We start from the raw sequence: 70,914 nt of genomic DNA, 5'->3' as shown, positions 1-70,914 counted from the left end.
TCTGTTGAGAGTCACCAGACCCCCCACTGTGGATGAGCTTAAGGCCGCTATCGAAGCATCCTGGGCCTCCATTACACCTCAGCAGTGCCACAGGCTGATTGCCTCCATGCCACGCCGCAGTGAAGTCATTTCTGCAAAAGGATTCCCGACCAAGTATTGAGTGCAGAAGTGAACATAATTATTTGAACTACTTCAGTTGTGTGTAATGAATCTAACATATATGAAAGTCTAATGTTAATCAGTACATTACAGAAAATAATGCACTTTGTCACAATATGCTAATTTTTTTAGAAGGACCTGTATATTTGAAAACCTTTCTTTCCAAGACATGATGTACAGCTTGTCATTAATGCTTTAAGGGATCTAGATTTTCATTTGATCTTTCGTCCTATATGAAATGTTCGCTGATTGTTAAGCCATCATTGTAATAAAGATCTGGCCCCAAAAATAAGATCAAGTGTGGCACTTCTGGAAAAACAGCTTTTTGTTTTCTCCCCTCTGGTTGTCTGGATTGTTTTGTAGCTGCCGTGGTGTTTGGCTGAACCGTAAACCTGCCCGCTGTTTGTCCTGCACAGCACGCCACCTCCTTTAAATAATACAGCCTCTGCATCTCAATGCAACCTTGCGCGCTAACCTCTGAGGGTGTGAGAGGAGGCAGCGATAGCCTCGGGCCTCAACAAATGGGCCAGTGACTGGAAGAGAGAATGGAGTCGGGGCAAGTGGACGTCTGGCCATCTGTCCCCGGCGCCGCTCCCCAGGGAGGCGTGATCCATGTCGCCGTCACAGAGGCTCACAGGTCGCCTCTAACAGAAAGGCAGAGACACCTCAGCCAAAAGCTGACGCAGGGAAAGAAACAAAGTGCACTGCAGACATAAGTAGAAGTCATTTCAAATCAAAGTCAGCCTTTGAGAGTTTTTTGCACTTGGGAAGAAAGTGTTGCTCTGGACAGTGGATGAGCTTTTTACTGTACAGCTTAAATGGAGAGTTTCTGTTTCTACAGGAGTTTCTTTCTCTTGAATCTAGACAGTAGACATTATTTTCTCTTTGCACAGATGGAAACTCGCTATAGCTGGGCGATATGGCCTCAAATCAATGTCACGATATATTGAGCAGTTCACAACTGTCATCAAGATTAGGGTACAAAACAAATCTATGTATTCTTACTTTCATCAGTGATGTAAACAAACACAACACCATAAGATATGGCCTTATTGAATAAAACAGCATGAGGAGCTTCTGCAGCAAAAATCAACTGAACAGGAGTTTTACTGTCGGTCGGACAAGCATTAATCTGCAGTTTGGCAAATTCCAGTCTTGCTTTTTCATGATTTGCTTTCAGCAGACTGATTGTACCTTGACTTTGGAGTTCTTGACTGTAATTTCTGTGGAGGTTGTCCGAGCCTCTTTTGTTGCCGTTTGTATTTTCCGTCTCTTCGGTTTGGCATCGGTTTTTCACCCGTGCCCGTTTCCAGGGAGGTCGGCTGCAATCCCGCAGATCTTACTGTAGTCACAGGAACAGCAAGCTGCTTGGAGATGGTCTGATAACCTTTACCTTTAGCATGCTTGTCTGTGAGTTTCTTTCTAATCTCCTGAGACGACTCTCTGGTCGAGCTTTACTGTTTTACACACCATGTCAACAAACGGCACAGTGACTGCTTGTCAGATAAAAAGGCAAAAATAATCAGCCTCTTCATTTATAAAAAAAAAACAAAAACTAGGATGATTTTGGCAATAAATAGCAGATCTTCTTCCATGTTTTTACTGTTTTGATTGGGGGTTCAGCTTCTGCTTGATATCAAAGCCCAGCAGGAGGAAGGTTTTTCCTGTTTTGTAGCCCATAAAAGAGCTTTGGAGACCTTGAATTAGTTTTTTCTTTGTGTTTTGCCTCTTCAAGTGATTCCTCCTGTGTGTAATCCACTACAGCTGGTGTCATGTCCTTGTCAGCGGGAGACAAATCCTTGAAGGATTCACATTTCAAATGAGTGGAAAACAGTGATTTTCAGCTTACAGTGATGCAAAAGGAAGCATTTAAGAAGATTTAACCCTCTTATTGCTGTAATCATTCAACACAGCTGGATTTAGTTAGATGTTATGGCTGTAGTATTGTCAAAAAAATGTGCAATGAGTGAATGCTTCTGCCCTCGTTCCACGATAACTCAAACTTTTCAAAAAAATTTAATGAGTTTTTAATGGTGCAATTAAGCTGATTTTATAAATGTGTGACACGCTGGTGGAGCTGAGCTGTGGATGATGTCCCGGGGACCCCCGTTAAACTTTAATATGGGTGCAAAGCTGTGTTTTACTGCCTTCTGGTCGTCAGGAGTTACGGTTATCAGAAGCTCACATAGCAAAGCTGTCATGGTTTGAATGGAACGGATCACAAAATGAGAAACTTAGTGATAAAATACCTGGAGTGTTTTTGTTATCTGTCAAAATCCCTCACGAGATCGTCGACATGTTGCCTCAGCAGCATGAACGAAAGAGAAAGAAAAATATCCTGCATTTGTTGACGTATCCTCATGTGTTTGTCGACAGGTATTGGCTCACCAACAACGTCCACATCAAGCGCCCCACCACGGGCCTCCTCATGTACACCATGGCCACGCGCTTCTGCGAGGAGATCCATCTCTACGGCTTCTGGCCGTTCCCGCTGGACCCGCAGGGCAAACCGGTGAAATACCACTACTACGACGCTCTGAAGTACGAGTACACCTCCAGCTCCAGCCCGCACACCATGCCCCTGGAGTTCAGGACCCTGAGCGCGTTGCACAGACACGGGGCGCTGCGGCTCCACACCGGGACCTGCGACCCGCAGACGGACCCGGAGCGGCAGGTATCCTGAAGGGTCCCCGTCGTCATGGAAACCACTTTCCTAACAGAGTAGACTTAGTACGGGCAGTTTTCTTGCTGCTGCAACTTTTGTGAAACTTGAAGTAACTGATTTTCAGTAATTGGGATGAACATTTTCTATTTTAAAACTCCGAGAGTGAGTCAGTCCTCTTGTATGTTTTACCTTTATTGAGATTTCTATGGCAACCGTTAACCTTCTGGGGTCTCGCTCTGTGAAGAGCTCCACTGAGACTTTTGTTTTCTGAACCCGAGGCTACAAATGTGAAGAAAACAAACCCGAGCGCATCATTTGTGCGAGAAAAACAAAAAAGTTATTACTCCATTTAACATTTCAAACTCTGTTTTCCTTGAAGCATAACAGCAGCGCGTTCACTCAGATAGGATTTGTGCGGAGGTCACCGGAGCTCCCTGGATCCGATTTACCTAATTATTAGTTTGAGGATATGCTGCAAGACTTCGATTGTGCAGCAGCGATTAAATCATCCTGCCTTGAGCCAGATAGCACTTCTGAACCTGATCACATTACCGTACCAGGCTGTTAATTTCTCTCTGAAGAATGTCGTCACGTTCCTCCATCAGAGCTGCTCCTCACTGGCGTCAGTGGAACTGATCCGCAGTGTCCGACTGATGCTCTGTTTAGACCTCTGAATAGTGGCGATCAGTTTAAAATGGACACAAATCCATGCATGTAGTATTTCTGCTAAATCGCACTTGATTTGTTTGCAGCATGATGAAGGATGAGCTTTTTATAAAAATATAAACTTAATAGTCTTTAGTAGGCCTTAGTAAACATTTCTTTGAGAGCATTTTTTTTTTTAGCATAGTTTAGGACTAACGAATGATAAAACTTCACTGATTTAAAGTATATCGCCCAACAGTAGCCTTATATTCAGTGTTTCCCTTCAGAGGTACATCTCATAGAATTACAACACAAGAGAAAAGTCAAATTACTCCATAATTTTGTTCTAAAAGTTCAAAAAAATTCCTTATTTTTGACATGTAATGCACAGGCTGAAACATTTCAAGCATATTTTGTTGAATTCTTTTAACTTTTAGCTTTAAAGTTATGGATATCAGAAAAAGCAGTTTCCAGAAGTAATGAAAAGAATCGGAACATCTAATCTTACTAAACTTTATGAAGTTTTAAGACTGAAATGATAGTTTTGAAACGTGAGCGTGCCACTTATGAGTAAATAATCCATTTTTAAATAATGTCATGTTTTTGAGATGTACCTGCGGATGGATTCCATGAAGGATGAGCGAAATAGAAACAGTTGCAAAAAAAATAAATAAATAAAAATAAAAAAAAGGTGTGTTTTCCAAACTTAGTAACGGGACGGCCTTGGTCGCAGTTAATGGCTCATAGGGCTTTAGTAGAGATGTTCGCAGCGTGTTAAACAGCATGTAGAGCAGCTGAATAAACGGCTCCTGTTTGTCACGGTTTGAGCCACAAGATGGAAGCACTTAATCAGGGAGGCTGATGAGTGAAGCAGCAACACGTCCAACACTTCAGCCCCCGAAAGAGCCGGTGTGGTACAAAACCATTGCAATAACATTTCCTCTGATAGGACTTAATGTTGTAGCTAATCTTGAACCCTCAGCTGGTGTCTCAGGCTAAATTTGAAAAAGTGAAGCAGGACTCCAGCGCGGTTCGGGCGGTTTCCTCAGGAGTCAAATGAAGGAGCGCAAGTATGTTTGATTGTGTCTGGAGGCTGTGAGCACAGAGGAGGAGTGGACCAGCTGTGCACATATGAATGTTTACTTAGACTTAGTCACTGGTAAAGTCACTTTGTAAACTTTCCCGGCTGCTTCTGCTCGGGAAATTTGAGCAGCGAAGCCAGACGGTAGTTTTCTGGTTACAGTAGGAAGCGCTTTGCTTATTATCATGAATGTATTGGTGATTTTCTTCCAGGTATTGTAAATGATAAGCCCCATATTGAGCTTTAAAGGGATTTTTCACCACATAATTAATAATTGTAGAACACTGGGAGGAGGAAGAAGTGGGAACGTGTGCTTTAGGTCACTGTGTTTTGGATTAAGTCTTAAAGATAGTTAGCTGCTGCTATGTTGTGCCTATAAACGGTGGATTTTACTCTTTCACAATGAACCGTTCAAACATCCTCCCATCTTCCACACCCCCTTTATCCAACTCAGCCCATCCCAGCGGCAGATCAATACACAGCAAACACAGAATGACAAGACGATCAAACCTGCTCACATTGACATCTACGGACAATTCAGAGTCACCAATTAGCCTCAAATAAGTGTTTTCAGACCGTGCGGAGTCCTAAGTAGTAAACCTAAGAGGTGAGAGTGGCAACCACTGTGCAAAAATGCATTGAGCTGATGAAGAGCTACCTTCAGAAGGTAATTGGAGTGATGGTGTGGGTCCAACAAAGCCCTGTTATTAACTTAATCCATTCTGTGTGGGTTTAACCGGGGCTCAAGCACCAGAAACAGACGACTCGCTTCCTGCTCCAGGATGTATTCAAAACAACAGCTTTGCATGTTCCTTCAAAAATTTGTGAGTGATGCGACCCTGCTTTGAATTCACTGCTAGCACCTCGTTCTGCATGGACTTTGCAAAAATGCACGTTTTCTCAGGGTGCTCTCGTTGACTCCAAATGGCGGCTGAAGTGTTTCAGGTTAATAAATGACCCCAAAAATGTGTCCGTAGGTGAGAGTGTGCACGCTCGCTCGTCTCTCTCTGTGTTTAAACTTGTGATGAACTGTGACCTGAGCAGGGAATTTCCCTGCAGTCCCCCCCTCCTCCTAAAAACTAGCCGAAAACTTTCTTACAGTAGTCAACACATGCAAAAAAAAAAACAGAACTTATCAATACAAGACTGATTTTTCAAACATCTTAATGTGAGTTTATATTTTTGTACTTCCAGGTTTCACCTCTGTGAAAGTTTTCAGGAGTTGTCTTCACACTGAACTTTGTGCTTTTTTTTTTTTCTTTTGTTTTGTTTTCTGCAGAAAATGTCCCCATTAACAAAAAAAAATAATGGAGGCATTTTAAGTATTCCAAAGCTCTGCGGCCAAACCGGTGGCCTCTCATGCGATCCGGGCCATGTGATGCCAGCCATTAAAGTGTTGTTGTGACAGGATGCGCCCGTCGACTTGCATGTTGGCCCGATCCCGCTGCCAATTAAGTTAAGAATAGACATGAAAGTTGCTCTGGAGACGTCAGCCGTCTGCACCAATGAAAGGTTTATTTGTGAGAGCACGTCTGCCTCTGGCAAAAATAGAAGCATTCTGTGGCCAACACCGTTAATTTTAATGAACCCAGAATCTGGAATTTGCCGCAAACTTTCTGACGTGCGCTACTTTCTGCGGGCTTGCTTTGGACGGTTTTGTCTTTTTTCTCATGTATTCTGTATGTTAGCATACCGATTCTAGCAAAAATGTTACCTTTTGCATGTTTTGTCTTGTCTCAATATAAGAAAAAAACTTGTGTATGTTTAAATGTTTTGATTTTAAAACTGAGCAGTTTTGACGAGTTGAATGTAATTTTCTGTCACAGAAAGATCCGAACGGAAAAAACAAAACAGACGTCACAACCCAAGATGTTTAGACTTCAAAGAAAGCCGTTTTTTTTATTTCAGTAGTGTTTTTCAAAGTAATGGAAACTGAGGAGACAGACGTGGGCGCAAGGAACATCTGTGTGAGGAACCGAGCGGGGGTCGCGTTCTCCATAAACCGGCTCAACATTAAACCTTCTTCTCCATTTAAATGTGGAATGAAGGAAATTGCTACTGCTTTGATTTTACTCGCAGTCGCAGAGGATTCAGTTGAAATAAAAGTCCACAGTTAGCGTCTGTGGATGAGCAAGGTTTTTTTTTCCACGATTCCACACGCAGCTGGAGATTTTCTTTTTTCCTGAAGCCGGCCCGTTCTGTCAAATACAAACTCAAGAAAACTGACAGAATACTGGAACAAGCATACATTTACAGTTTTCAGGAAAAACACACAAAATAGACGAGAGTCTACTCAAGATATACTAAATACCATCATATCAAAAATAAGTTCAAAACTATGATTCACATAAGATTTGATAAATGCTTTTGTCAGACATTCAGACAGACTCACCCCAGTCCAGCCGTGTATTTAATCAATACTCAGATATGTCAATTACTTTTCATTTTAGGCAAACAAAACAACAAAAACACACATGAATGCTTTCTCCAGGAAAGAAACGGCTGCGTACAACTGATCTATGCATCACTCTGCTTTCTTTTTAATTGGTTGCTTTCCTCACTGAACCCGGGATGGAGGTTATTTGGAAACAGCTGCACCTGTCGGATACGAAGCACGATCGCATAACAGTCTGGACTGAAACAGAAGGTCACCTCCAACGCTGCAGAAACCTCATCGCAGCCTACAGGTGCATCACAGACTCTTAAAATACAAAGGAAGAGTTCAGTGCTCCCATGAGAGCAGAAATACCCGAAAATGCTAAACATTTTCATGATAATTAAATATTCTGAGGTGCACCTGTGTGCTGTTAACTGATCCCGCAGCCTCCGTTTCCAGTCACATCTCTGGTAAATATTCAGGATTTGGTAACTCGATTACACACAACAGAAATCTGAAGGGCAATTCTTTCTTTTTCAACTAAGGGACCAAGTCACTTTTAGGGCTTTTTCAAACTCTGTTTGCAAAATGTGACAATTACTCAATAAAAAAACTCATATGTAAGACACTTTGTTGGCAGTTTGTAGTTGTTTGTCTTTTTTTGTGAGCCTCAAAAAAAAAGTCACATTTACAATTGATGGGAATCACTGGGAGAGATATTATATTATGAGATTCCTGTCAAGTATCAAGCAAAGTAAAACCTGTGGTCACCTGGTCGAATGTGATTGATCCTCGATCACAGAAGATTACAGCATTCAAATTCAGAGCAAGTTGATGTTTTATAGACACGTCTTACAAAGATAATCCTGACCTACACTCGTGAAGCTTTTCCTCAAATTTGAACACTTGAAAGTCCAGCTGAGATAGCAGCAAAACAGAACCGTGTGAACAGACACACAGAGTACAAAAATAAAGACAGAGAGCCTCCAACAGTATATATGCACAACAAAGTGGTTACTAGGTACATATAAGATTTGGTTTAGTTAGAAAATATCTGATACTGTATATTACGAGACTCTTCTCGGTGTCTGTTGCATGACAGTCCGTTGTGGCCACAATGTAGTTATTTATAGATGTTAGATTCAAGAAACTGCACTAGAAAGTTAAAATAACCTTTCTTTAAAGCAGACGTTGGTTAATATTACAATCTCCTCAGCCCATCATGATGTTTACAACAGCTCAAGTGTAAGAGAAGAATTAAAGGGTGATTTTTCAGAAAATGTTTGAACTCGTTTTTAAACTGGAGCAGAAATCAAACCAGAAATGCTCTTTGAGAAACATCAGCAAAGCAGCTAATAATGACGATCACAGGCATGGGACGCCGATGTGGTAAGACTTGGCAACACAGAAACAGAGGGAGAAAAAAATATCAATCACTTGAGTGGTCCCGGATGGGGGGGGGGGCTTAACAGGAGCGATCGAACACTGACGTCCACGCTGGGATTCACCTGCAAATGGAAACAGAAAGTCAGCATCACAAGGTCTGAACGGCCGCATCAGATCACGCCGGCAGGAGGAAACGCGTCTGTCCACAGAATCCAGTCCGACTTGGAAATCAAGAATGTCAGAATGCAAACAGGACGTCACGTCTTCCTCTGAGGAAGTGGTCGTGTGTTAAAGAACAATTGGAAATACGGAAGGGTGAAACCTAAAATCAACACCGAACTCGAACAAAACAGTTTTTTTTTTTTTCAACATTATTGTGTGTTTCTTCAAAAGCCGGGTCTGACAAATGTGCAATTTAACATCATCAAATATCTGAATGATTAATTCCGGGTTGGAGTTAAGATCTACTGAGGCATGAAGAGTCACAGCTCATTGAGAAAAACAGGTATCTGTCCTGCTTAAACTCTGCTGGCGATCTGCCAGCCTCACAGTCGAAAAGGTTAAAGGTTACATACGGGCAAAGCAAAGTTTCATGACTTCAACGAATCAAAGTGAGATGAAAAAAAAAGAAGTTTCATTGAAAAGAAAAACATCATCCTGACAGTATTTAGCATAAATATTTCTTATTTACCTAAAACTCCCAGACGATTGCTAAGATCTAGAAAATTAAGGAAATTTGAGAAAGCTGAGCAGTGTGTGTGTGTGTGTGGGTGTGTGTTTGTGTGGGTGTGTGTTATTTCAGGTACCTCAGCTACTGTGCACAAACAAGACTGACCCACCTGTCACATGTGTAACATGAGCCTCTACAGTCAACACAGTGACTGAACACTTTCCTGGGAAAAGGTTCAGATGTTCTCGCAGATGTTCAGATGTTTTATGACAATTCAGCTATAAAATGAAATGACATCCCATCAAATAAATAGAATAAGAACACATCCAGTCCAGATAGTTTGATTTACATTACTTGTAGTTCCTTTTCTGTTATGTGACACTATTTTCATCAGGATTCTCTTCATGATTCTCCCTGTTATGCCACAACAAGTGTTTTTCTTTTCTTGGTGCTTCCATGACCTTGCCATTGCTTCGCGAACAGATAAAAGCAAACAAACCTGTACTTGACATCGAACAGCGTTGAGTCATCCTCGTCGTCGTTCTCTTCATTCAGAGGGGCCATCTCCACCCGCTCAGCAGGAGTGGTTATTATATCATACTTCCGAGTTTTCCTGATCCGTCTGCCAGACCTGCAATGAACAAGAACTCCAAACATGAGGCATAAAATCATGTCTTTTATTGACTGAGAATCTAGCAGCTTGACTTCAGTTTTTTAACAGATGGAGCCAGCTAAATTGGTAAATTTGGAGCTTTTACAGCCGCATTAATGCCCAGCCTGGCTGTTACTGCACTACTATAATGGCCTCATGTTTTCCTCACACAAACTGTGCTGACTATAACATCTGATGGATAAAATTTAATTGACCTAAATAATATGTCGTTTATCAGCCAGCATGCCAAATAAATGCGGCTTCTGCTTCTTAAATTTGATCATTTTTCATTACTTTGTGAACAACAAATTATGCTTTGGATGCTTGAGCCGGTCATTTCCTGCAATTATAGTTTAATGTACTGTAAGACTCACTCAATCAGAAATACAAGGGATGATTGTAACAGTATAAAGACAAGTTGTGTTTGAATGCTTTGATCCATGCAATAGGTGCTGGGCTATTTTAGGAGTTTTTTTCTCTCTTATTTTTCTTGACATGAGTTGTGCCATATTGTAAGATTTCCATGGATAAAGAAAGGGCTGAAAAATAAAAATTAACTGAAATTTGATTCAAGTTAACTGAATCTACATTGTGGAAATGCATAGGAACATCTCAGACTGACTAAAATGATTCGGGTCACATGTAGATAGATGGGATTAAACTGCTCTCATAATGTACCAGATGACTGCTCACAAGTGTTTGTGCGTTCCAACTCCCTGCAGGCCCATAATGAATAGACCTTACGACCACATGACAGACACCCATAAATTCACCAGAACAGCTGCTGAGAGCCAAGCAGCCACACTCAAAAGCCATCGATTGATGATTGAATGTAAAATAGAGGGATGTTTGGATGGAGTTGCCTCACCTGATCACTTTGATGACCAGGAAGGTGATGAGCGCGGCTGTTAACGCGCACACCACAATAACAATGTTTTTCAGAGTCGGCAGATGCGTCATGACGGATGAGATCCGGGACCCCACGGCGGCCTCGGTCGCATTCCCGGCCGGAGAGTCCTGGCCCGGGCTCCGGATGGAGGATGTGGAGTTGAGCTGCGTCGCGGATGAAGGAGTTATTACGAGAGGCTCGCCGCCGGCGCGCCACAGCGCCGCCGCAATAAAAGTTAAAATCGCCCTGTGTGTCACCATGATGCTGGAAAAATAAAGAGAGGAGCGAAACGAGCGTTGTACGGTGTCCCCCCGGCGAGATGGATGCCCGGTGGCAGCTGTCACATTCTACACAAGCGGCTTATCAGTGTCCGTTTCTGCGTTTTACTCAGTCAGGACCATGTGAGGCGCAAATATCCATTTCTCTGCGTCAGGCAGCCGTCTCTGCTTCTGGAAAAGAAAAAAAAAAAAAAGGTTTTCCCAGGAGGCGAGTCAAAGCTGTTCCTTCCTGACCGCCTGGCTGAGGACTTGGTGTAGAGATGAGGAGGATAATCCGCCTCCGGAAGCGCAGGGCGGCCAGACTGTTCCCTCCGAGCCCCGGCGTGACAGCAGCGCAGCGGCGGTGGGCAGGAGCTGCCGCACGTCACTACCGGAGACACACACACACACACACACACACACACACACACACACACACACACACACACACACACAAACAGGACAAGACTCTTCAGTGGACATGTGCTGTCCATCATCATCATCATCATCATCATCATCATCATCATCATCATCATCATCATCATCCTCCTTATATCAATTGAAATACCTGTGATATTCATTCACAACCATAATACTTGTTCATTCTGGCCCAGTGGAAAAGTGGTTAGCTCTGCTGCATCACAAAATGTTCTCCTGGTTCGAAGTTTAGTTTAATTGCCTTGCTGGCTCTGACTTCCCTAGGTGTGTGTGTGTGTGTGTGTGTGGAAATAGGATATTTTTGTTTCGCTCAGCTGGTTAGAACATGATGAAGGTCATGTGTTCAATCCCTGTAGGAGCCATTATATCTTGGGGCAGTGGTGGCCAAGAGGTTAGAGTGGACTTGGAATTGAAAGCTTGCAGGTTCAAACTCTCACTCTGAGAGTCACCCTTGACCCCATCAGCTGCACACAGATGTTAGTATTGCTGCACAGTTTTTGAAGAAGTGTACCTTGTAAATCAATTTTCATGCCTGTTTTTCTTTCCAATATATTAACGGAATCTTGAATACATTAAAACAATTCATCTCGAATGCTCTTGATGAGTGGATCCCAACCTTTTTTCTCTTAGATCACCTCAAATAAAAGCTGCAGACCCCACATCCAGTCCCAAAAAGATCACACTAAACTCAATACACAACTCACTTTAATAAACTAAGGCACCAAGAGAGAAGCAATGGCCAGTGGCTACAGTCAAGTCGGCCCAATGCAAACTTGCAGGGCTCTCAAGTCTCACGCACTGAGCATGACAGTCACACGGTTCACGCATTTTGGTCTTTTGTCACGCACTCACGCCACACATTGTATTTCTCATGCTGAAAAAAAATACCGCTAAATTTGTCTGGTGTGCTGCTGCTACGGAACTGTCATTCACTGCTTTCAGCCAGGTTTCCTCCTGTGAAGTCCACCTGAGCTGACATGAAGTTTGTGCAAAGAAAGAAGGAACCTAATTGGTGCTGAACTGAATTGAATGGTGAGTTTTGTTGTACATATTAGTGTCAAAATGATTTAAATGAAAGTGCTTGATGTGAAATAATGTTAATATTTACATCAAATGCTTGATGATTAAATTAAATGATGCACTTTATTGCGTTTTGCAAAAAAGAGCTTCAAAACTGACACATTGTTGCCAACTCCTCACTTAGGAGCGTTCTAAATGACGTCATCTTCCAAATTGTATAGAGGCTCATTTGCATATCTAGGTCACATTAGATTGTGACGTCATTTAAAACGATACATTGTTGCAAACTCCTCTGTCAGGTAAGTTCTAAATGACATCTTCACACAGAAAGAAGGAACCTTGGTGCAAAGTGAGTCACGTGAAGTGACAGAGCTGCAGCCATAGAATCCTGATCATTCAGAGGCGGCTTTCAAATGGAAGTGTAGATATCTACTGTCATACATCTATTGTGTTTCATTATTCTTTTGCAAATGTAGAAATGCCATCTACAGTTACAAATCAAATTTGATTGGTGCCTTGGCTCTTGTTATAACACAGTGACATTTAAATAACTGAGATTGATTTGAATTGACTGAAAGTCCTTTATTTGTCCCACAGGGGGGAAATGCAGTGTTCCAGCAGCACAGAGAAAAGAAATAGAAATTTGAAATGTGAAAATTTACAAAGCCCAACCATACATAGAAAAAATTAATATAATTAAAATATGAATTTAGGATAGATTTAATTAAATAGCAGATGTGAGCTAACCGACATAATTCAATATAAATTTCAGACAAATATAATTAAAGGATATCTATCAAGTGCTTTAGTGCAGTGTTTGTGTTGTGATCCATGGTGTGACTCCAGGTGGTCCTGAACCCAAAGATGGAAACAGTCGATCTACATTTCTGACAAAAATGTCACATGTGACATTGACAAGTGTGTTTGTATCTCCAAACAAAGACGTTTAAGTGTGGATGCATTCACGAAGGGAATTCAATAGAAAATGAAAAAATACACTGTCAGCAAATCACGTTTGCAGTTTGTGATTAACGATCCTACGGAAGTCAGTGAATTCAGCATTCCTCCGTCCTCAGGGGCCACAAGTTTCCAGAAGCAGCAGACTCCCAGGTCACGACCTCACATTCCTGGGAACATCCTGAGCAGACAAGACGTGATAAGCGGCCAGTAGACCCGTGAGGGTCTTTAACCACATATATAGGTGTTAAGTTCTCCCAAAATACTTCTTTTTGGTTCACCAACTTTGGAATCAGAACCTAAAAGACTTTAATCTGTGCAGTTGCTCATTCAAGTGTGCACCATGTTTGTTTCAAGGGGTTATTTGATCCAAGTCCACCAGATGGCAGCACTGAATAATATTAATGTAACACACGTTATTGCTCAAGAGACCCAGTTCCCACTCGGTCTGTCTGTGGTTGTGACACTCAGCACGCACGAGGTCAGAGGGGTGGCCAGTCCATTTCCCCCAGGGCCTTCATAAAAATACAGCCTGTGGAGGACTGAGCCATAGATTTACATCTTTTCTGCTCAGCCAGTTACATTTTTTTTCATCTACACCATCAATCCTGCTCTGCCTCAGTTTTGAATTTTACAGTGTTTTGTCATAAAAAGTTTATTCCATATTAAATCTTTGAAAACGCATGATGTGCTCTGCTCTCCAAGAAGTCAGCACAGAGCCGCACCTTTGAGTTCAGGGAAAACGAAAGTAAAAAAGCTGTAACAACGTATTGTTTGATCGAAATCTCTATTAGATGGTCTCTTACATCCTAATTCATAATGCTTTTCATACAAAAAGATCATGTTATTAATAGCTTTCGGGCTCAATATCATTAATAACCAGATCTCTTTTACCACCAGTTGAAAGTCTGGTGGGTTTTTAATAATAAACTGGAAATTACTGTTGGAAGCTTATTCTCACATCAAATTCAATATTAAAAGTGTATTAAATGTTGAATTAAATTAAATAATCAATAGTTTTATCCTCAACTTGTTATTATTACTTTTTAAATACGATTCTTCTCAGAAAACTTGAAGAGGCAAACCACTTTCTGGCACCACTTACTTTAAAAACCAGTCAGACCAGTCAGGAACAACTTATAGCCCAAAGGCTGTAAAGTGTTAAAGCTGTATGTGAAAAGGTTGACTGTACTGCAGTTTCTGGGAAGGTGCACTGGTTTGAATCCAGACTGGCCCTCTTTGTGCATTATCTACATGTTCCTCTTGTGGATTTTCTTAATGTATTCCAGTTTCCTCCTTAATCTTAAAACAATAAAGTAAGGTTAGTTGTTGACTCCAATCATGTGTCTGTAGTGAAGCTGTGACGCACTGTGCACTCATTAGCAGCTCCGGCACCCTGTGACTCTAATATCTTACATTACATATGATATCGTAGTGATTGACCTGTTTTCTTGCTGTTGGTTTAGGGAGATACAAGCCTTATCTGGTGACTTAGTTTAGCTCTAATCTTTATTTGACAAATTCTCCACTAAAAAAACCAAAACCACATTCTGCTGGTTCTCTGGCTTTGCCAAGAGTTCTTCAAACAAAAGAACAGTGGAACAGAGCTAAACTGCTGTTTAGTCAAGTCAACTGGTATTGCACAATGAGGCAACACTGGGCTTGAAGCATTCTTCAGCGTGAAACAGAACGCCCATTTGACAAATCCTTCCTGTTGTTCATGCAGTAGCTGGATCATGTGAGGCACACCCTCACTTTGTGTGCTGCAGTGTCATCTTTCCATCCTGACAAAGAAACGCTCCATGGCGATGTTTGACTGCTCGCTGCAGATCAGGAGCTGTTTGAAGTGTGTTTTGATTCACTGCTGTCGAGCCAGCAGTTCTTACAAAGGGACCCGACAAAGAACTTTGTGTTGATGAATAGTAAAAAAACTGCTTATTCACTGATTTTCACCATTTCCTAGAGGTCAGGGGTTCAATGGGTTCACTCCTCAGTCACGATGCGACCTGTGCACATCTTAAAGCAATCAGTCAATTAAAAAGGCCACACAGTGGTGTCGTGGTCCGGGCTTGGATTTCCCATGTCCTCTTTGGGTATTCCCAGCATTTTGTAGCTTCCTGACAGTCTAAACACACACGCTTGAGGGTAATAGGTGAAATCTGTGGTTCTGGGTTTGGGCACTTTTCTGTGTCGCCTGCCTGCTTTTCTCCAAATGCTCCAGCTTCAAAACCATGTGTTTAAGGTTAACAGTTAACTGTAAGTTGTGTGTGTGTAGCGCACGTGCCCTCCCACTTCCAAAAATCCTGCAAACAACTGCAACATATGTATCAACGTTGCAGAAAGACAGTTATTTCTATTTCCTTCCATACAGGCTCAGTAGCTGCAACATCTTCAACATGTTTTAACAACTTGAGGTAAATTATTTATCAGCTGTTTGTATTCGATTATATTTTCAGTATGAAGCTGTTGAGCCCTCCGTTCTTGCAGTGCTGAGTGTGAAAATGCAATGCTTCATGGGGTCACTGCTGTTGCTAGGCTGAGGATCTTTTTAAGGAAATCTTCCCCGATGAGGAGCATGCGCAGATCCATGAAAACGTCTGATTGGTCAGCGGTGGAGGTGGAGCACATACCACAGACTCCACACACTGCCCAACAAAGGCTACACTGACTGGAGAGCACAAGCTCCCCAGTTCTGGTCAGCTTTCTAAATTATGAGATATTTGTGATAATGGACAGATACATGACACGCAGCAGGAGGATATTTGTGTTGTATTTAGTGACCATGCTTCACTGAGGTTAAAAGACGCCTGAATATTTTGTGGAATTATGCTTGAAAAATCATATCACAGTTGGTATCACATGGTGTATATGAACGAAGTGATAGACAGGGTTTTGTCACTCCTGCTGCACTGAGTCAGAGACAATACAGTCTTTGTATGTTTTATTCAGACTGTGCCTGTGTGCGATCTGTCTTAATTTACAGATGACTTACGTCTCTTTTGTGTTTGGGTGGATGGGATTTGGGAACTAAAAGTCATAATATGCATTTGGATGGGGTTGTTACAATAGGAATGACAGCATTTCTTTCATTTTAATTGTAGGTTTATATGAAATTCTGGAGGAAAAATGTGCTGAGGACCTGTAAAATATGCAAAATATTGTTGGTTTTCATCAAACATACAGTATTGTCATTTTAAAAGGACACATTGTGTAAGTCAAATTTCTGTTGTAGATTGAATGGTGGTGCTGAATCCTTTCAGCCTCAGACTTTAGACTTTTGTCTTTTTGTTTTTGCTTGTTTGGTTGGTAGTTGCAATGGTCCAGATTGTGTCCAATGTGTAAATGAGTACATGAATATACATCTGCTTATCAAGTAGATGACATGTGTTATTGTTCCCCATAATAATGTTCCACATGTTTGCATGAGGTGTTTGCATACGTAAATATTTGTCCAGTGTCAGCTGGTCATGCTATTCAGGTTTCTAAGATTATCATTTTCAACAAATTTGTTTGAATTCATACAGGCAGACCTCCTCATGAAGGTTCCTCATTCATATGTAAAATCACACTGTTAACGCAGACATATGTACATGGGTCTAAAAAAACATGAGGCCACAATGATGAGGTGATGTGAACATGACAAAGAAAACATTGATTTTTTTTTGTTTTTCTCGAAAAAGGAACTGCTGTTGTGAAAGTATTTACTAGGGAATTGGGATATAGCAAGGAAAGCCAGCTCAATAATAGTGAAGTATCATCAGCATAAAGGTCATATGGTGATGGAAATAAAAATATGTATTTAAAGAAGGACTTGGTTTTGTGACATTTCACTGTACTGCAAACATCTTTTGTAATAGCAGAGGGCTGAAACTGTACTTTTTTCTTTAAAATTTCAACTCAGATTTTCTAAACATTAACAACTTAATTTTAAACTTCTACAAATTTATTTCAGTGGGTCTCAACATGTGGACTCCCCACCTGTGAAAAGAAAATGACACGGTGGACAGGTCACCAGTCCGTCACAGAGCAGAGAGACAGCCATACACACTCAAACACCTATACCTACAGGCAATTTTAGAGTTATCAGTTAATTAAAATCCACTCATGCACAGGGAGAACATGCAAACTGTACACAGAATGGTGGGCCTGGATTTGAATCCACAATCTTGCTGTCATCCCAACTTATATAGCATTTTGCATGTACGTTTCCATGACAGTGGTGCCTGGAACCACTGAAAGCACAACTTTTTGGTAATGGCTCTCTAGGTGGAACTTTTTGAAAATGTTTCAACATCATCTCAGAGTAAACTGGGAAAATGCAAGTTTTTGAAAATGCTCCAACTCCCAGGAAAGGGGGAGTGGTGCATCTTTTCTGAAACTGTGCACGGGCACCATGGCTGTAGTAAGTAGTAAATAGCTATTCTGCACACGTTTTCAGTTGAAACGTTGTCATGTAAACATGTAAACATGCATGTTTTTGGACGAAAACTGGAGTACCTGGAACCCACCTTTGCACACACAGGAAGAACATGCAAACTCCACAAAGAAAGGTCCAGCCAGTAATTAAACCCATAATAATCTTGCTGAGAGGTACTAACCACTGTCCAACTAAGTTTCATTTATGGATTATTATCTAATAAAAACATAAACCTTTATTACTTTAAAAGCGTTGAGTGGGAAGAGTTGAACATTTTATCGCTATTTTATCTTGCATTCAACTATAAAGACATATGGGACAAAAAAAGCAAACAAACATGGTTGAGAAATGGTGGATGCGTGTAAAGAGCGCCGGGCTCGGTGGCGCTCGAGAGGAAGCGCAGCTCGGCTTACGTCGCGCGCGCCGCGGAGTGGGCAGAGCCGCTGAGATATGAGCCGGGCAGAGGCGGAGAGGACGACACACGCAGCAGAGGCGCGAGGCGGCGAGCACAGGCAGCGAGCGGAGGCGCCAAGATGCGGCTCCGACGCCCCGAGAAACGCAGAAAAACACCCCGAAATGACGCACCGGCCACGGCAGACGACGGGGGATAGACCCGGCCGGAGAAATGGGTAAGAATCTACGAGTAACCAGACGTTAGGAGCAGAAAAACAGGAGCCAGGCGTGTTCGGCAATATGGAGGAAAGAACGACAGTCAGACGCAGTGTTGTAAAAATGGCCATGTTGTCAGCAATGATCCGACTAAACTCGTCTGCAGCCTGAAAATAGACAATAGTTGCATTAGATTCGATGTGTTTCTGCATGTTTGTGAGCTCTGTTTCGAGTTGGGTTAGTTCAGATGTGGACAGGTATGTTTGTTCTCGTCCTGTTTGGAGTTATTTCAGCCTACGCATTTAAAATTTGCTTTGTCCTTGAAAGGACAAATGCCCTTGTCTGAATTTGCTCGACAAAAAACAACAAATTTAAGCAAATATCTGTGTTTTTTGACGTCGTGTGGAGATTGATGGAAACAAAGGCAACAATCTTGAGCTGATTTTTGATTATTTTAAGTGTATTCATTTTTTGACGTTTTTCCACCGAATTAGAAAACCAAAAAATATCAAAAAGTCGACGTTTTGATCCTTTATCTCACCTCAGTGTGTCCATACTGACTTTGTAATTAGATTTAGGCAAGTATTACCTGCTTAATACTTAATATTTATAAATATTTGAAAGAAAATGGTATCTATTTTCATATTGCTTTAAATGTGTCTGTGACTTCAATTCTTTAAATGTAGACACCATACATAACTACATTTGACTTGATGGTCAATATTAAGGCTCTGTATGGTATAAAAGCTCACATATACTTCGAAATACAAAATAGGGTGTTGGCTTTTAACCCTTCAAGGTACTGAACGTTAAAGACATTTAAATATCCACCTAAAATTAGATTTTTTGGTCACATTACATCTGTAGTACATGTTAAGTAGGATATTTTTTTTTAGAAACCTTATATACATGTAAAGGGATTAAAGGAAATTCCATAAAAAGCATTAAAATGAAATAAAGAAATAAAGTCATCTTCCTGCTTCGGTCTCATACATGACGTTGTAGATTTATCAACGTGTAATGTCAAATAGTACACATAGTAAGACAAATGGTATATAGTCTTTTTGAATAGATTTCTATATGTGAGGTTATATTGTAAAGACTACTAAGAGGTTGAATACGACAAAATGTCCTCTTCATACTATTCTCGAATTGATGTTACTGTTAAAGGCAAATTTAGGTACAGTTTGATCCAACAAGACATGCTAAAGATAACACATTTGCATTACTAAACATGTAATTACTTTTAAGACTTTCATGAATATGTTAATGAGATCTTTAACCATAAAAAATAATCTTAGATATGTTTTTTAAGTAGACAGTGTGTTTACAGCCATTTGTCGTGTCATTCTAAGTTGCTGCTTTGTCAATTGCTTTTTACAGAAATGATTGTAATCACGTCTCAAATTTTACAGGAATTCGCTTTGATTCTTCGCAAGTTGCGTCATCGAAGAAATGAAAGATTTTCACCCCAGCTTAAAGGTATGTTGTTGTAACAGTGCAGTTTTCACTATTTTTTTTGCATTTTCGTAGGTTTTTCCAGATTTTGCGTCTTTACTGCAGTGAACCTGTAGCCAGTAGGGTGTGCTGTTGTGACATGTTTCCTGAACTGTTTGTTTTTTTGGTTTAAAGGTTGACATTTAGCCACCCTGAGTTGACGAATCAAGATGCTTCACTCCAAGATCGATGCATGTAAGTATTATTTTAAGACAGAATTGATATTTCCATACAATTACCTGTATGATGTTTGTATTTGGACTTGTTTGTGTCGGATCATATTAGCTCTTCAATAGTGAAATGGAATAAACATCAGTAATTAGTCTTGTTTATTGTCTTAGCTCCCATGTGAATAATGAACTTGGAAATTTCCTCTCCTCCATTTGCTCCCGAGTGTATGATTTTAGAACAACTTACCCATATCGTCAAAGTGAACGATGTCATGTGTTGTTAACTTCAGATGATCTTAAAATAACATGGCCAGTCAACCCAATCCTTTGAACTACTTTACTATATAAAATGCGAAAGTGAGGTAATTCTTCAAAATGAAGTTTGATAATCAAATTCATCATGAAATATAAAAGTAAACAATAGGATATAAAAAAACTTATGTTTTTTATCTTGTTTGCATTATGCTACACTGGGAAAACGCCATAAATAGCGATTTGTGTGTAGGAGCTAGCGAACATATGCACAATCTACAGTCTTTATAAATAGCTCAAACCAGACCCTTTGTTTTGTTGTAACACTTTTTTATTGTACCAAAAGGAATGATGATCATCACGTTGCATTGATGTTCTGTAACATAAATATTTCACCTTTAGCGACTAATTATCATTGCCTGTGGCACATAGCCTTGAATAAGGTTTGTGCTAGATCAACTTTTTGCAAGCGTCGTATTGACTGAATCGCCACGAAAACTCCATCTACGGCATCAATTCTTACTCTTTCCTCACAAGTTAATGATTGATGATACATTCGCACTTCCAATTCATGTTCAAAATGAAGACCTGAATGCAGACATACCATCGTCCCATATGGTAAAAACACAAGTTTTCATCTCTGTTGTAAATTGGATTATGTTTCAAAACAATTTATTTCATTTTGAAAATCGCCAAAGACTTGATAAGTCTGATCATAACACAGGCTAATTTGACTGTACAGCTGAAGTCCAGCTTAAAACGTGAAGATTTGACTATAGAGTGTCATTCGTGGTCATTCAACCACGAGACATTGACGTCGACACCCAAAATGCGTTACTAAAAGTTTGTTACCTTGAGTTAAATGGATTCCTGTGATTGGTCCACTCAATTACATAATTTCTGGTCTGGCACTTTTCCGGTTTGGATGTTTATGAAAATCACATTTTTCATCGCAAATGTCTCAACTATTGATGAATTGTGTGATGACGCACAATCTCATACCGGAAAGTAAATAATCTACTGAGTTTGATGCGGTTTGCGTCGTATTGAAGCATCACTCTGCCTAAAGGCAGCAAACAACTGTTTTCTGCTATAACATTCGAACTGTCATTCGTGGCTGTTAAATAATTTGCTGGCACAAGAACAAAACATAAATAACCCAAAAGAAACACTCTTAAATTGAATTGAATCATATAATTATACAAAGCTGTTTTAGTATTCGAAAAGTGGTGACAGGATTTCAGGATTGCTCCAGTTTGAGCATTTTTGTAATTGAGACTCACCAACCCTCCGCATTGGCAAACATTTATTAATGTCAATACTTGGCATCACTTTCCAAGACCTCTTGTTGCAACAGCTCAAAGTGGAGTGTGAGAATCCTAAACACCACATTGGTGATGGATCTCATTTAGATCAAAGGATTTGGATGTTTTTTGGTTTACTCCATTTCATTTGGACATCATTCCATTACCTGTGGAGTTGCATATCTTTTTTTTGAATGCTCAACAACGCTCTAAGGGAACATTTAGTTCCACACAGTCATGCTTTTTTTTTCCCAACCATTGACCCTGAGCATTGTTTTTGTGTGGGATTGAAAAGAAAAAAAAAAAAAGAACAGATAAAGGTCCATACATTCAATAGTCTACAAAATCAATTTAGAAAACTACACCTGGGCAGATTAATGTAATTAATCAGAGATGGACTGGAAAGAGCGCACAGTTTCTTCAAATGGTAAATCCCTACAAGATGTAATCACAGTCAAGATAGTCGTTTATCTTACAGGTACTCGATATCTTGTTTAAAAAGCGAGTCTGAAGTTAAGTTTTCTGACCAGACATCCAAGTTTCATTATCCAACTCTGAAAGTGCCTTGAGATAATCATGCTGGTGTTGGTGCTGTACAAATAAGCACAAGAGAACTGTTGGCCATTAGTCGATCGCAATTAACATTTAAAGGCTGCAAGATCCAGTTAGTTCAAGAGAACTTTTTTGGTTTTACTGTATCTGTGCTGAATGCACTTTCTCTCATTTCTTCCACAGTGGAGACATGAGTGATGGAGAAAAGAGGGTCGGACTTCGAAGAAAAAGAAGACATCTCTGTAAGTGTCTTGTGTTTGATTCTTACTGATTATAATAAGTTGGTCATTTTAGCTTGTAGCTTGATAGTGTGCTTGCTGACTTGAAATTTTAGTGCTAAAGCTTTTCAGAGCTTTGTTCATGCTATCTTTAAATCAGACAGCCAAAGTTTTAAACACACATTTGTGGTAGCACATTTAAGACATTATTATAAAGCTGAGTCACTGCTAAGATAGAAACGGTTGTGCATGATAGCTGTTCTCTTGTTGGCACTTCAGTTATTATCAAGAAAATTTTAGTTTTGCGTTGAAAGCACAATTGAGAAAGTGATTGCAACGTAATGTTACTTGTGGAACTACGTTTTTGGAACATTTTCTGTCTTTGGAGCTATTTGGTAAATTAATGCTAGTGGGTAATCCATCTGTTGCTCACACATTTTTGTTACCCTGCTAGTTAGTTACTTTGTTAGTTCAGCCAATGGATGTTATTTTGTATATTGTTGACCTTCTCCACACGACACAGTGTGACTAAAGTACTACTAGAGTTATTGCACCCCTGGTGGTTGGTTGGTTCTCAGCTTTGGCTTCACTTTGCTTGATAACTTTGAATTTGTTTCAAGGCAGTTTTACTTTTTGACAGGACAAGAATTTGTTGTATCTGATGTTAGGATTATTAAGTGAGCATCTGTCACATTTCTCACTTTCATATTCACATTTACTCTTATTGTTTATGGGATGCTTATGAAGATGTATTAGCTGAAGATCCCAGAAAATCCTTAAGCTGTGACAAAAAGCTGATTCTCATTGTTGGATCGCTGATGTTAGCGTAGCCATAGGATGCAAGTATTTTTTTTGTTTAATTGGGGAAACTAAATCAGAATGGAAAGTTTGTTAAATGTTTGTGTCCTTTCTCGAAGAATGTTGACCACTTGCTGACTCCAAAGATGTTTCATGGTTCACTTCTCACTAGCCTAACAGAAATATAGCAATACGTATATAAGTTGTCTTAGTCAGGGTTAGCATGCTTCTGATTTTTTTAATAACTATCTAGTGCAGTGAATCATTTCAGTTGCACTGTGGGCTTACAATTCTTCCTTCTTTTGTTTTATCCTATCAAGACCCCATTCAGCGGGATATTGCAGAAGTGGAGACATCCTTGTTTAACACGAAGATGGCAGGCGATTTGGCAGTTAGCCAAATTTTGACAAGATGAAAACTATGACTGGACTTTTGACGTTTGGATTTTTCTTTTTTTTTTTTTTGAACCCACAACACGGACTTTGGAACACGTCGCTGGCTGTATATTGGACTCGCATTAAAAGAAACTTTTTTTTTCTTTTTTGGGAGAAACAAAAGCAAAAACAAAAAAAAAATTGCATTTGTATATAATTCAAATGTTGTTTTGAATAAAGTGTATGTACTCGTACTTTTTTCCTGCCTTTGTTTCATTAGCTAATTACCCCGAACACTTTCGCAACTGTTAGCTAGCAAATGCTAGCGCTCGTTTTCCTCACTAAAGATCAGTTTGATTAGCATCGACCTTGGGTGATCGATTATGAAACCGCGTAACAAAAGGTACAATATTAGGTGGATACGATTGCATTGATAATGTTAGGGGTATTGGTTTCTTTTCGTGGTAAAGCTCAATATTGCCACGATCGACAAGATAAAAAGAAAAATGGTTTTACTAAAATGTTTACTGTCAGTTTTAATCAGTCTTTCCTAATTTAAACAAAGAGTGGATAAGGCGAATCAATACAAGGTGCACTGGAAAATCAAAATGTGTTTTTCATATCAACCCAAATGGTTTCCAGAGGCTTTCTAAAATGGCTACCGGCCGTTCTTCTTCCTGCCTCTGCAGGAAGTGATGTAACTGCTGCAAAATATATACTTTAAAAGCCTCTTACTCTTTCTCACTCTGGCAAGTGAAATGAAAACTTCCCCTTTGAGGTTTGGGTCCTGGGCTTGACAATGTACACAAGTTTATTTTCGAGGAAAAATTAAAAAGCATAATGTGAGGGGGCGGGACTTAGCCATCACCTGAGTGTGGGGTAAATGGAAATAACGTCAATCAAAAGCTTTCAGAGCAGGGAAGGAGCTCTAGATGGCGGCTGAGCCTTGGGAAGGGAGCCACGGCTGCGTTACACCCTTCGTCTCGCTGGGGGCTTTTTTCCGCCCCTTACCGCTTGTTTTCGGACTCTAACTGCGAGCCGAGGCTGTTTTGCCGGGATTATTCGTGTTTTGTGCGGGTTTCGTGCTGGTTTTCGGCTCCGCCGAGCCGCTCCGTGCCGGGGGAAGGCTCGTCGTTGTTTTCCATACTGGGCTCTGGCAGCCATGGCGCGCCTCCATTTTTAGCGAGCTGCTGCTGCTCGTCTCTGTCTCTCTGAGCCTGTCACCATCTGAAGACTCACAGGCCTGCCAGCTTTATCAAACTACTCTTTTCACCCCTAATTTATTTACTTATTATCTTTATCTTCTATTTTTTAACGTAATTTCGAATCGGATTGATATTTAAAAGACCGAACGAGAATCTATTCATTTACAGGCTGGCATCGTTCTCCACTTCCATTTGTTGTGTTTACATTGTGCGGAGCTTAAATTACTCGTTTTCTTACCTTTATAATATTATTTTTCTTCTGCTTGAACTGATGACGCAGTTACAAATAACGGCATGCGGCTCGATCCGTGCACCGTACTGAAAGGGACACGGCGGATATTCGGCTTCGTCGCGTCGACAGCTGACATTTCTCCTGACATCTACCTGAATTCTATGTAAACAATGATCCGCGAATCCTCCGATTTAAAGCCGTTTTCGTCCGTCGTGTCGCGCCGCCCGAGCCCCAGCTGCCACCCGAGCGAAGTCGATCCGACGGGACTCGTGTGAGGATAGTTCATGCCTCCTCTTAACTTTCTGACAGTAAATACCAGGACAAAAGATCACCCCATCAGCTTTTCAGGATTACTACCATGATGAAGAACAAAAGCAAAAAGCAAGACGATGAAGGATCGACTCAAAGCAACGCATCAAGGTACGGCACTTACACTTTTTTTTTTTTAATGTTTTACCCTTTCTGCCCCCCCTCTCCGTCTGCTTTGATTGTTTACCCTGTCAGGCATGGTTGATCACCTGTGTTACATTCGCGACGTGGTTTGGAAGAAGTGCCCCGGTGTCAGGAATGACCTTGCTATTGTTTAATAGCCACACCCTGATTTTTCCAAGCATTTCTCCCAGTCCAGCACTGAGGTTTCGGGCCTGTGTTAAGACTTGAAGATGTATGTGTTTTAACAGACAGGGAAACTCTTTATGTCCTGGATGCTGCTGCTGCTCATGATTTGTCTTCGGTCGCTATTTTGTTATATGACCTTGTGTTTTTGTTGGTACTGCAATGCACCATTTTAACAATGTTGTAATCTGGATTATATTTATTTACAAACACGTTGCATTTATTTGTTATCGCCTATACAGATTTGTATATCCTGCATCTTTCAATGTGTCATATACATCCTGAGTTGTTGCTTCTTGTCAGGCTGTTTGCAATTGGCTGCACTCTTTTTTTAATGTAACGATATTCACTTTTTATTTGAACTTGTCAGATCAAGTTTAAAAAAATGTTGATAAAATAACTAATTTGTTTTTCTTTCTGATGTCTCCACTAATTCTTGAGATTGTAAATATGCTTTCTTAAACTTAGTAGTTGTTCACTCTTGTGTGTAAAGGATTCATTGTTTACATTCCCACTGTGTAAGCCACATAAATGTGACAGGTTTTCAGATTATGCAATGATTTGTCTTCAGGTTTAAGGAAGTTTTGTGTTGAATTTTAACCCACTTTCACATTGTCCATGCCTCCAACAAGATACATTTAGTGACAACCTCTTAATCAGTTCATTAGATGCTTTTTGTACCTTTTTTCGATTGATGTTGACTGAATGATGCTTCAACAATGCTTCAGATAAACGATGTAAACTTTTCTTTCTTATGGGGTAGATTGTAAAGATTGAAAGAGTGTGGGTACATAAATATCACAATGGTATCAACTTTGTCTCATTTTATTATTGAGCATTTCTATGTGTTTATTAAGGAATCTAATTCCTCACAGTGGATGCATATTTTCATCAATAAAGAAATCATCACATAATGTTACTTTGCTCATGTCAGGATCACAGAGGAACAGCAGAAACGACTGTTTTGTGAGTTTCAAGTTTGCGGCCATGTTCTCACAGCAGACAGTTCAGCCAGATAGGCTGTGTTTAAGATAAGATTTCTAAATGGGGGGTAATCATTGACTGAGTGCAGCAGACTGCAGCAGGTTACATCACAGCTGTGGTTTCTGTTTTTTGTGTGTGATCTTGTGGCAGCCATTTTAGTGCCTGAAACAGTGAGTTAAAACATGTCCTCTGCAGTGGTGACAGATACTTTGACACACACACAGAGACACATGCAGACAGATCAGCACTGTGTACACTTGAAGCAGCAGGGGAAAAAAACCCTGACAGTTTGTCCTATTCAGTGTGGTTATAAAGTAACATTCTCGTCCTCTCCTGAGTCTCAAAATGGCCCTTGCTTTGTGTGCCCAGCTCACTTATCTGTATTAAAACTGAGAACTACACAGAGGAGGACCAGGAAGTGTTCAGACCCCATAAAGCAAGCACACTGCGCTCTGATAGGCTGCTGCTCCACGCAGTAACACGTCAGCCAATAGAAAATCAGGATTCCGGCTAAGACCCGCCTCATGACCTCTCATCCACTTCCGAGTTCGGCAATGAGGCAGCGCGAGCCGCAGATTGAATCCATTTTCCTTTTTTTTTTAATGGTTTTAGCCATTGTAAAGGCTTGTAACAGGAGAAACGATGCGTTTTGTACGGGGACGATTTATATATGAATACACCAGAGCCTTCATATTTTCCAAACCACCCGCAAAAGACAGTCGGTTCACACTGATTGCTTCATGCTTCCAGAGACAGCGACCCCTGCTGTCGAGAAAGAATACCACACAGTGGTCAGCATGACAGCTTCACGCTTTCTTTTCAACATTTTTTTTTTACTTTCTAAAGTTTTAGTTGATTTTAGCTTTTGTGTACAAAATTGACACGTCTGTGTCACACAGTTCTCACAGTTCACACAGTCTTTGTGTCTAAGGATCCACTTTAAACTCTTACTGCTGGTCTATAACGTTTTGATTGATCTTGAACCTAACTACATCTCAAATGTACTTATTGGATATGGCACTCAGTGTTCCTAGAGTCAGAAGCAAACAAAGGTGAAGCAGCTCTTATTTTCAACGCTTCTCACCTGTGGAACAAGTTTGTTGAACACCTGATGACTGCTGATACATTCACTCCTAAATCAGGCCTGAAAATACTGCATTTGCAAAGGCTTTCCATTAAACAACAGCTGTTACATATTTAATCACCTTTATCTAAATAAAGCTTTCACTTTATTTTGTTTTTATGCCTTTCTTAATTACTTGGTTTCCTTTATCTCCTGTGAGCCATTGTGAATTGCGTTGTGTGATACAAATAAACTTGCCTAGCTTGGAAATTATCATACAAATCACAGTCTGATCTGATGATCACTCTGCAGTGACACATGGGACTTCAGTTTGTAAATAAAAGGCAAGCTAAGCCTTTTTTTTAATTATTTTCTATATGTTTTTGAAATGTCCCTTGTAGTAAAACACCGAGGATTTCTAAAATGAGAGAATGAAATTCGTGAAGAACACAAGTGATGCCATTATATTGGGAGAAAATCAAGACACTTCTTTGATTGGGTCAAGTTAAAAAAATATTTGGAAGGCATGACTCATTAAGTTTAAATTTAACAAGTGTGACTTCTTAAGGCAAGAGTACCTTCTTTTTAAAAGCATTTTAGCATTTCTTTTACAATTTAATTCTTTTTTAATAATTTCAGACTCCTGCAGGTATTTGGAGTACATGAAGAGGACACACTGCAGAGTTTAGCTTAGCTGAAATTGATCTTATGTGAAAGTAGGTCTTTAAACCCTGCTCAGATGACTGTAAGAGGATTTGTGTGAGGTTATTTTAAGACTGCCGTACATGATGTAATAAGATATCACTTTCCTGTCGTCCGAGATCCACAAGTGCTGATGCCATTAAGCTCAAACACGTTCTACATGTTCTTCACGCTCTTGTGCACCTTAAAGTCGCATTTTAATACATTTATTCAAACTGCTCTAACTGTGAAATCACTTTTCTAGCATTGTGTTGTGAGATATGCTTTATCCTGTAAGCCTATATTTAGCACATGTACTGGAATGTCAAAGAAATGAATGTATTCTTCTTCTTGTAGCAACTCTGCTTCAGAGGAATCCAACCACTCTGCATCGGAGTCAGGGAGTCAGTCAGAGAGCGAGCATGGCAGCGAACACGCCAGCGAGCATGCCAGCGAGCACGGCAGCGAGAGGAGGAGATCCCACAACTCTGAGTCCAACAGCTCGTCCGAGTCGGAGAGTCACTCGGAGTCGGGGAGCGAGTCGGCCGAGTCCAAATCACAGCAGAACGCAGCGGAAGTCAAAGACAAGCCAGTCAGGAAGAAGGAACGACTGGCAGATGTGAAGAAGGTAAAGGTCACGGAACTGTGGAGGCTGTGTTTAAACCATATTGCAGTCTCTAACCTGTCAATGGAGTTAACTCAGTCTAATGTCACCTTCAGGAGACGAGCAGTGCAATCTGTCATTCTGAAAGTTTTCCTTCATTCATTGTATTTGTTGCAGCCTTGAGCTGAGAGACCAGCCTGTCCTGAGGAAAAAAAAAAATATAAACACAGCATAACATTATTCCTATAAACCAAATCGTAAAATTTACAAGAAATTTACTAAAATGCAAACTGGTAATATTGATCCAGCCACACACTGGAGGAAAATGCATCATGACTGTTATTTTAGGACTAAAGACTCATTTTAATAGGGAAAAATAATTCCAATTCCATCTTCAAAGCTTCGTTTAAGTCTTTGTTTCACATTAAAGACGGGATTAGATTTCTGGAGTCATCCATGGCCTGAGATCCCCAACTAAGACAAGTGGACTCAAGCCTCTTATTTTGAAGGCATTTTGAAGAAGCCATCTCGATTAAAGCAACTTCTTTCTGAAATTAAGGGTAGTAATTCATATCTATCCTCATGGCAACGGTTCTTTGTCACAATCTGGCCCCTTTGTGTCATAGGTTACATTTTTATGGCTCCCACCACAAAGTTTCCACATCTTTCACCTCAGCTGAGCAGTTATGTGGTGCGGACATCAGTGTTTAGTCATGACCCTGTAGCACAGAGTAAACGCAGAGCAGAATTACCGCCTGAGAAATTTGCATTCAGATGTGGAAACTGTGCAGCTCTGTTAAGCTTTACAGGGACAGTAATCACATTTGGAAACTTCCACGTTTTTTTTTTTCTTCCAAATATCACCGAAATGAATAATCACAGAAAACCAGATTAGAGTTTTTTTGCTCGAAATGGTGAGTTGAGTGTGATTGTGGACAGTGTTGAGATTTCATTTCCATAGCAAAACGTGTTCATTGAAGACAAAAAGAGTAAATAAATGCGATTTAATTCTGGAAATGAAATGCTGAATTTGGAAGGATTTTGCTGAGCGGCCCTTTGACCTTTGATTTCAGATGTGGGAAGAGCACCCAGACGTTTACGGCGTCAGGAGATCGAACCGCAGCAGGCAGGAGCCGGCTCGGTTAAACATCGGAGCTGGGGTGAGCCGCTGTAAAGGATGCTAGACAGTGAAGCATCAAACATTTATCATTAATATTGATACAGAGCATGGGTTCGTCCCCAGTGAAATCATCTCCTCTAAACAAACCTGTGGTGCCCTCTCGTGGCCACCGCGCCTTACTGCTTCTTGTATGATGAGACATGATGTTTCCACAGGGGAGCAGTGGCTCCGAGAGTGAAAGTCCTAAAAGAAAAACATCACGAGCAAAGAAAAAAGAGTAAGTATGAAGATTTTTAACTTATTTCAGAATGATTCCTTACTCATTATTTCATTTATCATTTGACATCAGAGCACCATATTATTTCAAACATTTTGAATTTTGCCATGAAACACTGAATGCTGAACTTTGCATCTTTTTTTTGTATCCCTCTAGTTTGTGTTCATACAGTGAATCTTATCATTTAATGCCTACTAGTAAATGGGTATCTGTTTGCCTCAGAATGAGCTCAGTGAGTTTTAGCCGGCCAGGCGATGCTCTACATTCAAATGAAAAGCAATTGGTCCCATCAGCCGCTCATTCCTGATCAAATTGGGTTATTCTAAACATGTAAATTGAAATTGGTAAGCAGTGATGGGCCTTGAGGGTGAACTTGTGGTATTTCTTTGTTGTAAGAAATATCTGGAAAGATGATGACTCAAATGATGATGATGATGACGAGGAGGAGGAGGAGGAGGAGGAAGCTTCCGACAGTGCAGACAGTGAGCAGGAAGAGAAAAAAGTTAGATCCAGAAGACTTCCTACTCGAAGGTAAGAGTGTAGCGAAGCCTGGCCATCAGACAGCTACCCACTGTCATCTCCCAATCATCCACACTATCAGCTGTTCTTTGATGGCATGTTTCCTCTTTTTTTGTGTTTATTAAGAACCTGATCATGAAAATATAATTTCATTATTTGACATTTCTGTCACGTGTGTGATTTTCTTTAATTATTTTATTTGACCTTTGATCTTTGACCTCTGGCTTTGTCTGAATTTAACACAACCTGACCCTCAGCAGGGCTGATGACGACGGTCTGTTTATGTCTAAGGGGCTTGTTGTGTTTCTGCGTTTGACTCTTCGTTCAACAGATCTCAGACCAAATCGTCGTCGACGGCCAAAAAGCAGCTGGCTCAGAAAGGGAGGAAGTCCAGGAAGCAGGAGTCGTCGGGAGAGGAGGACGACGACGATGAAGACGACGACGACGAAGATGACGATGACGAGGACACTCCAAAGAGACAGACTCGAAGGAGAGGAGCCACAAAGGTCAAAAGGTAAATATCAGAACACAGCGGGGTTTTTTTTGAAGTTGCAGTTATTTATCAGACATCTAAACATTTCTATTGAAACTGAACCGGACAGTTTTTGAGGCAGGCGTCTGTAATTTCTTTCACAAATGTGTGTTACAGTTACAAAGAGGACCAACACGACTTTGAAACGGACTCGGACGACCTGATCGAAATGACGGGCGACGCCTGCGAGGAGCAGCAGGACGACGACAGTGAGACCATCGAGAAGGTCATGGACACCAGGACGGGAAAAAAAGGAGGTGATGAAGTCTTCCTGCATTTACTCGACAGATGAAGTCTCTTCTGTGATGCTTCTGCTGTAAAAACTCTTGTCTGGCTCCTGCAGCCACCGGGGCGTCCACCACTGTGTACGCCGTGCAGGAGAACGGCGATCCGTGCGAGGGCTTCGACCCCGAGAACGACGAAGGGGAAACTCAGTATCTGATCAAGTGGAAAGGCTGGTCGTACATCCACAACACGTGGGAGAGCATGGACTCGCTCACACAGCAGAAGGTCAAGGGCCTGAAGAAACTCGACAACTACAAGAAGAAAAGCGAGGAGCTGAACTCCTGGTGAGCGCGGCTTTTCTCCACGCTCGCGGTTAAATGTTGCCTTGTAGAGCGAATTTTCCGGCGGTGACACTCTGCTCTGGCTTGTAGGCTGAGGAAAGCGTCCCCCGAGGACGTGGAGTTTCACAACTGCCAGCAGGAGCTCACGTCCGACTTGAGCAAGCAGTTCCAGATCGTGGAGCGAGTCATCGGTAAGGAGTCAATGCAAGGTCGCCTCAGAAAATCACAATACGATGAAAAAGTTCATTCAGTGGAGAAACTTCCATGTGCGTTTTGAAGTTACTGCCCATGAACTGGAATGCTTTCAGCTTTTTTTTCAACATTTATTTTTAGTTTAAAAGTCAGGAATTCTGTTAACAGTCTCTCAAGTATTGCCATATTCCATAAAGTCAGACGTTTGTGCCGCTTTTTTTTTAAATGAAGGCTGTAATCTAAAGAAATCTTAACCTCGAACACTGATCTCTGCAGTAAAATTCAGATTGTTTGAATGACTTTTGTGCTTCCACTAAACTAGAACATTGTTTTTCTCCCTAACAGCAACAAAAACAGGAAAAACACCTGGAACGTCTGACTTTCCCTGTAAGTTTCTTCTTTCTCAGTAGTTTCCAGCAGTTTTATGTGTGGCCGTTGATCAGGCCACAGCTTGTCACCTCTCTCGTTTCCTAACAGCTCACAGTCATAAAACCCCATCCTCCAACGAACCGGAGTACCTATGCAAGTGGATGGGTTTGCCCTACTCCGAGTGCAGCTGGGAGGACGGCGCTCTGGTCAGGAAGAAGTTTGAGCTCTGCATCGACAGCTTCCTGAGCCGAAACTCCAGCAAAACCGTCCCGTCGAAGGACTGCAAGGTGCCCGTCCGATCGCAGCGGCTCGGAGCGGCGTAGGCTGTTTTTTGCGTTTTCCTTGTCATCTCATGATCGGAGGAATTCGTGTCATTCCAGGTGTTAAAGCAGAGACCGAGGTTCGTTGCTCTGAAGAAACAGCCGTCGTACATCGGCGAGGACAACCTGGAGCTGAGGGATTATCAGCTGGATGGGCTGAACTGGCTGGCTCACTCCTGGTGCAGGTAATGTCTTGAATAATATCAATGTTTTTTGTCTTATTCAATAAGATTAAAACTCCAGGCTCAGCAAGAACGGTCGTCTTCCTCTTCCCTTCATAGGTGCAACAGCGTCATCCTCGCCGACGAGATGGGGCTGGGAAAGACCATCCAGACCATCTCCTTCCTGTCGTACCTCTTCCACCAGCACCAGCTGTACGGCCCCTTCCTGCTGGTGGTGCCTCTCTCCACGCTCACCTCCTGGCAGCGCGAGTTCGCCACCTGGGCGCCGGACATGAACGTGGTGGTGTACCTGGGGGACGTCATGAGCAGGAAGACGGTGAGAGCAGAGCCTGATGGGTTTTTTTTTTTTTTTTTTTCTGATACTCGGCGATAGACTCTTGACCTGGTGTGTTTATTTTGTTGCGCAGATCCGGGACTACGAGTGGGTGAACCATCAAACCAAACGGATCCGTTTCAACGCGCTGCTGACCACGTACGAGATCCTGCTGAAGGACAAGGTAGAGCTGTCTCAGTTGCGTTAAAACCTCGCCGTGCGGCTGGTCGGTCGCTCAGTGTCTTCGTCCTCCGTGCCTCCAGGGCGTGCTGGGGAACATCAACTGGGCGTTTCTGGGCGTGGACGAGGCCCACAGGCTGAAGAACGACGACTCCCTGCTCTATAAGACGTTGATGGAGTTCAGGTCCAACCACCGGCTGCTCATCACCGGCACGCCGCTGCAGAACTCCCTCAAGGAGCTGTGGTCACTGCTGCACTTCCTCATGCCTGACAAGTACGTCACTGTCAGAAAGAACAAAGCGTCCGGTCTGAACCGAGAGACAGGAGTGATGTCTGTAATGTCTGCTGCAGGTTCGATTCCTGGGACGACTTTGAGGACGAGCACGGGAAAGGACGGGAGAACGGTTACCAGAGTCTCCACAAAGTCCTGGAGCCCTTCCTGCTCCGGCGCGTCAAGAAAGACGTGGAGAAATCTCTGCCGGCCAAAGTGGAGCAAATCCTCCGCGTGGACATGACCGCGCAGCAGAAGCAGTTCTACAAGTACGCTATTATCTCGCTTCTTCTGCACGCCCCCCCCCCCCCTCCCCCCCCTCCTCTCTGACTCGGTTTGTTCCTGAATATTTTCCAGGTGGATTTTAACAAGGAACTATAAGGCTCTCGCCAAAGGCACCCGGGGCAGCTCCTCCGGCTTCCTCAACATTGTAATGGAGCTTAAAAAGTGCTGCAACCACAGTTTCCTCATCAAACAGCCCGAGGAGGGAGACGCCGAGACGCAGCAGGAGCACCTGCAGGTACGTCTCTCCGGGCGCCGCCTCGGGACGCCTCCGCTCTGCACAGGAAACGAGCTGCAGATTAGCATAGAAGCAAACACAGCTGTTCTCCCACCCACCGCTCCGCGCCGCTTTAAGGTCTCCACTTTTATTTATTTCTTTTTTTTTTTTTAATCTTCCAGAATCTTGTGAGAGGCGGAGGGAAACTGGTTCTGCTGGACAAGCTGCTGACCAGACTGAGAGAAAGAGGCAACCGAGTCCTCATCTTCTCCCAGATGGTCCGGATGTTGGACATCCTGGCCGAGTACCTGGCGAAAAAGCGATACCCGTTCCAGGTAAAGCATCCGCAGCTTTTCACGGGAGGCCTCTGGATGTTACAGTATTCTGTGTGATGGTGCGGTCTGCTAGGTGGGGATGAATCTATATGAGACGGTTTCCTCCTCTATAAATGATCAACAGATCAAAAAGGCCTCAAGCACAAGAAGTTTCTGTCAGAATATAGAAACAAAGCAGACCAGTTTTTTTCCCCGTGGTTGTTTATGATTTTGCTTCTTCTTTTTTTCTTAAAAAATGTTAAGCTAACCTTACAACTCTCTTCCTAAGTCTATCTTTGTAACTTTTATTAATCTTGCAATTTTATATCTGAAGATTTTTCTATTAAAATTATTCCATGCTTTTAGCTTTAATGTTTATTTTAATGACACATTTATAGTATGCTTTACTTCTCAGTAGCTTAACTCATGACTGTTGTTTTTATATGCCAACATTGATAATTGTGTTAATTTTCTTATATATCCCATTTATTGATTTGATTTCAGTTGTTTTCTTATCTCTCATTTCCCATTTCATCTTGCTTTTATGAAGTTTTTTTTTAATCCAGCTGCTTGAATGTCACCTAGTTTTATCAGTTAATTCATGTAGATTCTTACAGATATACAGGCAGATGCGTTCTTCTATTTTTTTAAATCGTCATGGAGTATCAATTTTATATCTGAAAGGAGCCATGAAAATAAACTTTCATAGGATAGAAAAAAATAAATCAAAAACCTTTTTCTCCCCAAATATCTACATGCATTTATTGTTTGATGCTACATGTTGAATTGGAGCTTCAGTTAAATGAAAATCTGTTGACAGAAGCAGGCCTTTTGTATTTTATGGGTGGATTTAATTGGTGTTTACTGTGAAAAGGCCTTTCGAAATGCGCACGCCGGTCGGACTGGGCTGCGGCGAGGATCCAGTGTCAGCGTTGTTGCTCTCACACTCTGCCAGGTGGAGAGTTCATGTGTTTATTTATATCATCAAGCTATTTTCTCCCGAGGACCAGCCGCAGTGCTGCGGGTCACTGGACCGGGGTTGTTTTGGCTGACTTACAGTCTCTGCGCAGACGGCGGCCATCGGCCCGAGCGTTATAGGCAGCGGTATAGTGACATGTGGAGCAGGGTGATGCCAAGGTCATCTGCCGGGGAGAGCTTCACGTGGTGAACCTGTTTCTCGTCTGTGTGTCCGCTGCAGCGGCTGGACGGATCCATAAAGGGAGAAATCCGAAAGCAGGCGCTGGACCACTTCAATGCCGAAGGCTCCGAGGTGCGTTTATAGCTCTAGTCTCGATCTGCTCTCAGATATGTCCTCTAGTTATTGTTTTTTTGACTATTATAATAGGAATAAATTATGCATTTTACATGATTACTTGAATTTTGTCCTTTTTTTTTTTTTTTTTTTTAGGACTTCTGCTTCCTGTTATCCACCAGAGCCGGAGGTTTAGGTATCAACTTGGCCTCGGCCGACACTGTAGTTATCTTTGACTCTGACTGGAATCCTCAAAACGACCTGCAAGCGCAAGCAAGAGCTCACAGGATCGGCCAAAAGAAACAGGTAGTCTGTCGCTCGTACTCATAGTTTTAGGTTAAAAAAAAAAAAAACCATAAATCTTCCTCTTTTTTAACTGGTAGTTTTTTATTAAGATCCTTCCCTGCTGTTTTTCCTTCACAGGTAAACATCTATCGGCTTGTCACGAAGGGAACGGTGGAGGAGGAGATCATCGAGAGGGCGAAGAAGAAGATGGTCCTGGACCATCTTGTCATTCAGAGAATGGACACCACCGGGCGCACAGTCCTCGACAGCAACTCCAGCACTACCAAGTAAAGCTTTCACCTCCTCCTCCACATGTTTCTTCAGACAGCTCAGAGCGGAGGACGCAAGCTAAACTTTATTTTCCCAAACAGTTCAAACCCCTTCAACAAGGAAGAACTGACTGCTATTCTCAAGTTTGGGGCGGAGGAGCTTTTCAAGGAGCCAGAGGGGGAGGAGTCTGAGCCGCAGGTATCATCATCATCTGTCAACAGTGATGGATTTGTTTGGAAATTCAGAGTTTTAAACTGAAATCAGCTTTTCTTTCTTCGCGTAGGAGATGGATATTGACGAGATCTTGAGGCTGGCCGAGACGAGGGAAAGTGACCAAGGTTCAAGTGCGACGGATGAGCTTCTGTCACAGTTTAAGGTACGACCGCTTCACTTGTTCAGACATCGACACGGAGCAGAGGCCTCTCTCTCTCTCCCTCTCTCTCTCTCTCTCCCCTCTCTAACCGTCTCCGCCCGTCGCTGCAGGTGGCCAACTTCTCCAGTATGGAAGAGAGCACTCAGGACTTCGAGGAGAAGCCTGTGCGGGAGTGGGACGACATCATTCCCGAGGAGCAGCGGCGCAAAATTGAGGAGGAGGAGAAGCAGCGAGAGATGGAGGACATCTTTATGCTGCCCCGAAGCAGAAGCTCCAACAAGCGGGTGAGGAGATTTATGTGTGGAATTAATCTTGTTGCTCCATTTTTTTGGACATTTACTGCCTCCTCGTGGATTCTCCTCAGACATAAAGTACTTATTTTGTTGTTTTATTTGTCTTTCAGGCTCAGGCCAACGACAGTGACAGCGACGTCGGCTCCAAGCTGAAGAACCGCTCTTCAGGCTCCGACAGCGAGACCGACGACAGCGACGATGACAAAAAGCCCAAAAGGAGAGGACGGCCAAGAGCTCGCAAAAACAACGTGGAGGGTTTCACCGACGCCGAGATCCGAAGGTGAAGGCTCCTAATACTCCCTTTGTTTCTTATTGTTTTAGTAAATTTAAGTGGAACGTAGTGGAACATTTCATATAGCTGTAACTGTCCACGATCCCATCCGCAGGTTTATTAAAGCATACAAGAAATTTGGGTCTCCACTTGAAAGGTAAATGAATGATCAATAAATAATTACTTGATTACCAAACAAGTAGCAGTCCGGGCGCTTTGGTTTCTTGTTAAGCAAGTCGTGCACGTCTCTCTCAGGTTGGAAGCAATTGCCCGTGACTCCGAGCTCGTGGACAAATCGATCGCGGACCTGAAGAGACTGGGCGAGCTGATCCACAGCAGCTGCGTGGCGGCGGTGCAGGAGCACGAAGAGCACCTGAAGGAAAACCCAGTCGATGGTACGTCATTTCTGTAGTCGCGCGAACAAGTGAAATCTGTGTCCTGCGGGCAACAACATGACGCGCCGTTTCGTTTACTCCAGCCAAAGGTCCTGGGAAACGGCGAGGAATCAACATCAAGATCTCAGGAGTCCAAGTCAACGCCAAGTCCATCATCCAGCACGAGGAGGAGTTCGAGCCGCTGCACAAAGCTGTGCCTGCCAACCCGGCCGAGAGGAGCAAGTAAGATACGGCCGTGGCAGAAGTTTTAAAGTAAGACGTGCAGAAGAAGGTTTCTCTGTTTGTGACCGCGCGCCATGTTCCGCAGCTTCAAGCTGACGTGCCGGGTGAAAGTGGCTCACTTCGACGTGGACTGGGACCTGCAGGACGACGTCCAGCTGCTGCTCGGAACCTACGAGCACGGCTTTGGCAACTGGGACCTGATCAAGACTGATTCTGACCTCAAGCTTGCTGATAAGGCAAACGTCTTTATTTTTCTTTTCAAAATCATCATCATTCAAGATGATTAAGTTACATAAAACATTGACATCTTTTCAGTTGAATTCAGCCTGACTGTCACTTCTCTGTGTGCAGATTCTCCCAGACGACCCCAGCAAGAAGCCTCAAGCCAAACAGCTGCAGGCCAGAACCGAGTATCTCCTCAAACTGCTCAAGAAGGAACAAGACACTTCAGATGTGTCCAAGACCGGAGAGGAGGTACGATGCCGCCCGTCGCCGTCCCCGTGTTGCGCAAATCCCCGTGTCGCTCACCCAGCCTGCTTCCTCCAAAGGTCAAAGTGAAGAAGAGGAAGCCGCGGGTGAAAAAGGAGAACAAGGTTCTTAAAGACGAGCAGGGCAACGACATTTCCTCCCCGCGCCTGTCCGACAACCCGTCAGAGGAGGGCGAGGTCAAGGTCAGCCGCAGCCCGGGGCACTCCGGGGTCACACTGGGGAAAAAAATGCCACTATCGTCTCCGAAGACATTTGAAAATACACTTGTGGAAATCTTAAAGATTGCATGTACAAAAGCACCACTACATTACTTTCCTCTTCTTACTGTTGGAGCTGCTGTTCTTTTGTTTCACCGGCTTTGTGTTTCCTCCTGTCGGAGCAGGAAGACGGAGCAGAGAAGTCCCCCGTCAAGAAGAGACAAAAGAAGAAAGACAACAAAGAGAACAAGGAAAAGCAGGGGACTCCGAAGAAAGAGAAAGACGGGGACAAAGAGAAGAAGGGCGCCAAGTCCAGGAAAGAAAAGGTAGTTTTGGAGAACAGACACTGCTTCACTCTTATCTGCATGACAATCGGTTGATTCTTTTCTTAGATCCAAACCCTGAAGAGTAACTCTCTTTAAGGTTGTCTTTGTCCGGTCCTTCTCCACCCTGTGAATCACCTGAAGGATCTGTTGAAGCTGTAAATGGCCGATCAGGCTTGCTATTCTTGATATCTGCTGTCCGTGTCTTTCAGGCGAAAGCCACCAAAGGCAAAAAGCCTCAAGGTCCGGTTCACATCACAGCCGGGTCCGAGCCCGTCCCCATCGAGGGGAAAGAGGACGATGAGCTGGACCAGGAAACTTTCAGTATTGTGAGTTTCTGTTATTCCTCCTGCCGCAGAGAAATCCAAATAGTTTGAATATTACCTGGTGTTCAAAAGGAGGTGTAATAGATATAGTGCCACTTTGTGTGTGTGTGTGTGTGTGTGTGTAGTGTAAGGAACGCATGAGGCCAGTGAAAAAAGCCCTGAAGCAGCTGGACAAACCGGACGAGGGTCTGTCGGACCAGGAGCAGCTGCAGCACACACGCACCTGCCTGCTGAAGATTGGAGACCGGATCACAGAGTGCCTTAAATCCTACAGCGACCCCGAACACGTCAAAATATGGCGGAGGTAAGATCAACTGTCTTCGCCTTCAAAGTGAAGGCGAGCGTCTCTCAGAGTGACGAACCTGCGCTCTTCTTTCTGGCAGAAACCTCTGGATTTTTGTGTCCAAGTTCACCGAGTTTGGCGCGAGGAAGCTTCACAAGCTCTACAAAATGGCACAGAAGAAGCGATCGCACGAGGAGGAAGTGAGCTCGACACCACTGTGAATGACGTTCCTGTCACGTCCGACCCACACTGACCGCCTTTTCTTGACCTCTGCAGAAGGAACAAAAGAAAAAGGACGATTCTTCGGGGAGAGGGAAATCATTCAGGCCAGAGGCGTCCGGCTCCAGCCGGGACTCCACCGGGACTCAGCCGTCCTCCAAATCGTCGCACTCCAATCAGCCCGGCCCGCACGGTCACCACAGAGAGCCGTACAATATGGCCAACAAGCGGCACTTTGGCAACGACGGTGTGTGTGAGCAGCTTTGTGACTGGGAGCCCACAGAGGTTAAATCAACCAGAAGAAGAACTTTTAATTCAGTTTGATCTGTTTTCATCCAATTCCTTCTCAGATCGAGGCGACTGGCAGAGAGACCGGAAATACAACTACCCGAGCAACAGCAACTCGTCGTGGCAGGGAGACCGGCACCACCCGTACGACCCCCACCGCTACAAAGACCACTACTCCGACCGCCGTCCGCACGGAGACATGTACCGCAGCTCGGGCAGCTACCGCAACAACAACTCCCCCCGGAAGCGGCCGTACGAGCCGTACGGCAACGACCGCGACCACAGGGGCCACCGGCCCTACTACGACAGGTGAGTGGTCCGATCTGGCCGTACGGCGGGACGTGTGTTCTAAAACGTGATTTATTGCTTCAGTTTAACATCTGTGAACTTCGTCCCAGGCATCCGGACCCCAAAAGGAGACGTCCCGACGACTTCCGTCCCAGCTACCACCAGGGGAGAGACGGCCCCTCTCAGGACTTCAGGAGGATGCCGGACCACAGGCCGCCGGGCCCGCCCGGGCCGGAGCACTACAGCCGGCCCTTCCACCCGGACAAACCCCCGCCGCTGCTGGACCCTCGCTCCCCGCAGGCGCAGAAGTCTCCCCAGGACTCGCGCTCGCCGCACGAGCGCCCGGCGGAGCCCGGCGCCGCCATGCCGGACCCCAACTGGAACAGCAGGAAAACATAAAAAAAGCCGCGACGTGCAGAGACTGATCGGAGCGTCTCGCCCAGGGCCGAGGCCTCGCGCCGCCGCCGACACACAGACACATCTGGACTCGCCAAGTATAAGCTCACAGTTGAAAAAGGGAATCAACGTGCTCCCCATTTACCAGCAGACGGTTTAGCTCCTTTCCTCCCGTGACTGTGGCGGAGAATGATCAGTGCCCTGCAGGAAGAAGAAGGAAGAAGATAAAAGAAAAAAAAGACTGAACTATCCATGTTTATTTAATTGAACTGGCTCATCAGCTTCTCGTGGTAAAACTGAGTGGAACACATTCTGATGCTTAGTCCCATGGACTATGATACAAGGAAAGTTTAGGATACATGAACTGATGAGTGATCTCAATCCTAAAAGTGCCTGAAGGTTGTTGTTTTTTTTTTTTTTTTGTTACCTTTTTGAACGGTAAATGTATGGGATCACTCCCAAAAGGAACCTCGACACGGACGACGTCGTCCTCTGTGTTTAGCTTTAAGTCTCGTAAATGAAGTCGTCGGATCTCATGATTGTAGAAAGTGTGACGGGCCGCCGCGCCTCCTGAAGCGTTCCACATGTAGCCGAGAAGCAATCGTGAGGCTTGGAAAAAGGTGATTCTCCCGAAACGCGCCAGTATGTTTCATGTTCCGAACACGTCTCGCTTTCTTCACGTGTACAAAGGACGGTGTTTTCTGTACCGGTGTCTCTGTATAGATCATTGCAATCCTCCTGCTCTGTTCACTTTAACCACTTCCCTCCTGGTAGGCCCAATGAAACGAAAGCTTTCGGAAGCAGTATTTATTAAAACGGCTTGTTAGAAGGATCATAACACTATGAATTGGAACAATCGCGTACATTTTCACCTTTCAGTGTTACCATGGTTAGAATTGGTACTTCTGCGTGGTTTCTCCAGCCTGTCCTGAGTATTGAGTTTTGTCTGAACAGTATTTTAGACAGTGAAAGTCTCTGTCGGTGTGTTCAGTCGCTCTTCTCGTGCCAAATCTCCAACTCTGATCATCGTGGTTTTTCTCCGTTTGTGCCTTATTTATGTATATTTCCATGCTGTTCATTGGTTTCACCGACAGTACCGAGGGCACGCACAACAAAGATGGAGTCACTTCATAGGAAACGTGATGCAACTGGCCCACTTTAGTGAAATCCGACGGAGAGACCACGTGCGGTTCAGTGATTTCCTAAAGCGTCGATTTGGGGGGGAAAAAACACGTTGACATTTATTATAAAGAAAATCATGGGTGTCCTGTCTGGGGTACTTCAGCTAACGGCCATCGTTTTCTTCCACACTAAGCAAAGTACAATTCCTGTATCATATGTTCTTTAAGAAAGTCTAAATAATTTATATTTGTCACAAAACCACTCTTCATGAGAAATGTGCTGTACATATGTTTGGACATATGTAATAAACTTTGTTACACAAGACCGGCTCGGTTCAGTGGTGGAAGAAATGTGGATGTTTCAGAGTAAATTCATGACGGAGAGACTCGGTGGAGGCTCTGCTTTGGTCCCGCCGGAGCCTCACCAGGCTCATTCTACTGGAAGGATTCCTCGAAGTCCACCTGAATTGAGCTGACTTCAACACACCTGATGGGAACGACTGGCTCGTTATGAGGCTCTCTCTGATGCTCTCATTAGTTTCAGGTGTGTCGGAGCAAGAAAGCATTGAAACTGTGACGGAAAACAGCCCTGCAGGATCTAGCCGAACACACCGTCTGGGAACTTCCTGCTTGGAGCCTTCAGCCAGGTACTGTTGATCAGTTATGCGTCGTCTTGGTCTCATGTTGTCGGTGCCTGATTAATACCAATCCTATCAATTCTATAAATAATCTAGATATGTACAACGCGAAACAACAAAAGAAAAAAAGAAAATAGAAGAAAGCTCTAAAGAACATAATGTCCTAATAGTCCCTTTCTCTCACCATAGGTCTGAACTGTAACCCCAAATTATTCTGTATTTTACTTCACAGGGAGCTCATGACTGAGTTTATTAGACAGTCCTCTTAAATTACACTTACTCTTAATTTAACAAAAAATACCGAATACAAACACGAAGGCGTTTAATCTGAACCTGACATATTTGGTAGTTTTAAATACAAATTGTATGACAAACAGTCCAACAAACTGAATATAAACCAGTCTTAATGATTAATTTAGTTTTATTATTGAACCTACATTAGTTTTATATGCATTTTTTCACAAAAAATCTCAAAACAGAAGTGAAAACTTGAGATGAGGGAGTCGTTTATTGCAGAAGACTTCATCATTAACACTGGTATTTAGGAAAAAAGGTTAGGAGTGATAACATTTTGTCATTTTTACAAAAATATCATAGCTTCACTGCAGAGATCTAGAATATGTTTGTTTTTCAATCTGAATATTACTCAAAAAAGTAACCATGCACCAAAGTAAAAATTGTTCCAATTTTTCCATGATTGTTTGAGGAGCTGTGGAAAAGTTTCCACCTTTGCTTCAGCTTCCGTCCAGCAGGGGGCAGCCAAACACAGCAGAAGAATGAAACAAGGAGATTTTCAAAAAATGCCTCCAATCAAAACAGGAGAAGAAGCCAACTTCTTACCAAGACAAGTTCTTTTATTCAATAAATAATTTACATTATAAACAGCTGGAGTGTGGGACCACATTTGATTTACATACAACAGTTTGATCTTTCTGGCATTTTCCCATTCAGCTATTTTTCTTTTTTTAATTTCTTTAAACAATTACAAGTCAAACAAAAAATAAGAGCTAAATGAAAAAAAAGAACATAAAGTGCTTTAGACTCAAAAACATGAGCATCCCAGAACATTATTCCTTTATTCTCTCTCTCTCTCTTTTCATGAGTCATGTGACCTTAATCAGTCACGTTTTCTAAACGTTTCTGGTTCTGTGTTGCTCACGTTTTTGCAAGAAAGAGTCCCTTTTCAAATAAAAAGTTCACATTCACCGAAACAACTCATGTACAAAAAACTGGAGTGATAAATTCAAAAACACAACTAGTATTATACAAATTCAAACTCAACAATGCACCAAACGTATGTACAATCTCACATTACACATTTTCCAACTGTATACTGCAAAACACACAATACAAATTACATCTATTAACACAAGATTCAATGTTACAATCATGTTTGTTAGGCTTTTTTTTTTTCTCTCTTTTAAGTTATTGTTGTCAAACTGCACCAATACATATTGTGACTAGCAGGAGTCAGGCCTGCCCAAATACTTCAGTGTAAAGGATAAATGACCATCGAACCGAGCCCCGGTAGCGACCGTATCTACAGGGATGGTTTGCGCACGAACAGATCCGGCAGCTGAGAGCCAAGAGTTCAGACGGATAAGCGCGATCGTGAAATGCAAGAAAAGTAGAAGTGAGACTGCAGAAAGTGAAACCGAGCCTGCTGGTACAGTACGGGTTACTGCAGCGCCTCAGATTCACCCGCAAAACGCGCGTTATGTACAGTTAACAACCCCTTTTGAATGCAGACGGCTGGAAGACCGAAGGTGAGAAGTCAGTCGCGGTGGAGATGTTGGCACATGGGCTTGTTCTTTGGCAACGACTGAAGCCATGAAATCAGGTCTGCAGACATGTGCTTATCGTTTGCTCGCTGGACCGCGGCCGGGTCAGCGCGCTGCCCGTCCTCAGAGACGAAACGGACTCCAGCCGACGTCTTTATAGCTAGTACAAACAGCATCGACGGCAATGACTCGAGCTTTGAATTCACAGAATGGTCTCAGGGTTGGCTGACTGGACCGGCTGATCAGTGATCTGTAAACGCACCGGGTACCCTTTAGGAAGTTTGTTCTTTTGCTCTGTTGTTGGCTACATTCACATAACAAACACTGTGTGATCTACATGTCCGCTCCGACAAAAGGGAGGAAAGGATTGTATGATCCTGAAAGTGACGGATAGATGAAAAGAGATTATTTTAAATCGGTTCCTTTTTTTAGAATCTGCTCCTGGCTGATGGAGCTCATTCAAACTGGCTGGAATAGCTTCTTCTGTTCTCGTTCTGATTGCAACACTGAACATTTCTCCTCCTGGAGGTTCGTTATCTCCTCTCTGGAAACGTTATGCACCCACAAACACTAAATTAACCACAGATTCTGAATTCTGCACACATATTGCAACGACACACACACACACACACACGCGCACACACAGTAACAATATGACCCTTTAATCTCCACAGCAGACAACTGGAGACGCTGCTCTGACATCCTTTTGGCTGAGTGTTTCCTCCAAAAAGGCTCAGGCTTTTCCAGAGCTGGAAACTAATCAAACATAGAGCTGCTCTTGGCCTAAGGTTAACAAAAGCCCCTGTCAGGTCCTCTCGCTTCGCCACATGAGCCACAGAAAGCTTCACTGGCTTGGCACCAATGGGGGGGTTCAGGGGGGAGGAAGGGGGGGGGATCAGCGAACTCCTCTTTCTGCAAAAGATCATCTTGTCCGGCTTCCCATCGGCATGCCGCCCTGATGAGAATGTGGGATTTAATCCCAGGTGGATATCCTGAGCTCCCGGGGGGGGCAGCTGGGGGGGGGCGGGGCTCTGTCACTGCTGCTCCCTTCAGAGGAAAAGTCCCACCAACCAGCTAAATACGTGCGATGATAGGCGGGAGAAGGGAGAGTGGGGAGCTCCTCTGATTAGACCGACGATCAGGGGAGCCGGCATACGACACACTCAAACACTCACTGACACACACACACACACACACACACACCATGAGGATACCGTTGTGAAGAGACTATAGGTGAACTGTGCAACACTCACGCCACAACACGACGGCTAGCAGGTTGAGGAGAAGGACGGGGAGTAAATCTCTGCCCCGCGGCGCCGCGCCGCCCAGTAAGGAGTCGTTGTCGAAGATGTGATGTCTTTTGCTGTTGGAGTGGAGCGTTTTTACATCCTCGAAGGCGTAGTAGGCCGCCATGGTGAAGTTTATGTCTCCGGAGGAGATGAGGTCGAACACGCACGACTGAAAGTACACGTCCTCCACCGGGAGGCGCTCTTTGCACTTGGCCCTCGCCGACTGCTTGGTGAAGCCGCCGCCGCCGCCGCCGCTCCTGCTCCGGCCCGAGCCGTGGGCTTCGGCCGCCCGGGCCCTGACGCTCCGGAAGTTGATGCGCTGGTTGACGGGGCAGCCGTGGAGACACAGGTACAGGTCCTGGTCGTCGTCCTCCTCCACCGAGTTCACCACCTCCTCGGGCATCCGCACGGCGAAGGTCAGGTAGCGGCCCACCTGCCGCACCACGATGGTGGTGCCGATGTACTTGGCCTGGATCTCCACGTGCTGCCCGGGAACCTTCTCCACCACGCGCAGGGTGTTGGCGCCGTGCCGGTCCCCTCCGTTCTTGGAGCCGTCGGCGAACGCGGCCGGCAGCTCGTCCGTCTCGGCGTGGTACGTCTTCTGGTCCACGCACTCCTGGAAGTTCTTGAAGATGATTGTCAGCTGCGGAAGAACAGACGGAGAACGAGAGTTTATTCTGGGCTTCCTGAGCGGCGCGGCTACAAACTCAAGGTTTATCAGCAGATTTTAATTAAGTGTCACGTTTGTCACCTGGAGCTGCGAGATAAAGAGTCCCTTTGAAAGACTGTTTGCTGTGCATCAGAGTGAATCAGATTTACTCATCGTTTTGAGAAAGCTCCACGGAGCGCAGAGCCACATGCAGCTACTATCAAAGCGTGTGATTGGCTGAAACTTCTGAAGCAGAATCCCAAACATCCAATCAACACCATCAAGCTATAAAACGAAGAGCAATGAGTCCAGTGACGGACGCTGTGGACCCTCCAGAGTCCTGAGCCCAGATAGATCACCCAGAAGACATCTGGAGTTACAGAAGCAGTGGTCGCACCAAATATTGACGACAAACTTTTGACAGTCCCTTGTTTTGTTCTGTTTTTTTTTTTTTTCACACACTTGTCTCTAACTTTTCCAAAGTCCTGCATTTTGAACTCCAGTAAACGTAAACATCCGAATTAAAAGCGAAAGTGCTCGAACATTTGCATGAAGCACAACTTTGTGCAGTGTGTGCCATCGACCCCGGCGTCTCACTTAAGTGTCACATTTCAGGGCTGGCTCAACACTGGGGAGGCCAAGGTAAACGCCCTCAAAAAACACGAGTCCCGGCCATGTAAAATCAGGCCTCAGTCTGCAGACACAAAGACGAGCCATTCATAGCAGTGAAAAACCTGCCCGTGAACCCCCAAAACTATGCTCCAGGGAGTGGCGCCGGGCCAGGACGGAGCGATATACTCTGCGGCTAATTAAGTGAGTCTTGCTCAGGACTCTGTAAGCTTGGTTTCATCGGGACACCAATGAGCCATTGTCTGATGCCGGGACAGCCGGGGGACTCTGATGGCTGCCTGCTTGAGACGTTGACATGGAAGGGGGGGATACTCCATCAGCTTGACAATTCATTTGTTGCACCAGCTCTTTTACCCGTCAGCAAACAGTTTCCACCTACATCGACTTGTTTTGTCCCTGCTTCGTTTCTTAAAACGTTTAATGAAAGCAAACAAAAGGAGAAAAAAAAAAACCCGATGGAGCATTATCGCTCCATCGGTACAAAGATGGAAATAGGCAGACAGTGTTATTTGCTGTGGGGAGAGCAGCGTACCCATGCAGAGCTGCGCTAATGCAGATCCTTTACCAGAAGGGCCTTGTTTGCACAGGTGGCACAGGCTGCCGCTTTGTTTTCTCTTTGTCCGGAGTCACAATCTTTTTAAAAAGCTGTCTCATTTGCTTCCAAGAATAGCAGAATAAAAATGTAATTATGTTAAAAGCTTAAAAAAAAGACCACAAACGCTTAATAGAGCATCATTACGGGCCTTGATTACAGAAAATTGCAGTTTGGACAAATGTGATTAAGGACAAAGTCCTCTTATACCTCGGTGGAGAATCATGAGAGAAGTACTCAGACGGAGTGAAGGAGGTTCACATCCATTCCTGCTGAAACGCTGCCAAATGTGGGCCAGCTCAAGCTGATGGCCTCCAGTTTACTGCAAGCCATTTCTGAGGCTGACATCCAAACTAACCGGTGCACCATTAAACAAAACACAAATAATGACACTGCTGACGGAGAGAAATCTCTCGTACGGCTCACGCAGAAACACCATTTACCGTGTTCCGCCAGCGCCGAGCTCTAAGTAGGCCAAACATCAGGCTGAGCTCGCATGAAAATGGAGTCCCATATTAACATTTGACGAAGCACTGCTGTTTTAATACTAACATATCATTTATAAGGCTTATCAAGATCTCTGCGATCGGCGCTGGGCTCAGCTTCTTGATCTGTTATGATGGAACCGGTCCAAACACTAACCAGAATCCAGGGTCTGACAGAGAGGCGGCCCTGCAGCGGCTCTCACCGTCAGGCCGCAGAAAATCAGAGACGTGCAGATACAGTTACACCAGCGGCGTCAGACTCTGCTGCAGCTCGACAGCCACCGACCCGGTGCTGCAGACGCCGGCGGAGGAGCCAAAACCCGGCCAGCACGAAACAAGGAATGTGACAGAGAATTTCTTTTTTTTTTTTTTAAATTACTTGTAGTCAACGTCACAAAATTAGCAAAGCTTGCCAGTCACGGTGTTTTTCCTAATCCTTCGTAAGGAAAATTACCATATTTGGTTACAAGTCATTTCACTCCTTTTATTTTCAGTTAAGCGATGAATTAAATAGCAAAAACCGAAAACGTGGAAAAAGTAAGAGTGGATTTTCTGAATGTGAAAAAAATTACATCAAAATGTTTGCTTTCAATGTCTTAAACTGACACAAACACTGTTTTCGATGATTTCATTTAAAAAACGTGAAGAAATTGTAGCACCATATTATTCATACAACAGGTGACAACAGTAGAGACATGTTTATCAACTTTCGACCTAATAACACATGATATAGTATGACAGAAGGACTAAATATTGTATGGTGATGTGTTAACACTACTATCTCACCACTTAAAGAAATGCAATGAGAATACTTAGTAAACTTTTAAAAGTATTGGTTAAGATTAAAGTTTTCCACTTTTAGGCTGTAGATGACATTTCTGTCGATATTATTGCAAAATGGAAAAAAAAAAAAACCTCCTCTTGATTTATTGATTAAGACTCCATCGGCCAAGACGATACAATCTGTTGCTTAATAAGTAAATGAAACAATCAGTCTTGAAACCATCTGAAGAAGGAAGAATCCCAAGTGTAGCTTCCTTCTTGTTCCAGTATGATAACATTTTACTACCATTGTAAAAACAAGAGTTATCCATTAAACCTCTCATGACAAGGACACCTGGATGTTTTACTTTAAGGCTGTAAAAAAGAAAGGGGCAATGACTTCAATGGGAGCTATAAATTTATATATCTAGCTGTGTTTCATAACTACTATGTTTTGAAAGAGCAAACTGTGAATGGACGAATGTGAAGCCGAGGCCGTCCTGTAATCACATGAATACGGTGGCAGAGGCGTTTACCTTGCTCGTGGCGGTGGCTACAGACCCTGGCACCACCGGGGTGTTGGTCACCTGGACGGACAGGTATTTGTTGTGGATGAGCGGCCAGGCTCCCTCCACCCGGCACGTCTGGAAGTCGTCGCCGAACGTCCGGAGGTGCGGGTCCCCGAAGAAGCCGCAGTGGGTGTAGTTCGGAGGCGCCGTGTTCCGCGGAAGACTGCGTTCGTAGTGGCACACCTCCGGCCCGTCGGAGCGCTCCTGGCTGTCGGTGAGGACCGGCGGGGGCGGAGGGGGCAGCGGGGTCCGGGCCCGCGGCTGCGACGTGGGCCCCTCCTTGGAGCAGTTGTGCTGGCCCATGAGGTCCTCGATGCCATGCTGGGCGGAGTGGTACGTCAGGTCACCCCTGCAGGTGCGGGCGGTCCGGCGCACGCAGCTGTTGTACGCGCGCAGCGCCGTGCAGAAATCCTCCTCCGGTCCAGAGTTTGAGGTGGAGGCCCAAAAGTCAGAGTTGCACTTGAGGATCTTGCACTGCAGGCTCACTGTTGGGGAGAAACGAGACACAGTCTGAACACAAGAAACCAAGCGAGACACAAGCTGCTCCTGATTGTTCAAAACCACTGGTTTTTACTGAACCGAGTCTAAAACAACAATTACAAATATAACCATATAATAGCTGCAAACTTGGGTCCAAATCTTGGTCAGATTAACCTGGATCTAAGGTAACTTCGGTCTGTTTAACTGATAGAAGTGCTTCCCTTTCATATCGGCCTGCTTCTACCTTAAGTTCAAGAAGAAAAAAAAAAGAAGCCATAATAGATCCTAATCTCCTAACATTTACTGATAATCTACTCTGGCAAAGACTGTTTTCTCCAACTTTGATGCCACATCCGGCTAACTCCGAACACAATTGTTCTTCAAACATATCTCAGGATGCTCTGTTGCGACGCAATGTTTGCGTAGGATCACCTTGAACTAATAAAGTGTTTATCTGAATGGGCTGTGAGAAGTTTCCCCCAGTGTCTCCAAGAAGGGAGGGAGGGAGGGAGGGAGGGAGGGAAATCGTATCAACTTTGAAGTCACATTATAAAACATATTTCTCTTTAGGGGGGGGAAAAAAAATGAAACGCTTCAGTGCTGTTCTCTCCCAGCCCCCACAGCCTGTCTCTGCACTTACCACACATTTGATAGACGGCAATAAACTCATCTGGTTCTCACCTATCAGCACACTATCGCCCTGTTGTTTGACTGTAGGTGTGCAGAGTGAGCTCTCGGAAGGTGTCACCATCGAAACAGTGAGCCGCCGCAGCCACTGTGCTGTCAAACGAGGCATTAAATCTACTGAAACGTAGAAGGTTGCCGCTGCTGCGGTGCAAGTTCATGTAACCAAGGTGGAAGGCTGGGAGAAAAACAGACTTTCACAGGGCTAATGTGGAATAGTGAAGCGTGACCCCCCCATCCCCCAATCAAAGCAAGAGGAAAGTCTCAGCAGCAGCAAGAAGAGCTCAAAATCAGGGATATTTCATCTAATAGATCAGATTAACTCAGAAAGCTGCAACACTCTTCATTTTCAGTTGATCCTTTTCACATTTTCTCTTTTATAACCGCTGTGGCACTGAGTTTAATGGACTTCATTACCAGAGGGGCCAGAGTTTGTACTCAAGTGAAAGTGCTGTTTGAAGTAAAAGTGCTTTTCACATCAAACTCAAGCAAACGTATCAAAACAAACAAAAGCCTAATCTAAGCACTGAAGCGCTGGCACTTTTTAATTAAAATGTAACTTTTAATCTCCCCACCTGGATCTTTAAAGCAGGTTTTGCGAACGATAATTAAATGTTAATAAAGCAGAATTTATTTAAAAGTTTAAACAAAACTTGTTGGCGACTGATTGAAAAGTTTGAAGAGTATTTAAGAGTGCGATCTTATTTCGATTACATGTAGTGAATAGTAATCTCGTGTATTTGTAACTTCCTCCTCTCAGACTTTACGCACTTCTCAGGTCCACAAGTGTCAGAACTTAACTGCTTTACTGTGATTTTTAAAAAGCTTCAGCTCTCATTGATAAGGAAATGTGTCTTACCGGAGGGGAAGAGCGAGAAAAACAGGGCCAGGACTCTGCACACTTCAAGCGCCGAGGGTCTCCCTCTCTCCCCCATAACCATCCATCCAGCTCGGAGTCGCACTTCGCTCCTCTCCCTGCTCACAAACGACAGCGGCGGGGGAGAAGAGTTAGCTCCGGTCGGCCAGTCCGGCTCGGAAAAAGTCCCAGAAAGAGGCGTGGAGTCCGTCCCGTCGTCTCATGTCGCCGCCGCCTCGCGGAGGAGCTGGTTTGTTTAGCTTAGCGCGTGCCGTGCAGCAGCGTCTCGTCCCGCCGACAGGGCGAAGGAAGAGCTCCGGGCTCGAGGCTCCCAGGCTGCCTTTTTAGGGCGCGAGGAGGAGGAGCGCCGCGGCCGAGCAGGGGAGGCCAATCACGGCGGCATGTTCTGCTCTTAAACCTCCTCCTCCTCCTCCTCTTCCTCCTCCTCCACCTCAATGCGCAGACTTTATTCTACAACCCTCCACAAAACCAGATACAGAGGTGTCAAACGTCAGGCCCGCGGGCTAAAACAGGCCCGCAAGCGCCTCCAAAAAACCAAAAAACATTTACTTTGTAACAGTAATAAGAAGACATTGAAGACAACACAACACTGAAATCCCGAAGACATAACATTTTCATGTGAAAATATTTTCATTGCATCTGAAAATGTGTGTCAAAGTAAAACTTGTTGAAAATTCTCCGAACAAAACACAACTTTTCTGAAAAACTGCTACTGCGCATGTGTTAGTAAACGGTTGTTCTGCACATACACATGATAACAGCAATGGCGGCCTACAGAGAGGCATGACTTCTAGTCCATATTTCCCTTGGGCTTGGTGGTTTTATAGATGAGTCACTGATAGTAGCAATCCAACTTCATTGACTGTCCATAAAAGTGTGAGTGTGTGTGTGTGTGTGTGTGTGTGTGTGTGTGTGTGTGTGTGTGTGTGTGTGTGTGTGTGTGTGTGTGTGTGTGTGTGTGTGTGTGTGTGTGTGTGTACTGGCCATTGTTGAGTTTATAGCATGTTGTTCTCTGTGTGCGTGGTTTCATTTCAAAATCAAATAGCACCAACTCATGGCCGGACATGCCAACTGCATGGTTTAAAACATGTCTGCCAATGACATCGGCTGAAAATGACGTCATTTTCCAAAAGTTATTGTGTGACTATTTTATCAGTCCATCACACTCAGTGTGGACTTGGACTGTATATGACCCCTGAACTGATACGAGTTTGACACCATTAAGACAAGAGATCCATTGTTAAGATCGAGGCAATGATCAGAGGTGGAAGTAATCGATTACAAACACTCCTTAGGATCCTTCTAACTGTTCCAAGTATGGGATTTTGCTCATACTCAAGTGAACTTTCCATTATGTTATATACTTCATCTTCAAACATTCTGATGTGCTTGTTTGTAGCCAATAAGTTCAGAAGTTTCAGCTTCAGATGTACCTCAATTCATTATGGTGTCATTTTTGTCTACTTTGAATAGTTGGACTTTATTTTACTTGAAACAGATGCTTACATCACTGTAACTGAGTATTTTGTAATATAATTTTACTCACTTCAGTACTTGGAGATTGTGAATATATTCTTACAATTTTGGATAACTGCTCAAACTCTTTAATTTGCACTTTCAGAAGTAATGCGTTTCTGTAACATCTAGTAATCTAAAACTGTTAAGAAATTTAAATAATTTCTGTACACTGAGAATTTGGTTTGAACATACAGTTGATATTGATGAATTAAACAAAAAAAAAAACAAAACAACAACAATGGTGCTGTATGAAATGCATGCTCACTGTGCACTCCTTTATGTACTCCTTTACCAGGAGAGAACAAAGAACCTTTTTAGAGGGGGCACAGGGGCACCAAGAGCTGAACATGGGAAGGAGAACCCAAAAGTGACACCAGTGTAGTCTTCCTCTTGGTTTACACTGGTTCCAGCATCCACTTCTTCTTGAAAGAGTTCTAAACTTCCTATTCAAGGTATTTTCATGTTTGAGTTTTATTTCATTTTAAGAATATAAATGGAAAAAGGCTGCTTCACACCAGGATTGGCATCGGTTAGAATTAATGGGACACAGCAAGCAATGAGATCACGTGAAGTAGGGGGATAACTAGTGCTGTAATATCCTCTAAATTCAAACTTTAAAGTTTTCCTTGAGTTGTGGCACAGATAATACATATGAATCGTGAAATGAAAAAAATATATAGTTTGACATTTCTGACTACAGCATATCATTGGAACAGTTGATTCTTGAGCAGATGTGCTAATTCATGTGTATTTGGCTAGCAGTGCTGGGCAAGTTACTTAAAAAAGTAGTTATAGTTGCTACAATTGCAGTTAATCGTTGCTTCTTCAAAAAAGTAACTGAGTTAGGAACCGAGTTTTAAAAGTCACTAATTAGTCTCTAAATTAGGCTTTAAATGGGCGAGGGCAGGACCCATATGAAGCTGGGATTGGCTCCAGCCCCCCATGACCCTGAAAAGGACAAGCAACCAGGAAAATGAATGAATGAATGAATAATTACTTGGCAAAATAGCTATTGTGTTACTTGAAATTTTTTTTTTTAAATATCCCAAATAATTTGGAGCCCCTCATAATGGAACTTTAAGATGCATGTTCAGTTATTTATTACAAAACTGAATATATGATTAATGAAATCAAAGGACACTTGACAGAATAAATTACAAACAGGAAGTGCTACATTAATCTAAATTATTTAAATGTTGCTGTATGATAATATGAGACAAAATGCCAGACAAATGTAACTGTAGATAGGATCTCTACATTAAATGACATATCAGATGTATGTCAGTAAATGTCTGTCCTTCCATTTAAATGCTGCCTTAGAATGACCAGGCTGCTCTATGGCTGGAGCTCTGTCACGTCACGTGACGTACTCTGCACCAATACGGTTCCTTCTTTCTGTACACAAACCTCATGCCTCATATAACCTCGTCTAATTTTCAGGATTGACTGAATGCTCCAGCCCTAATTGTTTTGTTGACCAGATGTCAAACATAATTTGAAAAATTCCCACCATAGTTTCGAAGACTCTGAGCCGAGCAGCTCGTATGTGGTTCATCGTTATCGTGCTAACCAAGCAGCATCCATCGCTTATGTTTAATACTGCGGAACAACTCAATATTTGGGGCTAATTTGCTGAGAATGAATCACTTGTCATCGAACAAGTTCATTGACAAAAGACTAAGTTGACTAATAGTTCCAACTTAGTGTAATATCGAGTATAGATACTGTGTGATAAGTGAAGGCAGACAAAACAGGTGTTGAAGGGCTGTAAGATCCTTTAGTGTCGACAATATAACCGTTTCAGTGGAAACACACTGCTCGTAACCACCACTGTGCTCCAATGCATAAACAGAAACAGCTTTAGTCAAACTTTTGGAGAAGTCAAGAGCTCACAAATTAGGAATACCCAAAGGCAATAGCGCTCATAAATGTGTGCTAGATGCAAAAAAAAAATTGCAATATTCATTTACTATTCATCTCTACTGTATGAACTGTACTTGTCGTCATGTTTAAATAATCATTTCAGGTTCTTAATTACAGCCATGATTATCATATTGACTTCTATTGTGACAGCAGTTGCATGATGTGAACTCATTGTCAGCTTATTAGATTTAAATAATAGATTAGTTTTATGGAAAAACACTGAAATTTGAGGCCACATGTTTTAATGAAGTCTGCAATCAACATATAGCGCAGTCCATTGAAGGCATTGTGGAGATAGTTTACTCAGTAACCTTGTAAAACAACTTCAAGCCATAGATTAAACCACCCCAAGAAATGAAGGCATAAACGAATCAACACTGACAAAGGCAGATACATTAACACTCCAGTGAATGAATGAAAAGTGCCAGGAGCGCGTTCCCTTTCCACTGCGCTGTACATTTTCCTCCCACGCATAAAATAAGCATTTCATGCATGTTTGTTTAATGGATTTTAACACACATTGCACAAACGAGCAGAACACCACCTCTTAATGACACCAACACACACCCTCTTTTGACTGGATCACAATAGCACAGATGACACACTGCCGGTGTGTTTCACTGCCATTTCGACCAGAACGCCACTCTAATGGCAGCCTGCTCAGGTTATAGCTGGCAGCATACAGTATTTTTCCATAGTGTGGTGAATGTCTTTGTGGTTGCTGTCCTTCTCGTGGGTGATGGATACGTTCACGCACAATGAGGTCTGAGCCTACACATGTTTTCAACAAGGGTGGCCCCTGTGTAGACTCACTCCCAAACTCTTAATACGCCAGCCTTTCACATCTGAAATGAATGAGCGCGGCTGAAAGGTATAAGCTGCTCGGTGAAATGTTTTGATGAATGTTGGAATATTTGGGGGATTGCATGGCAGGGATATTATTATGGCTGCAGCAAAAACCCCGAAATGAAAATGTCCTGTAACACTTGGAAGGCTTTGATGCTGATATCTTTATCAGGTGTTAGTGTTTTGGTGGGTGGGAAAACCTCAAAATCAATGCGTCAGATGTGAAAAACAGATGGTGTGCATGGCTCGTGGACCAAATGGATTCACCTGTTGCTGTTACTGTGCAGACAAATGAGCATTGTTCATCATCATTTCCTCTCAACATTATTGGTTTTTTTTACAATATAAACCAAGCTGAACAATGAATGATGGTGAGAACAATTAAGCTTGTTCAAGTGAAGCAATCTCATTAATATTGTAGATTAAATGACAATTGGCATTAATAAATAATTTTTACAAAATGCATTCAAGTGCATAGAGACAAGGAGACCAATACTGACTGTTCTTTTTCCTATGCACCAGTGATGGATGAATTCAGGTTCCACATGCATTTCTTTGTTAGAAGCGTCCCTATTTATTCCTGATTCTGAATGAGGAGAATGTAATTATTCCAATTAGCACAGCCTATTAATAGATTAGAATAAGTATCAGATGATAATAGATTTAATTAGAAATTCATCAAGGAAGAAAAGGCCTGACTCAGTGTCTCAGCTCAGTTAAAAGGATCACATTTGATTTTGAACTATTTGAAGCAGACAGGCTTTTATAGTTTTTTTTTTTCGTCCATTATGTTATAGATTTAGTGGTTCATCATTTGCTCACAGTCTAATTTTGATTGGTAATGTAGCATCTAAGACATTTTCTCTGCAGATGCCTTCATAATCGAGCATTAAATTCTCTACATGTCATTTAGACTCACACAGTGATCAGCACATTATCAGGGTTCATTTAGTCTGACTGAATTACTGACGAACCATTTATGAAGGTATTCACAAAATCAAAAGGATCTTCCAGCTTGACCACAGTCAGACAAAACATCTATAAATAAATGGAAAATATATATAAAAAAATATTTTTGGAGCTGTTTCACACATGGTATATTTAGGAAGACGATGATATTTCTCTGAAGGAGGGTCGAGACACTGCTCTACTGTAACTAACCTCTGTTACATGTTCGAGTTAATTTGACCCAATTAAACATCAGCTGGTGCAGAACAATCTATTGATCATCGACTCATTCAAAGGATCAGCCCGCCTCCGCGTTCAGACATGACTTCTGTAAATTAGCATTAAATGGAGACATCCGGAGCAGCCTGCCCTCCACGTACAATACAGGTGGAGGCAACACAATATAACAATACAACATCTCCATAAATCCACTACACCACGTTTTACAGTGTGTTGCTCTAAATCTGTCAAATCACCTGTCAAGGCGGGTCGCAATGCTCCGGCTTCAACATTTCCACATATATGAGAATATTAGTCACATCTACTACTCCTGTCTGTCTTTAAGCGTAAAGACTGTATACAGTCTTCATTTATCATCTCCTGATCGTTTCACATGCAGACGGCCACGGGGACCGAGCCTGCTTTCCAACAGATGGCGCTTGTTATGAGCTCCGATATGGACGCTGGAGTCATGACACAGGCGCACATGGCATCATGAGGACAACCAAACCTGTCATTAAACTGCGGCTTTATGGACAGCTCGCTTATTGCTCTAATTACAGCTGTCACACAAGATCGGATTTAAAAGGTGAAAATCTGCACACAGTCCGGGCATTTGTCCTGTTGCACAGCTCCTGTGATCATCCCTGTTTTTTCAAAATTATTTATTATCATTTATAAACAGATTCAAGTCTCAGTTGTGCTGTTTGAAAAGGAGATGTGTCTAATAAACCCGGACTGATTTTCTTAATCAAACTCTAATCCAGGAGGTTTTATTAGGAATACAAGGAAAGTGAATGCAGGTTTCTGTAATGACCGGCTGCTGCTGAGTAATTGGTGACATAAAAACAGGAATTTGGCTTTCCAGGGCGATAGTTAAGAAGACAGATCAACACACAAGACTGATGCATTAAAAAAAACAAATGATTTAACTGAAAATAAGTGGAGACAAAACCCACCTTGGCGGCTGCATGAGCTCTCCTCTCTGGAGTCCTGCAGGAACCGGAGCGAGAGGGAAGCGCACTCCCCCCTCCAAAAAAAAAAAAAAAAAAAAAAAAAAAAATCTCCCTCTTCAAAGCAAGAAAACCAAAAAAAAAAAAAAAAAACACACGTCCAGTGTCACAGTAATCCCAAATCAAAGCCACTGGGCAGCTTAGTGAGCGTGAACCCCGGCCGTCCGTGCATGGTGTCCTCCGATCGGCTGGTCCGAGCCAAAGTGCGTCCCTGTCCCTTCTCCTCGGAGTTGCTTCTCATTCGCGCAGCCGGCGGACTCGGAGCTCCGCTGCCGTCGCCTCAACTCGTAAAGCAGACATTACGAGAGATTAAGTCCAGTAATTGGCCTCATCCGCGCGCGGGATCCAAATTGTTAGTTATGCCCGACGTCGAGAAAAGGGGGTAGGAAGAAGAAGAAAACAGCCCTGAGGGGGGGAAGCTGCGCCGAGCCGAGCCGAGCCGAGCCGCTGTGTGGATGTTGTGAAATGGGTAGTTAGAAAGTGTGAGAGAGACAATGATCGGCTCTGCATGACGCCGCATGGGAGCCCCCCCATCGCAGACCCCCCCACCACCGCCACCACCCCTCCTCCTCCATGTTTCTACTCTGATGGAGAACAGGTCACGAGCTGCACCCAAAAACAAGCAGAGGAATTAACTTTCTCCTCATTTTCTCTCTTTATGATTCTTGCAAGTGAAACTGAAGCCATGCACGCACTGCCGTCAAATAAATGAAATGTTTTTTTTATTGCCCCATTTCCATCCTCACTGTCAATTAATGTGGTATTACTTCAGGTTTCAGTACATTCCTCTAAAAAAAAATCATGTCAAATTGATTTGCTTTACTAATTTGAGCAAGGAATATTTTTAATCATGAGTATTGGAGTCGTATGACCCCTCTTTATGCTACGTATAGGGAAGATTAAAACTTATTTCACACATGCAGTGATTAGAACTGGTTTACAAGTGAATCTGAAACACAGATGTCTTTCAAAATGTGGTCGAGCAGAGCTGCCGCCTCTCATGCACTGAGAGTGAGTCTTGCTGGATTTACTCTAAACTCACTCTGCTCAGCATTAACCTCACAAGACAAAGCAGACTCAATATGGATACATATAGATTTCAGATATTTATATCGCCATCGCTGAAAAAAAATCAGCCGAAGACTCACAACACTTCTATGTGTAGCTTTTATCAGCGTCTCATACCACAGCAAGCGCCACTATTTTGACCTCAGCATCTGACCTGTAGATGTGTTAAGATTGGATTGAGATGTGAAGGCAGATGAGATTGAAGTGATAAGACCTACAGCTGATCCACAGGAAATACACAGTAAGAAGCTTTCACTTTGCAACCTGAGCCCGAAACATTTATTTTCTTCTGGTATTTTTTTGATCTGCATTACATTGAAATTAATTTTACATTCAGTTGCCATTTAATCTAATGTCCAAACATTTTCCATTGCAAAATGCCCCTCCTCCTGCTTCGACTGCACCGTTCTATATTAGTAAGAGTCATATGTAACTTCTTTTGATGGCCCCTATCCCCTGTGATGGGTGTGGCATAAATTCGTCTTGCAATTAATCAAGTAAATGACCAGTATTGCTCTATTAAAAATTAATGGAATAAACATAATGAAGCCATCAAGCTCAATAATTAATATTATTTATTGTCTTCCTTTGGATCACCAATCATAGTGACATTGACCAAAGCACACTCGCTTTCAGAGCGACACCCTCCAGAGATAACCTTTATCAGTCCCTCATGTTACCAAATCACAGGTTTGCAAAGAGACAAATCCATAATAATCAGGATTTAATGGAGGATCAGATGGACAAACACTTTGCAGCCTGGAGCGTTGAGGGGGAGGGGTGTGCAGAGAGAGGCTGCACCTGTGTTTTAGGATCAGACTGCATGCTGGAAAATACCGCCACAACCCCCCTGACCCCCCCTCTTCTGAGAGCTTTTCAAGCCTTCCCTGCACACAGCATTAACTGCTTCTCTCTGCTCCAGTTTCTCTCTGACTTGCTGTATCCGTGACCAGGAGTTGTGCTGACTGCCTGGCAGGACACTCCAAACGCACAGTCGGTAGAAACTCTCCCTAATGAGCCTTTATTTCCACCTCCGTATGCAGCAGACACAAAGCTTTACCGGCTGCGTTACACCACTTCTTTTATACGTCCAGCAAAGAAACTGACCCCGGTAGTCTGGTTGGTTCGGAGCAGAGCAGACCTGCTCTGTCCAGACGGCCGCTGAGAGGCAGCATATTTTGCATTGATGTAACAGAAGAACATGAAAGAGCGACGCCCTGGCGTGAAAAGTACGGTTTTAGAGGTGCCGGATACTGGCCCCATCTCAAACACAGCTGGCGCACGCGGTGCCTTGCTGAGGTATTATGACCAGTTAACACGACGGATCTGCTTTACATGTCAGTGGATTAATAAAAGACTGTGTGTGTGTGTGTGTGTGTGTGTGTGTGTGTGTGTGTGTTACAATGTGATTTCCAGCAGAACAAATTGATGACAATCAGCCATGTAACTATTATAGGAACGAGATGAGCTCTCTGTGACACCGCAGCCCTCGGGGCTCTCCCTCCTTTATTAGCCTGTGATTTAGTCCATTATCAAAGTGTGTGAACTTCAGGCTGCCTCTGCAGAAATATCCTGTTAATATACAGCATATAGAGAGAAAACTGAGGAAAAAAAATCAGGCAGGGAGCAGAAAACTTCTTTGAGTCCTGCAGTGTAAATAAAGATAAAAGTCCTTGATTCTTGAAATATTTATTTTCCAAAACTTTGTGATCTAGATAGAAAACACACTCAGAGAAAGACTGCTAACACACAAATACACACGCGTGCGCACACACACACACACACACACACACACACACACACACACTCATAAGAAGCATCTGCAATAAGATTAAGGTGTTATAAGTTTTTGGACAAATTTCATCGTGTAATCAAGCAGCTGGGAAGTTTTCAATACCAAAGAAGAAATTTCCCAGCTGGGAAACTGCGATCACGTGACAGCTAAAACGGCTCTAATAAAATCTGCAGATAAAGTAAAAACAACAAAACAATGAATTTTATTATATTGCTTGTGCTCATATGGAAATATAGTTTTTTTATGTAGGTAGCTGGAGACTAGACTAATAGAGGTTAACACGTAATCAAGTTAGTTTATTACAGAGTGCTTGGCTAAAACATCCTGTTTCTCCTCTGCACGTCCCACTGTGCTGTTCAGTGACGTCTCGTTATCTTATTGAGGCGCTCAGACTTCCCGCCATATTGGAAGTTCCTCGGTTGACAGCATGCAGGTGTATTTTTCCCATTAGTGAGTCAGACCTTTCCCACATCCCAGATACTCAAGAAACTATTTGTTAGTTCAAACATAAGGCCTGTGGACCAAAAATAGCCCACAAGAGGCTCCAATCCGGCCTGCCAACACACCAAACAAAGGCCGCCATGAAAGCTAGCCACCTCGTTGCAAAAATGCTAACTCGTATTGGCCTCAAACCATGTTGTCGATGTTAGTTTGTATAAACGCACATAATGCAACAGCTATAGAAGGTTTTTTTATTTATTTATTTATTTATTTTTTGATATTTCACTGTATCTTGCACCAGAAGGTTTCTTTTAAATTAGATTATGTTGAGATTGTCATAATCTTCAGTAGTAATTGTTTGGTTTTGTGAAAATATTGACATTTTAATTACTTGTACTTTGTGCCACAACCAAAGAAAACTATAAAGCTTAATTTTAAAGATATTATTTAGGTACTATTTTACTGGCACGGCCCACTGAAGGTGAAATTTGGCCCTTGAACTAAAGTGAGTTTGAGATTCTGATTTAAACATAAATAAGAAGTTTATTCAGAAGAATGATCACACGTTCCAGGTGAATCAAAGTTGCAGGGAGCTTGACGTCTGCAGTAGTATTCATGAGTCAGACATGGATTAGTAAACATCATGCGCTCGTACTGACCTTCCAGTCGCCTTTCATTCTCCTGCAGCATAACAATTAGCCCGTCAAAGGGAGTCTGTGCAGATGTGTCACACAGACACCTCTGAGGCAACTGACAGCCCACATTTCAACCTGTGTTCATTATGTCACCTAACAGTAATATGCACATTTTTCTATCTGAGATCCTCTTCGGTATCGCTGCTCTTGCACAGTATAATAACCTCTACCTGTAATGGAGATGAAATAGAGTTGATTAATACACCACAGCAGCGGTTTGCAGGTCCTGATCCTCTGGCGAGAGTGAGATGATGAATCTGTTCGTTTTAAGCCCAGTCTGTCAGAGTAGGGACTCGTTGAAGAGATGAAGAGAAATGAGACTCCAGAAGCAGGATCCAGCAGCCTGCTTCACTTGCAGCTGGTGGTCAGTGGTTTTCAAAGGGAGGAGGATGAGACGACCCTCACAGACCCTCCAGCTCCAGGCCTGGCGGCAGTAGCTTTCTCTTGAATTAATTTTCTTGAGATTTTCTGTCTTATTATCTAATAGATTGTAACACAGGATAGGAATAACTCTTCAACATGCAATTCTAAAGCATGTTTTTAAATCTTAATAAAATAATCTGTATCATGCTGAGAAAAGGCATCCTCCAGACCGCTGGATTTTTTTCTGGCAGCTGCACTGCTATTTGAGCTTTGTGGCTCCATGTTGGGAACTTTAAAAACAACAAGTTTAAATAATTTATTATTATTATTTTTTATCAAAAAATTCTGCATGTTTAATGTTTTCCATTGTTGCCTTTGTTTTGTCTGATGTTCAAATAACACAAATAAGTGTCACATTTAACTTTTAGCATACCAAAATAATGCTGACGCCAGTTTGAACTGTTGAATTTTGCATTATTTGTTTTTTGCGATTTTATTTCTCTGCAAAACTAAAAAAAACATGATAATCATTTAATTATATGCAAAATTAATTGATGACATTGGTTAAATTAGATGATTCACAGATGCATTTTCTGTCCTTGCTTTGCTTTAAACAAAAAAAAAATAAAGGTAATTTAACACAAATGGAACATGATTAGAAAACAAAAGCTCCCCAGTTCACTGTTGTCTCATATCACACTTTACACAGTCAAGTTTGTTTTTTTTCTTTTTTACAACCACAACATTAAAAACAAAGTTTGGGGTAGTCTGGAACATCAACAAATCAAAATATAGGAGTAATTATAACATGAAAAATATAATCAAAAACAAAAGATAACATCACTTAAAGGCTAAAGGTATATTGTGGGCCGTGTTCTTAGAAAAACGCTTGTTTCACTGATTCCAAGAATCAAAATTACTCACAATACTTTTGACATTATAGACTATTAATGCATATCTCATTGTTGAAACATGTTGGAGTTGTAATGTATCAGTATAAAGTAAATCAAATGTGACAGAAGTGTATTTCCTTCTGTTAAAATTGAACTTCTATTGTGGCCAACGCGTTCTGTTCTTCTTCAAACGCCCGCCGAGAGTCCCTTCAGCCGTCAATGAAAATACAAATGGGCTGAGATTTATGCTTTATGTACATGATTGGCATTTAAACAGGGGCGGCTGTGCACACAGAGCGTCTGTCTTCGGCGTTAAGGTGTGGACTTGAATTCAAAAAATTCTATTAAGAGGTGATACGGTGTGGTTCAGATAGTGTCAGTGGAATTACTGCCAAGGCCCGTAACAATACGAATGTAGGGAGCTTGCAAATTGGCCTGTTCATGCATACAGAGGAAGGGACCTGAATGTGTAAACCCTCATTACAGGACCTCCTTTCTCATTTTGAGCAGTAAAGGTGATTTCTTTTTTTCCTTTTTTTCCCTCCCCCTGCCGTCTCCCCCTCTTTTAAAGCCAGACTGCAGTCCGCCAAGAATTATGCACACTGTTTAATTCCAGACGTGGACCGAACCAGACTAGAATGTGTACAGACTGCGAGACCAATAATTATCTCTGCTGCCTAAAACCGACCCCGTGTCAATGAAAAGACTCGTCAAACCGAGCCAAATTTTAGGCAGAAAGATTAGTAAACAGCTAAAAGGTTTTACACCGAATGATCATCGCAATTTAGCTGCCGACGGTGCTTTTTAATTTATGTATTTTCTTTCTCTAAAGCGTGTTGGTGAGCAGCCATGGGTGCATTTGCGTGTAAAATGCCCGAAATGTATGCAAGAAAACTGAGGCTTATCTCAATAAAACAGCTGCCTTTTAATTTCCTGCCTGTGAAATTCTGTATGAAAAGTGAAACGCATATCTATATATTCAGTTTATGAATACAAGATTAGATAATCCCCGACAATAAGGAAAATATTGGCATTGTGCCGACGATGGTCCTTGCTGTCATGAAAACAACTCTTTTTTTTTTGCAGCAAAATTTGAACAGACAATAGATACTAATTGTTAATTGTCATTAAATTTGTTTTAAAAAAATTGCAATAACCCGTTCTATTCTTGACTGTCGGTCTGTTTATCTGCTTTTCGCTGTCCTATTGTGTCCGCTGCCGAGATGCAACAAAAGACAGCCGTCCCTCCATTCAAACGAGTGTTTTCTGCCCATCTCCACCCAGGTGATGGATACTTAACCTGTGTAAATGCCGGGCGTTGATAACACTGACAGGCACACAAGAGCAGACTTTATCAAAACAAGCCGATCTGCGGCGTTTGACCCGCTCGCCGCCCGAAACGAGGGTCCCAAACCAATATCGCCGACACACATTTTGGAATTCAGTTTTGGAAAATAAGCATCCTGTCTGGATTCTTCACAGCTCTTTAATGTCCTGGCTTCTCCTGTTGGGTTGTTGAACTTTACTGGTGTCCTGCGGTGTTGTCATGTATGCACAGCTGTGGGGGCTTCGCACTGCCCCTGCTTTTGTCCCGTCTTGTCACAATAGCCTCTACAAAGAGCGGCTGCAGGTGCGAGCACATCACCGGCAGCCGCAAATGACTTTGCAACCTTCATACTTTCATAAAACAGACAAATAGTTTACACCAGAGCAATATATGTTCCCTTGTTCATTACTTTCTACTTCTAAACACCTTAACCTTTATCGTATTAAAACTTCAGAGAGTTGCTGGATGGCATTCCCAACAGTCAAACCAGTAAACCTGGAGTATTACGGCCCAGTTGGCTTTCAGGTTTTTTTTCATGGATCACCTTTAGCCTCAGCTGCTTTTTCAGCTCGCTCGCTCTCTTTATTACTCTGACCACACACGTGGACTTCAGAGCGTCTCAGCAGAGATAACTGCTTCTAAAAATCCCACGTCAGACTCCATTTCACATTTTAAGACAACATGCGACATCAAAACAGGAGTTCGGAGTCTGTCAGACAACCGGATTTCATTTTCATGATATGTTGGCGCTTTCACCCAAGTTTCCAGCCTTAATCATGGATCAATATCTGTTTAATTTGAGGACACACTGTCCAGAAGCATCATTTTTGTATCTAGTGGAAATGAATGAATTTGCATTGCTAGACCCAGAAGAAAAGTCATTTCTCTGCTGAAATATTTATAGGCTGAAGAGAGGAAGTCAGCGGTGGCTGAAGAACAGATTAATTTGAAACTCATTAGCATGTATGCTGTATCCTCAGCAGGCCGAAAAGGAGCCATTAGCTCGTCCGTGATGTTTGGAAGTCTTTGTGTCGGAGTGTCAGCGGAGGCAGCGGCGCCGTGGCGTTGTGCGTTATCTGAGTTCACATCCCTGTGCAGCCTTCCTGTGTAGGCGCCGCTGCGGTTCGTTAATGCGCCGTGGAAATGTCAACGCTTTGGGTCCAGATTAATTGAAGAGTCTGCGGACGCCTAATTACAGGGGGGGAAAAAAAAAGTAGACTTGGAGATAAATACCAGCCCTCTGAGATAGCAGACTTTTTCCTGCAGGCAAAATGATGGCGTTATTGATTGCTTATGTAAAATGATACTGTAATTTCTCTGTCTTGGCTGCTGAAGCAGGTTAATTGGATCAGACCGCGAGCGAGTAAAATCCAGGTCACCCCAGCAAATCCTGCTGTTGGATTAAAGAATATGTTACCCACAAGAACATTTGAAGACAATAGAGGAAGTTTATTTGTTCATCTGCAGGTTTTAATGGTAACTGCATAAAAAAGAAAGGAAAAACAATTCCTCTTGCAAGATGACAACTGACAAGTTTCCTCAAAGTCAAACTAGTGAATGAAAATAGAGGCACCCTGTGTGTTTGGCTGCTTTTGATTTGATATCTCGAGGTTTGGGGATGGCGTTGGATGAGCTACGAGGTTAACCAACAGCGAGCTGAATGGGAGCAGAGCCGTGCCGCAGGAGGAGACGGCATCTGGTGTTTGGTCAGGTGTTAGTTAAACAGAGGAACGACGACGGAGCCTGTTGATGTTTCGCTGACGGCTCTTCGCAGCAACACCTCACACACTGCCGCCCTCCTGTAGAGTTGTGAAACAGGAGGAGACTCGAGCCACCCCACTCCCCCCACCAAGTTTTAAAAAAACCGATACCAGAGCCAAAATAACATCCGTGAGTCATAGTTGCCTTCAGGCCACGCTGACTTTATCTTCTCTGTCTCAACATGCAGGCCGGTCCTTTTACCAGTTACTTTAATTAAAGCTCAAGGAGAAGTCACTACATATTTAACCTCAATGTAATAAGTCTCTACAGTCGTAATGTGTCTACGGGGTTTTGAAAGTTCTTTATTTTGGTTAGTTTATACAAACTGTGTAAAATCAGTGAGTTACGCTTTCTTTTTCACTTTGGAAATCTGTTCTGGTTTAATTCTCCCTTTTGTATTATAGATCTGAAATTTGCTGCAGCTGATTTACAGCTCGCGGATTTGAATTTGCACTCGCTGTTTGCTCCTCTTTTGTTCGAGGCGATAAAGAATGAACGTGATTGGTGGTTCTCTCGACTGATATATGAAAAGTGTGGTGCAGTGTGTGTGTCTCCACTTGCCCGTGTATTGTCTACATTTCCTCTCATTTGTGCCAATCAAAGCAAACCGGGGAAGAAAGAATACCCTGAGCTGTTGAAATTTCGGTGATATGACAAATGATACATCAGGTAGAACAGGCTGCCTTTTATATTGTGCGATCATGTGTCGTACAGACGCACACTGCAACTCGGGCGGGTGAATCTCACCTCCATCTTTGGCTGTAACACACACATGAATGCATGATGATAATTATTGTGGTTGGCACAACACTTCACCAAAAAATGTAATATGAGACACAAATGTAATGATGACTGTAACTTAAATTCAATATGATGAGAGTGTGACTTGAGCTGAAATCGGCGATGGCGATGTTAGAATAGATTTCAATGCCCAACTTGCACTAGCCAGCAAGTGTCATCTTTTGCCTGTAGATCAGCTGCTGATCATGATGTGTTTGAATTTCAAGACAGGAAGTTTGTCATTTCAGTGATAATGACTGCTTGGTTCTGTGGTAAAAGGTGTGCAGCTTGAGTACGTTTGGAGTTCCTAATCAGCAAATGGTTAGTTCCGGGATAAATAAAGAAGGCTTGAATTAACTTATCTTTTTTTTTTCCTTTTAATATAAAGTACACAGATTGAAATGTTTGACTACATTTTCCCCGAAGCATAAGCAGGCGTGTCTTTGCCTTTGGGACAGCCTGAGGCTGCTGCGGCTGCTGGGTCTGGTTAGTAGTCTGGAAGCAGCCAGAGCCATCCACTTAGCACATTTCTATTATGTCCAGCAGCATGAAAGGAGCTGGAGCTGCCACTTCAGCTTTAGAGAAGGTGTGGGGATCCAGGGGGAGGCTGAAAATTGCTCCCTCTAGTTCTGCGCTGCACATTTGAAAGCGAGCGAGCCGATTTCTGTGTACTTGCTGAGTAAACCGCCTTTCAAAAGTGACCTAATATTTTAACTCCATGAGTCAGTAGCCAGGCTGTGGAAACGCTGCATTTATAATCTCAGCGGCGAGCAGCAGAAAAGGGTTTCATTTGGCACTGATTGATTAAACTCTCAGCAGTGAGGTGAGACGTTTCTCCTCTGGTGACAGACTGCGCTACATTCCTGGAAAGGAAGAAAATACCACGTCCTCAAGTTTCCGCTGAATATCAAGCCACACCTGGATGAGCTCAAAGATCAGTCCAAGGATAACTGGTTTCCACTGCCCCGGGGCCCCTTTCGCTCTCAATGGCAGACTGTGCTGAAAAATGCTAGTTAGCTTGTTTATTCCAATAGGTCTGCAGCATTTACACACCGGAGATTCAGAGCAACGGGACCTCTGGGCTGCAGGTTTAAAAATATGATCTGATTCAGCCGTTTTTACATAAAACTGCTGAGTCATTGTGCAGCTCGAAAGTGCCCATGCAAAGGGGAATGCATCGATCTTTCTTTTCTCCTGAACTGTATAAGTCGGAGTGACATTGTCGCTGACATGCAGGCATTTTATAATTTCATTTTAGCAATTCAGAGTTGATCTTTTCATTGGAGCCTGCAGCAACGCTCCGACGCCACTTCAGCACCTTCAGGTGTGTGTCTGTAGCCGAACTTCACTGCTGAGAAAACAAACATTGAACCTGACTCCTCGCCGGATGGAACAAGCGGATAACCCACATTTTGTGTGTCGCTCAGCTTCATTCAGGAAATCAACTTAGGCTATATTTACACTGCACGTCTTGATGCCCAGATTGGATTTGCTGGTTAAATCAGATTTTTTTTTTTTTTTTTTTTTTTTTTTTACTGTGCGGTTACACATATTTTATTAAGTGACCCATATCTGATTCTCGCAGTTGCCTGCAGAAACTTTGCATATGCATATTTGCAGTGTTTCCAAACTTCAGGCTACTTCTGAAACAAGCACCAACTGCTAAGCCATGGATGATGATGTGTGCTTCATGCTAATCTCGCAGTGGCTGAGAAGATCGAGGGATTTTTAGGCAGAGGAGGAGGATAAGAGCCATAATGGCATCTTATGCTGCAGTCATTCTCTCCTCTCAACGAGGACTGTTCAATAGCCTCCATGCTTATTATTTATTTACCATGTGTTAACTATGCGACAAAATAAGGTAAATAGTTGCAAAACATCAGCAATGCACATCTTTTTCATGCTTACATTGCCTAAAAGCAGATCTGATTCTTGCCACTTAAGAGCAAAACATCAGAATTGAGCCACATTACAGAAACAGTGTAAATGCTGCCTGAATCCTGCACTCACACAGGATTGTAAAATAGGGTTTATGAATTATCATCAGAAATTGTTGTTGGACAAACTTGCATGCCATGTTTATGGGCTGCATAAAAAAATGCACAAAAAAAGTGACCATCAGAGTGGGAAAACTTCAAACAGGCTAGTAACACAATAAAATGGGGAGCAGATTAATATTGCACAGGTTCCACGAAAAGAGAGTTAATTATGCTTACTCATGTTACAATAATTAATCATAATCAAGTTGAAAGAACCTTGTGTGAGTAAATCAAACCCTTTTCTCACAGGGTGCCTCATAAATTCAGATCACATCTCATTCTGATCACTCAGATCATTCTTATTAAACCTGAACAGCAGTTTATTGAACTGGTTGACGTGTGTATTCCACTGAAATGGTTTTTCTACCACCACGGTGCGCGGTCCTTGTCCTGAAAAAATTGTAGTTTTCTTCCCATGCTGTATGTTTTGTCAAGTTTTCTTTTCAGACTTCTTTCAGGTTAAGTGAGGTGAGGTTCGTCAACACACTGAAAGTCTTTATGCGAGTTAAATCCAGATCTTTAGGTGAAGCCTTTTGGATATCAGAAGCTCCGTTGGGCTTTCCTCTCATACTGTCCACCGAATCCTAATCTCAGGACGTGCAACAGAAAGCCACCAACTGTTTCTCTTCTTGTTAAAAGGAAACTGATTATTTCTATTGTCACCAGTGCTCATGTAGAATTGTTGATTTTTCTCATTCTTTTCTTTAAATGTTAAAGTGCCATTAGATTTCTCTGTTGTATTTGGTGCCAACTAACTCAAACTGAATAGAAAACAATGTTTTGGTGTAGTCACACGTTTTCTTTGTTCTAATTCTTTTCAAGGATCATTCAGAAAGATGTGAGACCAACAGCATTTGGCAGCTTAGGCTTGTAGTTTTTGACAGTCTATCGTTCTGCCTGAGGACGTTGGAGCAGCTTTGCAAAATTGTGTCCCAGTAAGAAGTTATTCATTCCCCCGACTACAGTTTGGCATGAGTTCGCGATGCTTTGAGGCTGTCACGGCGCTCCAACGCGTGGCACAATTTACACCCACCGTGACAAGTTACTCAAAACAGGATGTGTGTCTGACAAACGGCTGGGTGGAAGCTCTGCTGCTGCCGTCAGTGATGAAAACACTGAAACCCCCAAGGCAGGCTGCTCTCCGTACTCCACCGGGCCGGCGAGGGGCTTCCTGAACATCGGTTTCCATGACTGATGGATCGGTCGAAGGTGTCCTCCTGAATGGGCTCCATGCTTCCCTGGCTTCACACATTGGGACCATTTTCCCAAGAGGTTTTGTCAAACAGAAGGTGTGTGCCATCGCCGTGGCCTGGCGCAGGGTGAGCCACGGATCCCCGTGGTCGAAGCAGAGACGCTGCAAAATGCGTGACTTCTACATGCAAAGGGTGAGTGAAAGTTGCCTTTTCTATATGTTTACAGCTTGTCTGTTAAAGGTGATTAGCAGGTAAAATTTTAATGAATTATTAGTTGATGCTAAAAGGAAAAAGAATCCTGAAGTTGCTTTTTTTTAAACATCTACAGTAGTTTTTGATCAGTCAGTTATTAGCAACCAAATCGAAACCACCCGTAGATGGATCCTATCGTGAAACTATTTATTGCAAATAATTTGCTTAGGTTTAAATCATATTGCAGTACTTACAGGCACTGATAACCTTTCCTCTGAAGGCCCTCTGTTTACCAGCGTCTGCATGATATGCATGTTAACATCTTGCTCCAGGGGCTCACTCGGACCTCTGTCTGAAACGTTTGCTCGCAGGCCAGCACTTGTGACCACACAGATTGTTTGCGCTGCAAATGCGTCGTCTGTTCGGGCTCCAGGAAAACAAAGTGGATGCTTGTTCCGAGGAGAGGCCGCGGAGAGACGGGTTGCTGTTATCCATCAGATTCACCTTCCAGTACAAGGACACACAGATGGCGTCAAACTCCCGGAGACTACTCTTTTTGTTGCTGTTCTGCCAAAAACAGAATAAAGCCCTTTAGATTTTGGCAAGATGACGCTTGACATTTCAAAGCCAAAGAGGATAACAGATCCTGGATGTCAGTAGTTTAAATTAGACATTTTCAACCTGTCGGGGCTCAAATCATTAATCTCTGTTTATGAATTTTAAGGTGTGATGAATCAAGGCTGGTAAT

General features: G+C 42.9%; 4 protein-coding genes across 5 annotated transcripts in view; 2 read left to right on the top strand and 2 right to left on the bottom strand.

Moving 5' to 3' along the window:
- st8sia2 (ST8 alpha-N-acetyl-neuraminide alpha-2,8-sialyltransferase 2) overlaps positions 1–3,049 on the top strand; it is a 13,281-nt gene extending 10,232 nt beyond the window's left edge. The window contains exon 6 of the mRNA XM_030096561.1: positions 2,536–3,049. Within this exon, the coding sequence (XP_029952421.1) occupies positions 2,536–2,842 (307 nt within the window). The 3' untranslated portion in view covers positions 2,843–3,049. The remainder of the gene's footprint in view (positions 1–2,535) is intronic.
- Positions 3,050–6,418: 3,369 nt separating this feature from the next.
- On the bottom strand, positions 6,419–11,096 carry fam174b (family with sequence similarity 174 member B). The gene is made up of 3 exons (XM_030096562.1): positions 10,504–11,096; positions 9,483–9,614; positions 6,419–8,435 (listed from the first exon to the last, which is right to left on the bottom strand). Exons 1-3 carry the CDS (start codon positions 10,782–10,784, stop codon positions 8,432–8,434), a joined length of 417 nt encoding a protein of 138 aa, XP_029952422.1. The 5' UTR covers positions 10,785–11,096; the 3' UTR covers positions 6,419–8,431.
- A 6,973-nt stretch (positions 11,097–18,069) lies between these two features.
- On the top strand, positions 18,070–41,818 carry chd2 (chromodomain helicase DNA binding protein 2). Of its 2 annotated transcripts, XM_030095494.1 has the most exons (42): positions 18,070–18,242; positions 19,638–19,704; positions 19,855–19,914; positions 22,181–22,239; positions 23,334–25,244; positions 28,525–28,795; positions 29,845–29,931; positions 30,107–30,168; positions 30,565–30,699; positions 31,019–31,201; positions 31,337–31,476; positions 31,563–31,788; positions 31,876–31,976; positions 32,323–32,364; positions 32,455–32,633; positions 32,727–32,851; positions 32,948–33,164; positions 33,256–33,345; positions 33,425–33,615; positions 33,693–33,881; positions 33,970–34,132; positions 34,294–34,446; positions 35,624–35,695; positions 35,834–35,983; positions 36,101–36,249; positions 36,334–36,430; positions 36,516–36,608; positions 36,716–36,889; positions 37,009–37,178; positions 37,285–37,326; positions 37,425–37,564; positions 37,648–37,786; positions 37,872–38,022; positions 38,138–38,260; positions 38,335–38,457; positions 38,658–38,798; positions 39,008–39,124; positions 39,247–39,425; positions 39,505–39,604; positions 39,681–39,870; positions 39,974–40,220; positions 40,310–41,818. In XM_030095494.1, the coding sequence occupies exons 5-42, from the start codon at positions 25,183–25,185 to the stop codon at positions 40,596–40,598; spliced, it is 5,502 nt and encodes a 1,833-aa protein (XP_029951354.1). In that variant the 5' UTR covers positions 18,070–18,242; positions 19,638–19,704; positions 19,855–19,914; positions 22,181–22,239; positions 23,334–25,182; the 3' UTR covers positions 40,599–41,818. The 2 variants fall into 2 exon arrangements, with proteins under 2 accessions (XP_029951354.1, XP_029951355.1); XM_030095495.1 differs by lacking the exon at positions 30,565–30,699.
- A 1,695-nt stretch (positions 41,819–43,513) lies between these two features.
- rgma (repulsive guidance molecule BMP co-receptor a) lies at positions 43,514–57,579 on the bottom strand. Its single transcript, XM_030096396.1, has 4 exons — positions 57,566–57,579; positions 51,135–51,250; positions 49,079–49,596; positions 43,514–46,067 (listed from the first exon to the last, which is right to left on the bottom strand). The coding sequence occupies exons 1-4, from the start codon at positions 57,577–57,579 to the stop codon at positions 45,363–45,365; spliced, it is 1,353 nt and encodes a 450-aa protein (XP_029952256.1). The 3' UTR covers positions 43,514–45,362.
- Positions 57,580–70,914: the final 13,335 nt, after the last annotated feature.

The sequence above is a fragment of the Salarias fasciatus genome, chromosome 7 (genome assembly GCF_902148845.1).
Source record: "Salarias fasciatus chromosome 7, fSalaFa1.1, whole genome shotgun sequence".
Taxonomy (NCBI): Eukaryota; Metazoa; Chordata; class Actinopteri; order Blenniiformes; family Blenniidae; genus Salarias; species Salarias fasciatus.
This window is presented reverse-complemented; position numbering and strand designations above follow the sequence as displayed.

What these genes read in the sequence shown, in the direction of transcription:
- chd2 (XM_030095494.1), top strand. Translation starts at nt 25,183, where the DNA reads ATGATGAAGAACAAAAGCAAAAAGCAAGACGATGAAGGATCGACTCAA. An exon ending in GGAGCCACAAAGGTCAAAAG is followed by an intron (nt 31,202 to 31,336) that starts GTAAATATCAGA and finishes TGTGTGTTACAG; the next exon opens with TTACAAAGAGGACCAACACG. An exon ending in CTGGCTCACTCCTGGTGCAG is followed by an intron (nt 32,852 to 32,947) that starts GTAATGTCTTGA and finishes TTCCCTTCATAG; the next exon opens with GTGCAACAGCGTCATCCTCG.
- rgma (XM_030096396.1), bottom strand. An exon ending in TTTCTCGCTCTTCCCCTCCG is followed by an intron (nt 49,597 to 51,134) that starts GTAAGACACATT and finishes TCTCCCCAACAG; the next exon opens with TGAGCCTGCAGTGCAAGATC. An exon ending in TAGCCACCGCCACGAGCAAG is followed by an intron (nt 46,068 to 49,078) that starts GTAAACGCCTCT and finishes GTTCTTCCGCAG; the next exon opens with CTGACAATCATCTTCAAGAA.
- fam174b (XM_030096562.1), bottom strand. Translation starts at nt 10,784, where the DNA reads ATGGTGACACACAGGGCGATTTTAACTTTTATTGCGGCGGCGCTGTGG. An exon ending in CTGGTCATCAAAGTGATCAG is followed by an intron (nt 9,615 to 10,503) that starts GTGAGGCAACTC and finishes TGTTCATTGCAG; the next exon opens with GTCTGGCAGACGGATCAGGA.